Below are 69,072 nucleotides of genomic sequence, written 5' to 3'. Positions count from 1 at the left end.
ACTTTCTACTTCGTTGTTGCATTCTCAGAGGCATTGTTTCACTTTTTTTTTTTTTTGGTCACGCCGCATGGCTTCCAGGATCTTAGTTCCCCAACCAGGGCTCGAACCCACGGCCCCTGCAGTGGAAGCATGGAGTCCTAACCACTGGGCTGCCTGGACCGCTAGGGAATTCCCGTTTCACTTTTTTTTAAAAAATTAAAGTTCTAAAGTTTTAATTAAAGTTCTAATACTCTTTTTTTAAAAAAAATATTTATTTTTGCTGGGTCTTAGTTGCGGCATGCGGGATCTAGTTCCCCAGCCAGGGATCGAACCCAGACCCCCTGCATTGGGAGCATGGAGTCTTACCCACTGGACCACCAGGGAAGTCCCCCCAAGTTTCACTTTAAAAAAAAAATGTTTTCATGTATTTATTTATTATTTTTGGCTGCGTTGGGTCTTGGTTGCTGCGCGCGGGCTTTCTCTAGTTGCTGCGAGCGGGGGCTACTCTTTGTTGAGGTGCATGAGCTTCTCATCACGGTGGCTTCTCTTGTTGCAGAGCACGGGCTCTAGGCGCACGGGCTTCAGTAGTTGTGGCTCGTGGGCTCTAGAGTGCAGGCTCCGTAGTTGTGGCACACGGGCTTAGTTGCTCCGCGGCATGTGGGATCTTCCCAGACCAGGGCTCAAAGCCATGGCCCCTATATTGGCAGGCAGATTCTTAAACACTGTGCCACTAGGGAAGCCCCTGTCAGGTGGATTCTTAACCGCTGCGCCACCAGGGAAGTCCCTTCATTTTTTTGAATTAAAAAAAATTTTTTTTTGGCCGTGTGGCATGTGGAACTTCCCCAACCAGGGATCGAACCCGTGCCCCCTGAAGTGGAAGCGCAGAGTCTTAACCACTGGGCTGCCAGGGAATTCCTGGAAGGTTTTCTTAAGGAATTTTTCTTAACAGGTGAAATACCAGTTTCAATTTCAAGGTATGGGTTTGACAGTAGAGTCTTCCCTTAAAGGAGCAGGCAAATCACATGTTTCCTTTTGTACGTATTGCACCGTCCTGTGAAGAGAATTTTCTGGAAGGTAAGAAAGTGTCAGTGAGCCGCTGAGCAGCGTGCCTTAACAATTAGCCATGATGCCCACGTTCACCCCAGCACACCCACCGGTGCAAGGCAAGGCGGGTGCCACTAATGTCTGCACTTTTTTTTTTAAATGTCATTTTATTTTAATTAAATTAATTAATTAATTAATTTTTGGCTGCACTGGGTCTTCGTTGCTGCACGCGGGCTTTCTGTAGTTGCGGTGAGCAGGGCTACTCTTTGTTGTGGTGCGTGGGCTTCTCATCGTGGTGGCTTCTCTTGTTGTGGAGCATGGGCTCTAGGCACATGGGCTTCAGTAGTTGTGGTGCATGGGCTCAGCAGTTGTGGCTCGCGGGCTCTAGTGTGCAGGCTCAGTAGTTATGGTGCATGGGCTTAGTTGCTCCATGGCATGTGGGATCTTCCCGGACCAGGGCTTGAACCCGTGTCCCCTGCATTGCCAGGAGGATTCTTAACCACTGCACCACCAGGGAAGTCCCACTAATGTCCCCACTTTGCAGACAAGGAAACCAAGGCACGCAGTAAGAACTTGCTCAGGGCACAGATGGAATAAGTGGCAGAAGTGGGGTTCAGCCTTGCCGGGCTGGCAAGACTCCACTTTTTTTTTCTTTAACATCTTTATTGGAGTATGATTGCTTTACAATGTTGTGTTAGTTTTTGCTGTATAACAAATAAAATCAGCTATACGTATACACATATCCCCATATCCCCTCCCTCTTGTGTTTCCCTCCCATGCTCCCTATCCCACCCCTCTAGGCGGTCACAAAGCACCGAGTTGATCTTCCTATGCTATGTAGCTGCTTCCCACTAGCTAGCTATTTTACATATGGTATTGTATATATGTCAATGCTACTCTCTCACTTCATCGCAGCTTACCCATCCTCCTCCCTGTGTCCTCAAGTCCATTCTCTACATCTGTGTCTTTATTCCTGTCCTGCCCTTAGGTTCATCAGAACCATGTTTTTTTTTTTTTTTTAGATTCCATATATATGTGTTAGCATATGGTATTTGTTTTTCTCTTTCTGACTTACTTTACTCCGTATGACAGACTCTAGGTCCATCCACCTCACTACAAATAACTCAATTTTGTTTCTTTTTATGGCTGAGTAATATTCCATTGTGTATATGTGCCACATCTTCTTTATCCATTCTTCTGTTGATGGACACTTGGGTTGCTTCCATGTCCTGGTTATTATAAATAGTGTTGCAGTGAACATTGTGGTACATGACTCTTTTTGAATTATGGTTTTCTCAGGGTATATGCCCAGCAGTGGGATTGCTGGGTCGTATGGTAGTTCTATTTTTAGTTTTTAAAAAACCTCCATACTGTTCTCCATAGTGGCTGTATCAATTTACATTCCCACCAACAGTGCAAGAGGGTTCCCTTTTCTCCACACCCTCTCCAGCATTTACTGTTTGTAGATTTTTTGATGATGGCTGTTCTGACTGGTGTGAGGTGATACCTCATTGTAGTTTTGATTTGCATTTCTCTAATGATTAGTGATGTTGAGCATCCTTTCATGTGTTTGTTGGCAATCTGTATATCTTCTTTGGAGAAATGTCTATTTAGACCTTCTGCCCATTTTTGGATTGGGTTGTTTGTTTTTTTGATATTGAGCTGCATGAGCTGCTTGTATATTTTGGAGATTAAACCTTTGTCAGTTGCTTCATTTGCAAATATTTTCTCCCATTCTGAGGGTTGTCTTTTCGTCTTGTTTATGGTTCCCTTTGCTGTGCAAAAGCTTTTAAGTTTCATTAGGACACATTTGTTTATTTTTGTTTTTATTTCCATTTCTCTAAGAGGTGGGTCAAAAAGGATCTTGCTGTGATTTAAGTCAAAGAGTGTTCTTCCTATGTTTTCCTCTAAGAGTTTTATAGGGTCTGGCCTTACATTTAGGTCTTTAATCCATTTTGAGTTTATTTTTGTGTATGGTGTTAAGAAGTGTTCTAATTTCATTCTTTTATATGTAGTTGTCCAGTTTTCCCAGAACCACTTATTGAAGATGCTGTCTTTTCTCCATTGTATATTCTTGCCTCCTTTATCAAAGATAAGGTGACCATATGTGCGTGGGTTTATCTCTGAGCTTTCTATCCTGTTCCATTGATCTATATTTCTGTTTTTGTGCCAGTACCATACTGTCTTGATTACTGTAGCTTTGTAGTACAGTCTGAAGTCAGGGAGCCTGATTCCTCCAGCTCCATGTTTCTTTCTCAAGATGGCTTTTGCTATTCGGGGTCTTTTGTGTTTCCATACAAATTGTGAAATTTTTTGTTCTAGTTCTGTGAAAAATGCCATTGGTAGTTTGATAGGGATTGCATTGAATCTGTAGATTGCTTTGGGTAGTATAGTCCTTTTCACAATGTTGATTCTTCTAATCCAAGAACATGGTATATCTCTCCATCTGTCTGTATCATCTTTAATTTCTTTCATCAGTGTCTTATAGTTTTCTGCATACAGGTCTTCTGTCTCCTTAGGTAGATTTATTCCTAGGTATTTTATTCTTTTTGTTGCAATGGTAAATGGGAGTGTTCCTTAATTTCTCTTTCAGATTTTTCATCATTAGTGTATAGGAATGCAAGAGATTTCTGTGCATTAATTTTGTATCCTGCTACTTTACCAAATTCATTGATTAGCCCTAGCAGTTTTCTGGAAGCATCTTTAGGATTCTCTATGTATAGTATCATGTCATCTGCAAACAGTGACAGCTTTACTTCTTCTTTTCCAATTTGGATTCCTTTTATTTCTTTTTCTTCTCTGATTGCTGTGGCTAAAACTTCCAAAACTATGTTGAATAACAGTGGTGAGAGTGGGCATCCTTGTCTTGTTCCTGATTTTAGAGGAAATGTTTTCAGTTTTTCACCATTGAGAATGATGTTGGCTGTGGGTTTGTCAAATATGGCCTTTATTATGTTGAGGTAAGTTCTCTCTATGCCAACTTTCTGGAGAGTTTTTATCATAAACGGGTTTTGAATTTTGTCAAAAGCTTTTTCTGCATCTATTGAGATGATCATATGGCTTTTAATCCTTCAGTTTGTTAATATGGTGTATCACATTGATTGATTTGCATATATTGAAGAATCCTTGCATTCCTGGGATAAACCCCACTTGATGGTGGTGTATGATTCTTTTAATGTGCTGTTGGATTCTGTTTGCTAGTATTTTGTTGAAGATTTTTGCATCTGTATTCATCAGTGATATTGGTCTGTAGTTTTCTTTTTTTGTGACATCTTTGTCTGGTTTTGGTATCAGGGTGATGGTGGCCTCGTAGAATGAGTTTGGGAGTGTTCCTCCCTCTGCTATATTTTGGAAGAGCTTGAGAAGGATAGGTGTTAGCTCTTCTCTAAATGTTTGACAGAATTCTCCTGTGAAGCCATCTGGTCCTGGGCTTTTGTTTGTTGGAAGATTTTTTTTTTTTGTAAATGTCATTAGTAAGTCTTTTTTTTTTTTAATTTTATTTATTTATTTATTTATGGCTGTGTTGGGTCTTCGTTTCTGTGCGAGGGCTTTCTCTAGTTGTGGCAAGTGGGGGCCACTCTTCATCACGGTGCACGGGCCTCTCACTATCACAGCCCCTCTTGTTGCGGAGTACAGGCTCCAGATGCGCAGGCTCAGCAATTGTGGCTCACGGGCCTAGTTGCTCCATGGCATGTGGGATCTTCCCAGACCAGGGCTCGAACCCGTGTCCCCTGCATTGGCAGGCAGATTCTCAACTACAGCGCCACCAAGGAAGCCCCTGTTGGAAAATTTTTAATCACAGTTTCAATTTCAGTGCTTGTGATTGGTCTGTTTATATTTTCTATTTCTTTCTGGTTCAGTCTTGGAAGGTTGTGCTTTTCTAAGAATTTGTCCATTTCTTCCAGGTTGTCCATTTTATTGGCATATAGTTGCTTGTAGTAATCCCTTATGCTTCTTTGTATTTCTGCAGGGTCAGTTGTTAGTTCTTCTTTTTCATTTCTAATTCTGTTGATTTGAGTCTTCTTCCTTTTTTTCTTGATGATTCTGGCTAGTGGTTTATCAATTTTGTTTATCTTCTCAAAGAACCAGCTTTTAGTTTTATTGATCTTTTCTATTGTTTCCTTCATTTCTTTTTCATTTATTTCTGATCTGATCTTTATGATTTCTTTCCTTCTGCTAACTTTGGGGTTTTTTTTTTTTGTTCTTCGTTCTCTAATTGTTTTAGGTGTAAGGTTAGGTTGCTTATTTGAGATTTTTTCTTGTTTCTTGAGGTAGAATTGTATTGCTATAAACTGCCTTCTTAGAACTGCTTTTGCTGCATCCCATGGGTTTTGGGTCATCGTGTTTTCATTGTCATTTGTTTCTAGATATTTTTTGATTTCCTCTTTGATTTCTTCAGTGATCTCTTGGTTATTTAGTAGCACATTGTTTAGCCTCCATGTGTTTGTATTTCTTAGTTTTTTCCCCTGTAATTGATATCTAGTCTCATAGCGTTGTGGTCAGAAAGGATACTTGATACGATTTCAATTTTCTTAAATTTAGCAAGGCTTGATTTATGACCCAAGATATGATCTATCCTGGAGAATGTTCCATGAGCACTTGAGAAGAAAGTGTATTCTGTTGTTTTGGGATGGAATGTCCTATAAACATCAATTAAGTCCATCTTGTTTAATGTGTCATTTAAAGCTTGTGTTTCCTTATTTACTTTCATTTTGGATGATCTGTCCATTGGTGAAAGTGGGGTGTTAAAGTCCCCTATTATTATTGTGTTACTGTCAATTTCCCCTTTTATGGCTGTTAGCATTTGCCTTATGTACTGAGGTGCTCCTATGTTGGGTGCAAAAATATTTACAATTGTTATATCTTCTTCTTGGATTGATCCCTTGATCATTATGTAGTGTCCTTCTTTGTCTCTTGTAATAGTCTTTATTTTAAAGTCTATTTTGTCTGATATGAGAATTGCTACTCCAGCTTTCTTTTAATTTCCATTTGCATGGAATATCTTTTTCCATCCCCTCACTTTCAGTCTGTATGCGTCCCTAGGTCTGAAGTGGGTCTCTTGTAGACAGCATATATACGGGTCTTGTTTTTGTATCCATTCAGCCAGTCTATGTCTTTTGACTGGAGCATTTAATCCATTTACATTTAAGGTAATTATTGATATGTATGTTCCTATTACCATTTTCTCAATTGTTTTGGGTTTGTTTTTGTAGGTCTTTTCCTTCTCTTGTGCTTCCTGCCTAGAGAAGTTTCTTTAGCATTTGTTGTAAAGCTGGTTTGGTGGTGCTGAATTCTCTTAACTTTTGCCTGTCTGGTTTTAATTTCTCCGTCGAATCTGAATGAGATCCTTGCTGGGTAGAGTAATCTTTGTTGTAGGTTTTTCCTTTTCACCATTTTAAATATGTCTTGCCACTCCCTTCTGGCTTGCAGAGTTTCTGCTGAAAGATCAGCTGTTTACCTTGTGGGGATTCCCTTGTATGTTATTTGTTGCTTTTCCCTTGCTGCTTTTAATATTTTTTCTTCGTATTCAATTTTTGATAGCTTGATTAATATGTGTCTTGACATGTTTCTCCTTGGATTTATCCTGTATGGGACTCTCTGCGTTTCCTGGACTTGACTATTTTCTTTTCCATGTTAGGGAAGTTTTCAAGTATAATCTCTTCAAATATTTCCTCAGACCCTTTCTTTTTCTCTTCTTCTTCTGGGACCCCTATAATTCGAATGTTGGTGCGTTTAATGTTGTTCCAGAGGTCTCTGAGACTGTCCTCAATTCTTTTCTTTCTTTTTTCTTTATTCTGCTCTGTGATAGTTATTCCCACTATTTTATCTTCCAGGTCACTTATCTGTTCTTCTGCCTCAGTTATTCTGCTATTGATTCCTTCTAGAGAATTTCTAATTTCATTTATTGTGTTGTTCATCATTGTTTGCTCTTTAGTTCTTCTAGGTCCTTGTTAAACGTTTCTTGTATTTTCTCCATTCTATTTCCAAGATTTTGGATCACCTTTACTATCATTACTCTGAATTCTTTTTCAGGTAGACTGCCTATTTCTTCTTCATTTGTTTGGTCTGGTGGGTTTTTACCTTGCTCCTTCTTCTCCTGCGTATTTCTCTGTCTTCTCATTTTGCTTAACTTACTGTGCTTTGGGTCTCCTTTTCGCAGGCTGCATGTTCCTAGTTCCTGTTGTTTTTGGTGTCTGCCCCCAGTGGGTAAGGTTGATTCAATGGCTTGTGTAGGCTTCCTGGTGGAGGGGACTGGTACCTGTGTTCTGGTGGATGGGGCTGGATCTTGTCCTTCTGGTCGGCAGGGCTGCATCTGGTGGTGTGTTTTGGGGTGTCTGTGAACTTTGTATGATTTTAGGCAGCCTCTCTGCTAATGGGTGGGGTTGCATTCCTGTCTGGCTAGTTGATTGGCAAAGGTTGTCCAGCATTGGAGCTTGCTGGCTGTTGGGTGGAGCTGGGTCTTAGCATCGAGATGGAGAACTCTGGGAGAGCTTTCGTCGTTTGATATTATGTGGGGCTGGGAGGTCTCTGGTGGACCAATGTCCTGAACTCAGCTCTCCCACCTCAGAGGCTCAGGCCTGACAGCAGGCCGGAGCACCAAGACCCTGTCAGCCACACGGCTCAGGCAGCCGTCCTGTCATGGAGTCACCTGAGAGCCGGGCGTCCTAGCGGGGACTCCTCTCCTCAGGTCCCGGAGATGCCTGAGGGGCGGCCTCCTGTCAGGGGCTTCCTGGTCAGGTGCAGTGGCCTGAGGGCCAGGCGTCAGGTCTGAGTCATGCGGGGCACTGGGCACTTGCCTTCTCTGCTCCAGAGTGCAGCGTCGGGGGGTTCGGCTGGCATCTGAGGCCCAGGTTATGGCTTCCACCCAGGTTTACATCTGGGCCCCAGGTTTAAGACTTGGGGGGGGTTTCAAGACACCACTTTGAACAATTCAAAAAAACCCCTCAGGGGCTTCCCTGGTGGCACAGTGGTTAAGAATCCGCCTGCCAATGCAGGGGACATGGGTTTGAGCCCTGGTCTGGGAAGATCCCACATGCTGCAGAGCAACTAAGCCCGTGTGCCACAACTACTGAAGCCCCCGCACCTAGAGCCCATGCTTCGCAACAAGAGGAGCCACCGCAATGAGAAGCCCGTGTACCACAATGAAGAGTAGCCCCTGCTCGCCGCAACTAGAGAAAGCCTGTGCACAGCAACGAAGACCCAACACAGCCAAAAATAAATAAATAAATTTATATTAAAAAACAAAAAAACAACCCCCCACCAAAAAAAACACCCCTCAGTTCGTTATTTGTCCAAACCTTCAGCCCCAAGAAGATCTCCCTTGGCCTCAGTTAAGAGGGGAGACTCAGGGCTTCCCTGGTGGCGCAGTGGTTGAGAATCTGCCTGCCAATGCAGGGGACACGGGTTCGAGCCCTGGTCTGGGAAAATCCCACATGCCGCGAAGCAACTGGGCCTGTGAGCCACAACTACTGAGCCTGCGCGTCTGGAGCCTGTGCTCCGCAACAAGAGGCCGCAACAGTGAGAGGCCCGCGCACCGTGATGAAGAGTGGCCCCCGCTTGCCGCAACTAGAGAAGGCCCTCGCACAGAAACGAAGACCCAACACAGCCATAAATAAATAAATAAATAAATAAATAAATAAATAAATAAATAAAATAAAACCAAAGTTTAAAAAAAAAAAAGAGGGGAGACTCGACCGCTGAGCTTCCTCAACCCCGGCGCCCATATCAGAACTATCTGGGGAACCAAAAAAAAACACCATCACCGCTCTATGGTTTAGTTTCTTTGTGTGTAAAACGGTGAGAAATGACAGTACCCACGTTGCAGGGCTCTTGGAGGTGCAGATGATTTAGTGCACCTGGCCCAGAGCCCCGAGCCCAGAGCAGCTCACAGATGTCCCTGCTGTCAAGGTCTGACCTGCATGGACCTCCCAGCAACGACGTCAACTCTCCGCTCCTTTGTCCCCTCGGGGCAGGGGCCGCGTCTCCCCACGCTCGCACGCTCTCCTCTTTGGCTTGCTGGCTGCAGGCTGGCCCCACGCCAGGCAGTTTCACTTGAAAATGATCCCTCCGCGAGGTGGTCTTTGTCCCCCTGAGATCGTTCCTGCCAGTCCTGAACTCTTATCAGGAGCCTGGGGTAGGGCCGGACTCTATCTTGCAATTCTGTACTGCACACCAAGGCCTGGAAGCGTTGCCCGGGTTCCAAGGGGACGATGTGTCTCTGGTGGCCGCCCACGGGAGCAGAGGAAGAAGAAAGCCAGACAGCGTCTCTAGGGAGGTGAGCAGCCCGGGTTCTGCATTTCCCCGTCTCTGCCGCGGGGCCTCGCAGGAAGTGGGTCAAGGGGCACCCAGCCGCCAGGTGTGCCGCCCTTATCTCCGAGAACCAGGCCCTGCGGGTTTGCGCCCTGACTCAGTGGAAGTGGCCCCAGGAGTCCGAGGCCCCCAGGGTGGGGAGATGTCAGGAGGAAGCTGCCCTCCTGACAGCTGGGCTCACCTGCAGGAAGCAGAGCAGCCCCGCCGGCACTGTAGAGCAATTTACATCTTTACTTAAAAAGTATTAAAAAAAATTTTTTTTTTGGCCATACTGCACGGCATGCGGGATCTTAGTTCCCCGACCAGGGATTGAACCTGTGCCCCCTGCAGTGGAAGCACGGAGTCTTAACCACTGGAGCGCCAGGGAAGTCCCAACTTACATCTTCAATGTTTGTAGAGCTCTGACTGTGGTCCTGCTGGACACCAAGGACTCCATCTTTTCCGTAAAACTGCTGGGCCAGCAGCCTCACCCGACGCCACTGGGAGGCTCCACCGACCCTCCGCCTCCCCCAGCCCCCACGCCCCCACGCCCCCACGCCTGCAGCCCCGAGCACAGCCTGGGACCCACCCCGCAGACGGAAGGAGCCCCTTCAGCCCTCCCCTGGTCAGCCGCAGTGTGGAATTAGGGGTTGTGACGGAGACATTCGTGCATTCACCTGCATCCCTGCTGTGGGCCAGGTGTGGTCCTGGATGCTGAGTGTATGTCAGTGGATAAAACAGATACGTTCCCCCCTCCTGGAGCTGGCGGTCCAGTGGGGGAGGGAAGCAGAGGAGAAACCCGGGACAGAGAAATACACGTGTGCTGACACCAGGTAGAAGACGGGGAGCAGAAACGGTGACCTGGGGAGGGACCTGCTGAGATGGGACAGCTCCACAGCCCCATCTGAGCTCGTGACACGTTTCAGTAGCAGCCAGGCCCCCTGGTTAGTAACGGAGGTGACAGTCTGATTAAAGCCCTCGTGCCTGGCCCGGGGCTGTCCTGCATCCCATCGTCCCCTTTCACGCTCTCCCTACATGCTCCGCCCCCACCATCTGTCTGGACCCGCTGGGACCCGATGGGAGGTTTTGGGGTGACCGCGGACTCGGGTCTCAGGCCACACCTGGCCCTGAGAGGGTTAGCCCTGCAGTCCGGCGGAGGGAACTGGGCAGAGGATGCAGGGGCAGCCTGAGCTCGGGAGCCGGGCGAGGCCAAGGTGGTGCCCGCTGGGCAGGGGTCTGGATTAACAGGGCGGAGGGGGGGCAGGGAGGCAAGCAGGTGCTTGGAGGTGAAGGCCCCACCGCAGACCGAGCAGCAAAGTATTCCTGTGATAAAGGGAACAGAGACACCAGCCTGGGAGGGCCCGGCAGGCAGCGAGATGACAGGCGGTGAGGGTGGTGTGGCTGGAGCCCCCTGCCAAGCCCAGGTGACCTGCAGCTGCAGTGTCCTGTCACCGGCCAAGAACAGCTGGGAGGGAACAGTCATCAACGACAGCCCCAGGAATCCAATTTTTGCCTTTTTTTTTTCAGTCAACTGATGTGACTCATTAACCTAGTGGGTTTTTTCCCTTTGTTTAAAAAGTTGTGGTGAAATATACATAACATACAATTTACCAACTTAACCACTTTTAACTGACAATTCATCGGCATTAATGACATTCATAATGCTGTGCAACCATCACACTATCCACTTCCGGACTTTTTTTATGACCTCAAACAGAAACCCGGTGCCCAGGATGTGAGAATTCTGTGTTTCCCCTCCCGCAGCCCCTGATGACCTCTAACCTACTTTCTGTCTCTATGAATCTGCCTATTCTGGGTATTTCACGTAAGTAGAATCATACAGTATTTGTCCTTTTGTGTCTGGCTTCTTTCACTCAGCACACTGTCCTCAAGGTCATCTGTGCTGTAGCAAGTGTCCGAATGCCACTCCTTTCTTTTTTGGCTGTGGCGGCTTGCAGGATCCTAGTTCCCCAACCAGGGATCGAACCTGTGCCCCTGCAGTGGAAGCGTGGAGTCCTCACCATTCCTTTTTGATTGCTGAATAAACACGTCCATTGTAGGTGTAGACTACATCTGTTTATCCATCAGGATGGACACGAGTTATTTCTGCCTCCTGGCTGTTGTGAATGATGCCTAGTCCCGCTTTTAAAACGAGTGATCTTTCACCAGTTCGACGCCGACGTCGATGCTTTACAGGCACGTCACCCGCGCCCCAGAGCACGGTGGCTCTGCCTCTTTCTAGGATCACGAATGCTGCCTAGGCGGAGCAGCTGCTGTCGCCCAGAACCCTCACGGTGGTCCAGAGGGTGGGTACTAGCATCGCCCCCATGTGAGGGATGAGTAGTTGAGGCCCAGGGACCAGATAACGTGCCCAAGGACTCCTTGCGGGGTGGGTCTGGGGTTCCCACCCAGGTCAGTCTGGGTCCGGAGCCACCCACCCCCTCCCCAACTACGTAAGCTGCGCTGCCTGACTGCGACAGACGACTTCAGAATCTGTTCTGTATTTCAGGCATATGGATGTGCGTTAAGTTGAAGGATGTGGGAGGTGGTTCCCATCTTACCTGCACAGGTAAAACGGACCACAGGAGTGGGCCCTAGGCTGGCCGAGAGGACCCAGAGAGAGCCAGGCCCCGGGATCCAGAGCCGTGGCTCTCAGAGCAGTCCGCACGAGCTACAGCGTGTGGAAAGTTATCATGGATCCTGATGCGGCGGTGTCAGAGGGAGCACACCCACGCTCTGAGGTCGGCCCACCATCCCTGCCGCCCACCCCAGGGGCACTGCAGCCAGTAACCAGTGGCCGGAATCCAGAATCTCCGCATGCAGGGGGATTGCTGCCCCCTGCTGTACATGGAGGGCACTGCAGGAGGGGGAGTGTTCCCATGGGCCTGGCCAGCCAGCATCCCCCAGCATCCCCGAGGGTGACTGGGTACCTGAAAGGGGGCAGGGAGGAGAGGGGGAGGCCTCCTGGTGCAGTGCCGCCCGCCTTCCTCATTCCCCCGTCATGGGACTCTGGAAGAAAGTATTAACTACAGTTTGATAATGGGTTTTATTGTGTCTCTTGAAAGCCCTAACTATTCTGTTGGAGGAAGCCCGGCCTCTGTGAAGGACATAGAACCAGGAGCCTGGGCTGTCTGGGAGACCCCCGCTCCCTACACTCGACCCCCACCTCCACGTCCTTCCATTTGCCCTCCAGCCCTGGCCCATCTGGTTCAGGTCCCCTCCCTTGTCACAGGGGTCAGCTGCTGGCCTGACCCGTCCCAGACAGCAGCCCCCAACCCTTCTGGGACAGGAGGCTGCCTTTAGGATCAAGTTCAAAACTGCTCTGGCCCCTCTGCTCTGTCACTTCACATCCGGTTCCCAGACGTGCTGCGCTGCCCCAGCTCTGCAGCCCCACCGCCGCGCCCTGGCCTTGGACATAGTGCCCCTGTCGGGCATTGTGGTCCTCCTTCCCTGCTGGACCCAGCGGAGCAAAAGGACCAGGGCAGGGACTCTGCACCCAGATACACTGGCCTGGTTTGTATCTCAGCTTCTTAGAAAAGCAAATCACTAGAAACAGGTAATTGGATTACCCAAGGGATGGAATTTGCTCATGTTTTTGTACATCTTGCCCAGGAGTGGAATCCAGATCGTGTCTCTCCTGGCGTCAGCTCCTGGGCCCCAGCTGTGTCCCCCACGTCACGCCCCTGCGGTGCCCGGTGGAGGGCAGCCAGTAACATCAGTCTGTCTCTTACACAAGCATCCCGGCTCCAGCCCTGGGAGGGCCACGCGTGTAACTCTTCCCGAACTCCTGGTTTCTCCAGCTAAGGGAGGCTATTCCTTACTAAGAACAAGCTCCCAGTCAGGGCGCTCAGCCTCAAACAAGCCACAACGGGACTGAGCTTTTTACAGCAGAGCTACCTACACCACAACACGGAAACCCGGTCTCCTCGGAAAATGGATTTATTTTTATATTTCTAGAAACATTAGCTGGATGATCAGCACAGACATGGAGCAATCTTGATGGTGTTTATCCGGAGGACGGTCTGAGGACTCACGATAACTGCAAGACAGAGCAGGGCCCGGGCATGAACACAGATCCGGACGCTGTCGACCAGCTACCGCGAGACCCAGCCGCTGCCCGCTCTCTCCTCGAGGGTCTGCCTTGCACCAGCACCGCCCCGCAGCTGGGCGGAACCGGGCACCCAGTGATGTCCCACAGGCCGTGGTTTTGGTCACCGCTGACCACCTGCCTCACCACTTGCTCCGTAAGCCCCGTCAGACCCCACAGGGGCTGCAACGCCCCCACGTGCCCAGAGACCCCTGCCCTGCATGGGTGGGGGTACCCCTTCTGGCTACGCTGAGGCTACTGGAGCTGGCGGAGGGCACAGGAGAGGCTCCCTACTGACCCAACTCTAGTAAAGCTGAAGCTACCGTCTCTGGTACGTTTCACCGTCTGTAACCGAGGATTGTGAGAGACAGACATCGTCCCTCGTCATCTGCAGGGGATGGGTTCCAGGACCCCCGAGGACACCAGCATCCAAGGATGCTCAAGCCCCTTAATAAGAGGGTCTAGTGTCTGCATGTAACCTACACACACCCTCCCGTATACTCTAAACCATCTCTAGGTCACATGTGAGGCCTAAAACACTGTACATGCCATATGAACAGGTGTAAATACAATGTATAATATAGATTCTATGTAAGTACTTGGTGAAGCAAATTCAAGTTTTGCTTTTTGGAACTCTCTGGAATGTTTTTTTCCTGCAAATTTTCTTTTCTTTTTTTTTTTTTTGGCCCTGCGGCACGCGGGCTCTTAGTTGTGGCATGTGGGACCTTAGTTCCCTGGCCAGGGATCAAGCCTGCGCCCCCTGCATTGGAAGCGCAGAGTCAACCACTGGGCCGCCAGGGACGTCCCTCCTGCAAATTTGCAATCTGTGGCTGGTTGACTCTGCGAGTGTGGCAGACGGGGATACAGGGGGCCAACTACACTTCCTGAGACGGGATGCTGCAGCCTGCGGGTCCCACCCCAAGGGGCTGTGACCTCCAGCGGAGGCCCCTGCAGGGACAGTTCTGTTCCTGCTTGTGGCTTTACTGGGCGATGGCAGGGGGCTCTGGATGGGGACAAAAGGTCACATGGGGTCAGGGAGACGGGGGAGACACAGCCCAGGCCGCGGAGAGCGGGCAGCGACGGCTGGGTGAGGGCCGAGGGGGCTCCCTCCGTGAACCCTCGTCCCGGCCCTGCTCCGTGAGGCCAGGCAGGGAGGGCGGGGTCTCCTGCCCCCACTCAGGGCACAGGCGGCACAGGCTCCCCTCCTGTCCCTACGCTGAGCCGCCAACTCCCACAAGTCACCACAAGGCCGCTGGATGCGGTGGCCTCTCCACTCCCGCTCGCCAGGCCCTGCCTGCGCCCCTGGGGCAGGGCCCTGCTGTGAAGTCGCCCCCTTAGGTGCCAGCCCTTCCCGCCGCCGCTTCCTCCCTTCCTGGCTGAGGTTCTGCCCACCCCACGCGCTGCACCTGCCAGAACCAGCGGCAAGTCCACACAGGGGCGCTGCTTCTTCACCTCTCTGACCTCTGACCTCACCCCTTCGCGCCTCCATCCCCTGCCCTCTCCCAGCAGACCCACCTTGGTGACGCCCGTTGTTACCGGCCCTTTAAACCAGGGGCACCACACGTCGGGGCACCGCATGCCGCTTGGACGCCCCTTCAGCCGGGGGACAGGATGGGGGGCCCTCCCGTCCCTGGTCTGTCAGCCCCTGTGCTTGAGCCCACCCTCCCCGCTCCATCCCACCAGCATCCCGATGCCCTGGCCCTCCAGGGGCCACCCCGCCTGCTGCCTCCCCAGGGAAGCCTCTCCAGACCTTCTCTCCCAGGACTCCCTTCCTTCGGGCTCCAGACGGGCCTCCCTCCTCCCCCAAAGCCTCTTTCGCTCCTTCAAACAAACCAGCCCCACCTCCGCCTCCCAGCCCATCCTCGACCTCACACCCTTCCAGCCGCCACCACTTCTCTTTAACCACCTTCTGAGGAGGCTGTCCCCACCTGCCTTTGCTTCACGGAACAAACATGAACGAACGCTCGAAGCGTCACGGTAAGATGAAGTCTGACGAGCCGCCCACGGGAACCGGGACATGGGACGCACGATCCCTGTGCATCTGTGACTCCTTCCTTCCCCCGCTCCAGAGGCAGTCACACCCGTAATGCTGCGCGTACCGTTCTTCCTTTAGAAACGTGCCATCGTATGCGTGTGCATAACGCGTGCGGGCGCGAGCGTGTGCCCGGCAGCACGAGGCTGAGCTCTGCCCACCTCCGGGCTTCACATAGTCTAAGATGGTCCCTGCCGTGTGGAGGTGGGCCATCCACTGCACTGGACAACATCCCACTGAGGGAATCTCCGTTTGCTCGTCCATTCCCCGTGGTGGACACGTGACCTGCTTCTGGGTTTCCCGGCAGGAACCCAGCTGCCACTGACGTCTCCCAGGGCCGCGCCCTCCACATGCCCCGGAGCGGTTATCGACTGCTACCCGCCCCTCCCCGGCAGAGCCAGGATGCGGGCAGAGCTCTCACTGGTCTCGCTGGTCTCTGGGCCGCTGCACCCCCAAGAGCGCCCGGCGGAGGGCAGGTCCCCGTCCAGCCTGGCCCAGCGCAGGACGTGGGGCAGCACCAAGAGGACAGGAACGCAGCAGCCATGCTTTCTCCAACTTACTTCTTTTCCTTTTGTAGTTTTTCCTTTTCTTGAATCTCATATTGATTTTTGGCCACGATTCTGTCTTTTCAATGACTGTGGCTTCTACTTGAACAAGATCCTTTCTGGAAGAGAGGAAAACGAACCGTAATGTACCTTCCTGATTATTTTTCAGTTTTACTAGTGCTTCACGTGAGAACATCTAAATAAAGTTTAACTTCCTTTTCTGCGGGTTGTCAACGTCATACGCCCTCCCTGCAGACACCGTGAAAACTACCAAAAAGCACAACAAAGAACAGTCTCGTGCCACAGCGAATCTTAAAAGGGCCAAACCGCAATGAATGAGGAACAGGCCAACGATTTGTTCTGGATGTTCTGTACGCGGGACACTACACACCCACGGTGAGAGGTGTAAGCGCGCTGAGCTTGGTGGTGGCAGCGGGTGTGACGGGAGCCCCTCTGCCCAGCCTCCCCGCCGGCATCTGAGAGCACGTTACCTGAGGAGGGGTCTGCCGAGCAGCGTGAAGTCGTCGGCCCCAACCAGCAGGACCTGGAATCAAACAGGCGTGTTACCAGCAAATAACACAAAGCCCCTAGAACAGGCAGTGACCCGAGCACACTGGAAAGGAAGCAAGGTGTCGGCTCCCCGAAACCAAGACGTGGGCTTGCTCTGCTATCTAACTAGCGACTCCCTCAACCTGGGACGGAGGGGGCGCCAGTGGGCGGCGTGGCTGCGTGTGCAGGGGCGCCCGGCCGCCTGCGGACACGCCGCGCTGTCAGACCCGGACACATGGAACTTGGTCATCCCGGTGAGCGGGTACCCTCCTATGGCAACAGTGGCTTCTAAAAAATAACAACTTTTTATTGAAGTGTAATACATACGGGGAAAAAATGCACAACCCAGACTGTGGTGTCCTTTATGCAGTTCACAGTCCTGCCGATACTGCAGAGATTGAGGTTCAAGGTGTTCTTTTAATGACTGCAAAATCCTGCACGGCCAGGAAGCCTCTCTCACCGCAGGGAAACTGTGGCGCCAAGTGTGGCCTCAGATGAAGACAGCTCTGCGACCCAAGTGCAGTGGGGTTCTCACTACACATTGGGAGACTGTCTGAAATTCTCCTGATGAGAAAAAAACTCGATTGCATCAAGCTTAACTGTCTAAAGACAAAGCCTATTTTATAATAACATCAACGGGCTATGTATGCTAGGTGATGACAAATAATGAAATCTTGCTTGACTCACTCTCAGCCCGACACGTTCTCTATTGCTGGGTTTCCTACGTTATGAAAAACCACCTGCATTAGGTGGAGCTTCCTATGTTTTTGTTAATGTGAAATGTTTCAAAATAATGTCTTTTTAGAAATCCTCACAAACACACTCCAGAAGTCTCTTATTTTAGATGTAAAAGGTAAATGTACTCTTGTTCATGAGCTCGTGACAGAACCACGGGGGTCACCAAGGAGAAGGGGCTGTGCTGGCTGCTGGCGTCCACACAGCGCCCTGGTTCAGCTCTGAGCCGTGGTCCTGCTCGGACCACAGGCTGTGGGAAGACCATCTGAGAAAGGAGAGTTTAATGCTCCCCTGGGTGTAAATATGCAAAGAATCTATAATCACAAAGAAAGGAGGAGTTTTAAATTATAAAGAAAACCATATGTTATATCACATCATACCAACAGTTAACTACGTCCAAAAAAAATGATCCGGTACAGAAATCTCATATTTTATCTACAGTTTTACAAACAGAAGTAAAATAGGCAAAAACCAAATAGGCCCCCGAACACAGCAAACAGAATCATAAGCGGAGGGCAGAAGCGCTTGGCTAAACATGCAGGATACACCACGCAGCAGTCAGGAGGGTCGGAAGATGGCCAGCGCCCTGCGAGATGTCTCTAAACCAGTGCTGACTGCTCAGGACAGCGGCAGCTGCCACGCCTAACGTCAGGGGAGCGTTCGAGCCGAAACGGAACATTTTCTCTTCATAAATCTGGGCCTGAGAACTCTTTTCATCTTACTCTTTATATTTTCACTGTACCTGTGATCAGATATTTTCCTCTAAGAATATACGCTAAGGAGACGTGAGGCGAACCCACAGACACACGCTTCTCCTTAGAGAAACGTGCTGATCGTCTCCCTGTAAGGAGGGGCCCTACCGAGTTGGGCCGCCCTTGGGGAGCAGCTCTGCCCACACCCCCCTGACCCCACCGTGCCCACCCGGCCAGCCTGCCGTATCCCCAGAGCTGACCCACAGTCTCACCTTCTCCAACCGGATCCTCTCTCCACACGCAATGTCTAAGTTGTTTTCAATTAAAATCAGGTCTTCAGAGGTCACCTTCCACTGGTGGCTGGCAAAGTGCACCACGGCGAAGAGCCTGCCGTAGCGGCCCCGGGCGATCAGCTCGTTCACCTTCTCCACGACTTCTGCAGGGAGAAGGGTGGTCAGGGTCACAGCTACACCCTCACCCGGGGGCCCTCTGTTCCGCCGCAGCGCAGCCCTGAGCATCCCTGGAGCGGGGGCAGGGCCTGTGCGAGCAGCCCCTCCTCGCTCTCCCCGACGCAGGCCCAGGGTGAGCCGCTGCTCCCAGGAGCTGGCACTTGGGCGCTCGGGGCACACGGGGCTCTTACAGACGATCGTGCCCTGACGGCACAGAAGCCCCCATCCCCCTGCCATCCTCCCGCCTGAGTGCTCGGCGTGCCTGGCTTGGTTCCTCTGACCCTGCGGTGGAGAAACCCTCACCTGGTTTGATTCCCAGTTGCTATTAACAACGAGCCAGCGGCCTGGCGAAGTGAGAGGAGAGGCCTTCTTGCAAACAAGGAAAACCTAGAATTATACCTCATGGCGCTGGACGCTACCTGCTCGCCTCCGCCCACACCCAGTCCCCGCTCCCCTGGTCACCACCTCGCCTTAGGCCCGGCCCTTCTCTCCTGCCCCGACCCTCCGGCCTCGCCTGCGGCTGGGCGCAGGGCACGGTGTCTGCCCTGGAAACCGAGTCAAGCCCTCGGCTGCACCTGGCCAAGAGGGCAGAACCTCGCCTGCAGTTTTACTTTTCGGGCACAGCATCCGAAATAGTATTTAAAAACTGGAAGATTCCACGGGTTACTATGGACTTGCAGCTTTTGGAAACTGAGGATCTTGCACTCCCGCCCGGTGCTGGGCGTGGTGGCCACACTGCCCTCCTGGCGACACGTATTCTGTCTGACAAGCCTCCCGACACCCTGATGGCCTCTCGAACACCCGGGCTGGGGCTGGCTTCCACCGATGGCCGAGCACGTTGTTCTTCTTCCCTGAACTCCCGTTTCTACCAACAGCGGGGAGACAGAGCTGGGCCCTGGCCCTTCTGCCACCCGCATTACCTGCCTGCAACTCGGCTGGAGCCTTGGTGCCCTAGGAGGATTGGCTCAACGAATGAGAGTTTTGAACTCTGGTGCTGAGCGAACCTGAGCTTTCACGCTGCACCATGTCTCGGGCACCTGGGGATGTGAAGTCCCTGTTCCGCGGCCAGGAGGCCCCCTCTGTGGTGGAAGCAGGGCCGCCACCCCCTTGCTTCTGCCTCTCTTACCTGCGTGGTGTCTGGCCTCCTCGACGGGGTCCGGCACAACAACTTCTGGCCAAGGTGGTGAACTCAGTGACGTTTTAGGAACGTATCTGTAAAAATATTTTACAGACGTGGGTCACACACATGTGAAAAGATGGTTCAAGATGTGTGAGAAATGGCTGCGCTCAGCACACTAGGAAGGGCAAGGACCCAGCCCGTCTCTGATGCTTGTGTGGCTGGTGGGACAGCTGCCCCCGCAGTTGTAGGCGAGCAAAACCTGCCCCCCCCAAAATATCTCTTAGGCGGGCAGATTACTTCAAGCCGAAAACAATCAAGGCCCAAAAGACGCAGGAAGAAACTTTGGCAGGAGGCAGGCAGGCCTGGGTCTGCGCACAGCTTCCTGAAAGCCTCGAGATGGAGGGCCTGTCCTGGGACAGGGCATCACCAGAGACGGCTGCGAGGAACACGGGGGCCCAGAGATCCGAGGCCGCTCCTGTCCCACTGTCTCTGCAGGCCCAGCAAACATTTATTCACCAAACATCTGCTTTTCCATCTCCACGTGACTCGCCTTCGTCCCCTTTGAAGTGTCAAACCCCTACCCTCAACATCGTCTTTTGTCTTTAGCTGAAGGTGCTACTTAAGGTGAGGGCTTCGGCCATTTGGGCGAGTGGCTCATTTCTCCTGGGTCTCTCCTGTGTGTACAGGTTATTAAACTTTGGTTTGATTTATCTCCTGTTAACCTGTCTCATGTCAATTTAACTCTTAGACCAGCCAGAAGACCCCAGAAAACTGGGGACCCTGCCGCTTCCAGCACAGGGCCCAGGCCCCCGGTCACTGTCACAGCAGGTGCTGAACAGACCTGTGAAGTGAGCGAACGCCCTCCCTGCCGGAGTCAACCGGCCCCCAAATGAAGCTGTGCACCCCCGTCGCGCATCTCGTCTGAGCGTCAGGAGCCCCGGGCGGCCCGGCAGCAGCCGAGGACCCAGGGACAAACCTGGGAAGGGACTGGGGGCAGCAGTGGCCGCGCACGGCGGTCACAGAAGCCAGCCGAGTTCACGAAAGCGCCCCTTAGGGTTTCTGCCTCCACCCTCACGCAGGGTGCCCACTGCTGCTTTAGGGAAACACCAGGCCCTGCGTCCCCCCTGCTGAGAATCTCCGCTGCAGGAGCGCAGGCGGCTGCACTGAGGGCTTGCTACGTGCCAGGTGCTCTTCTCTTTTTTTTTTTCCTAATTTTTGTATTGAAGTATAGTTGATTTACAACGTTGTGTTAATTTCTGCTGTACAGCATAGTGATACAGTTATACACATACATTCTTTTTTATATTCTTTTCTGTCATGGTTTATCTCAGGAGATTGAATATAGTTCCCTATGCTCTACAGTAGGACCCTGTCGTTTATCCATTCTATGTATAATACTTTGTATCTGCTAATCCCAAATTCCCAATCCATCCCTCTCCCACGGCAACCACAAGTCCTTCTAAGCTCTTTTTTTAAAAAAAAATTTATTTTATTTTTGGCTGCATTGGGTCTTCGTTGTTGCATGCGGGCTTTCTCTAGTTCCGGCGAGCGGGGGCTACTCTTCATTGCCGAGTGCAGGCTTCTCATTGCGGTGGCTTCTCTTGTTGAGGAGCACGGGCTCTAGGCACACGAGCTTCAGTAGCTGTGGTGTGTGGGCTTCAGTAGTTGTGGCGAGAGGGGGCTACTCCTCATTGTGGTGTGCGGGCTTCTCATTGTGGTGGCTTCTCTTGCTGCGGAGCACGGGTTCTAGGCACTTGGGCTTCAGTAATTGTGGCACGTGGGCTCAGTAGTTGTGGCTCGCGGGCTCTAGAGCGCAGGCTCAGCAGTTGTGGCGCACAGGCTTAGTTGCTCCGCGGCATGTGGGATCTTCCCGGACCAGGGATTGAACCCATGTCCCCTGCACTGGCAGGCGGATTCTTAACCACTGCGCCAGCAGGGAAGCTCCCTTCTAAGCTCTTCAGATGCAGAAACTCACTCGACTCTCGTGAAAACCCACTGAGATGGAGACTAATATTGCTTCCATTTTGCCGAAGAGGAACGAAGCTCAGAGTGCATGACCCTGCTCAGGGACCCGGGCTGACAGGGCGGGACAGGGACGGGACCCTGTGTATCCCTACCTGAGTATGATTTTGTCAAATTTACCTTCTGTAGTCTATATTAATTTTATGTTTTTTCTTTAACACTGAAATGCTCTTTCAAATTACGTGAGGTCCTCCTAGAGATTCTGACACAACCATCCTGTGATTCGACCTTCCCAGTTGGAAATAAACCCCCAATTAGGGGTTAAAAGCTTTTGCCTAGAAAGACACAGCTGTGCAAGGCCCAGAACACCTTTGTCTTTGGGTGCTTGAGGTTCTGTCTGTATTTCTATATGTCAAGGGTCTGAGAAAAGTACTGTCATAAAAGTTAAAAGAAAACTAAATATTCTTGAAAACCCAAATGTTTGAAGTTTTGACTTCAGAAAGGAAAGGAAGAGAGTCACCAAAACCCACATTTTGATATTACCCTTGTGGAAATGAAGCGCTCTGCGAACGGAACCTTCGAGAAGCAGACCACAGGGAAGCTGAGGGAATAAGAGAAACACGCGTAGTTATTAGTACGAAACGCAAACTGCCCTTTACGATGCTCAGTGTGCGAGTGCCGCTACTGTGACTGGCACCCGATTTAAACCACCACATCACGACATGTCTGCAGAAAAATCTAGGCCAACAAAACTAAAGGAACATCACTTACAGCTACTGGTTATTACCATAAGCGTCAGGATGTGTTTATCACACCATCGAAAAGGGCCCAAAACCAAATCACCTACCTGCTAACCCATGCCTTGACCACAAGTGCCCACTAAGTTCAGGCCCTGCTCGGTACCCAAGTGTGGGAGCAGCCTCCAGGATGCCCCGATGAGCCCACATCCAGGTGCTCTCCCCCCCTGTGTTGTCCCCCGACAGGGCGCTGGTTTCTGTGACCAACAGCATGTGGCAGAAGTGACAGGACAGCACTTCTGAGAGTAAGTTACACAAGGGCAGCTGCTGTCCTGGGCGTCCTCTCTCATCTCTGCCGCAGGGCTGCTGTGCTGTGAGCAGTCCCCGGAGGGGCCTCCCGCCAGCAGCCCAGGGAGGGGGCTGGCAAGCAGATTCTGCAGCCCCAGCTGACAGCCTGACTTGAATCTAATGAGAGACTGGGAGCCAGAAGCACCCGCTAAGCTGCTCCTGGATCCTGACCGTCAGCGATGGCGTGACCTAATACCATAATACATGTTAGGTATCTTAAGCTGCTGGATTTGGGGTAACCTGGGACACAGCAGTAGATAACTAATACACCGACAAAGGCACCCAGAGCCTACTGAGAAGGATTCAGAAATAAAATGCCTGGTGCTTAAGTGCAAAAAGCAGAGGACAGGTTTCTCAATAACTACTGTTGGTTTTACTTTTTCAACTGAGCTATAATTTATAAACCATAAAATTCACTCTCTTAAAGCTCACTCATTAGCGGTTGTTCCCAATTCTTGGTCTCCTGGGCTGGTTTCTCTTCCCCTCTGCCATCTTGGTGTGCTTGTGGTTTAGATGTTGGATCTTACCTCTTTTTTACCTATGGCCGTTCCTCTGGTGATTGTATGAATTTAAATGTCACCTATACACTGGTGACTCCCAAGTTTACACCTGCAGCCCGTCGGACACGACAAACACCTGTCTCTTTGTCATCGTCACCTGCATGTCTAACAAGCATCTCAGAACCTAACAAAGGCTCCTGATCTGCCCCTCATGCCTGCTTCTCCCGCACCCCTCCCCATCTCATGTAATGGTGACTCCATCTTTCTAGTTGCTCAGGCCCCAAATCTCAGTCATTTATGACCCTTCTCTCTCACACCCCTCAGCCAACCTATCAGCAAATCCCCTTGCCTCTCTTTGAGAGATCCAGGCTCTGACCACTTCAATCACCCAAGCCTGGATTATTACTAACACCCTGCTCTCGCCCTAGCCTCCCTTCTCTGCACAGCAGCTAGAGGGATCCTGTTAAAACTGAGGCCAGATCATGTCACTACTTTGCAAAACTCTACAAGAGCACCCCATTTCACTCAGAGAAGAAGCCGAAGTCTTACAGTGGCCGACACGGCAGTGGGCAGCGCGATTCCGTCTGTCTCTCTGAGCCCATGCCTCACGAGCTTCCCCTTGTTCACCACGCACCTGCCATTCTGGCCTCCTGGCAATTCCTGGAAGATGCCAAGCACAAGGGCCTATGCCTTGACTGCTCTTGCCCTGGATGCTCCCCCACTACACGTGGCCCCCAGGCTAATTCCCTACTTCCTTTGGGTCTCCACTCAAATACCTTCTCAGTAGAGAGGCCTTCCCCACCCATCCTATTTAAAATTGAACCCTTTCTTCCCAACTCGTGCTTTATTTTTCTCCATAAGTCTTAACAGCTTCGAACATACTATGTAATTTGCTTCTTCTTAAAAAATTGCCTGTCTCTCTGCACAACCCTTCCCCCCGCGTCCGAATGCTAGCTCCATAAAAGCAGGGAATATTGTTTTATGTTTATAACTGATGTATTCGCTATCCTGGACCAGTGTTTGACTTGTATAGGTGCTCGATAAATGGTGAATATATGAATAAATGAATGAAATCTACTCTGCTAAGCCATCAAATGAAGCCCCTGTGGAATACTCCGTGATTGGGAACTTGTGATTGGCCTCTCTTGAGAGCCATCCCACCGCTGAAAAGTTTCTGCACTTGATCTGCTTCCCTTACCTATGGTCTTAGCTTAGCAGTGACCCCACTGGGAACAAATGGTCCCCCAGGATCATCCTTCAGATCCCTAAGGACCGTGCCAGTGTCCATCCTGTTTCCTTCACTCACTCTTCAAGGTCCTGCCTGTTTACCATTTTGGTCACCCTCTCTTTACTCAGTTCACTTCATTCGTGCTTCTCTCTGAAAACAGTGGGTCTGGAATTGAACACAGCATTCTAGAGGTGGTTTTATGTTGGTAGAATGCAGTAAGTCCCACTGCTTTTGTAAAAACTTCCCTGCCTGCTTAAACCCAAGTTTTATTACGGAAAATGACAAGCATACAAAAGTAAAGAGAATAGCGAGTCCTCCTGTATCTCTCCCCAGACTCAACAGTTATCAACTCTTGGCCAAGCTTGATTCATTCACAGTGCCTCTGGCCCAGCTCTGTGATTAAAGCAACTGTCAGTATATTTCTATGAAAGATAAAGATTCTTTACAAAAACACAACCACAACTTCACTATCACACCTAAAAAAGGGAACAATTATTTATCATCATCAAATAGACAGTCAGACCCAATTCTAAAACATACATAAACATTCCCTCACACAGATACACACTCCAACCGTTTCAGACAGAGATTTATAGTGTTTCTGACAAACATAATCTTTTTGAGCCTCATGACAACCCAGTGCCTAAAATACAGCTGTCGCTTTTGCTGGATTGGTTACCATTAGGCAAGGACAATCCTCACCATTTTCCAGCTGAGGACAGTGAGGCTGAGAGAGTGGCTCGCAGGCTGCGGGCGATGCTTAAAGCACAGGCCTTGGAGCCGGACCGAGTTGTCTGATTCAGTCCTCTCCCACCTCCCTGCTGTGTGACCATAAGCAAGTTACCTAACCACTCTGAGCCTCAGTTTGTTCCCCCGGTTAAATACAGCCTATATGGAAGTTGGGGAGCTTTCATCAGCATTTAAGCTACTAACTAAAGGAACCAGGATCTGAACCCAGGTTTCCCCAACTCTGAAGTCCGCGTTGTCATCACCGCATCAAAAAAAGCGATTAACATCAGTCGGACACAGACACACATGTGGCGGGACGGCGGGGCGCCCCGCTTCCTCCCTTCACCCCGCGGCCAAGGTCTCACCCTCTCCGCGCCCCGACGCTCTCAGGACACTGCGGCTGCATGCAGACACCAGCCGCCCGAAGGTGACCGGCAGGGCCGACGCCGCCACAGCCGCCGCCATCTTCCCGCAGCCTAGACCGACACCGGAAGCGGAAGAGGCGCGAACCTGGTGCGTCGACGCACCGGGCCCGGCCGGGAGCACCGCTCCTCGCGGCAGCCGGAACTCGGCGGCTCTGGACCTCGGCTGCTCCGGGCCGAGCTCGGACTGCGGCCATGGCCTCGGCGGCAGTGGAGAGCTTCGTGACCAAGCAGTTGGACCTGCTGGAGCTCGAGAGGGACGCGGAGGTCGAGGAGCGCAGGTATGGCCGCCGGCCCGGGCCTCGGGGTCGGTCCGGCGGTTCCCCCAGCCCCCCCTACTCTCCCAGCTCAGACCCCGGGCGGACCTCCCTCCTGGGGGCTCGGCCTGACCAGCCTGGGGGTCGGGATTTGCCCTCCTGACTCCTCGAGTCCGGATCGCGGCTGTGAAGGGGCTCGGCCTCCCCCAGAGATAGAGGCCTCTTCACCCCCCGGGGCAGCCCGTTCCGTTTGGGGGACCCTTAGGAAGGGTCTGTTCTCCCCCTGAAGTCCCCCCTGAACTTTGCCTCGTAGGTCCTGCCTCTCTCCTCAGTTCCATCCCCAAAGTGTTCTCAGCCCTCTTCCGTCATCGTTCCCTCTGTCAGTGTTTGCGCCTGTTCCGTGCCAGGCCCCGAGTGAGATAGAGTCACTGATGGTCCCCTGGCGGCTGGGTTTGAGCGGAAGGGGCAGGTGGGAGCGGAAACAGTTCCCTTCCAGCGTGATAAATGCTGACCCGTGTGTGCAAGCAAAGTGCTGTGGGAGCAGGAGGGTGGACAGCTGACCCTGGGGAGCCTTAGGCTGAGGCTGGCTTGGTGGAGGAGGTGGTGCCTGAGCACAGCTTGCAGAAAAATAGGGGTTCAGGTGGATGCGGGGGAGGATATTCCTGGAAGAGATGTGGGGAGGAAGGGCAGCCCTGCAGGCGAGGGTGGAGCCCTGAGAAAGCCGGGCTTGTTTCCGTAGGGCTGAAACTTTGAGAGATGACACTGAGGGCTGTAAAAGCACCCCACATACATCAATCCCTTTAAACCTCACGTCAACTCTGCGAAGTTGGTTACTGTAATTCTCGTTTTATGTCTAAGGAGGCTGAGACAGAGAGGTTAAGTCACGTGCCCCAGGTAACACAGATGGAGCCAGGATTTGAGTTCGGGCAGGCTGATCCCAGAGTTTGCACTCAACCGTTGTGCTGCCCAAGTGGAGAGGATTTGTTTTAGAGGTTTTTGATCGTGATGGTTAAGAGCGTTTGCAGTCCTGTCGACCTCAGTGGGATCCCAGCTCCATGATTTATGGCTGGGTGACTTTGCAGCCTTAGTTACCTCATCTGTAAAATGAGATCATTCTCACACAGCAAACCAGTGAGGTGGGAACACAATGATCTCTTAAGTCAAGTGATCAGCACAGTTCAGAGTACAGAGTAAGCACCCATGGGAAGATAGGCGGGGGCCAGATTGGGAAGGGCCTTGTGGAGAAGATTGTATTATATTCTTGTGCAGAGGATGGGCCTCGGCGCAGTTAAGCAGGTCAGGGAGGTGAATAGATTTTCATCTTAGGGGGATCTGTTGGATGTTGCTGCTGGGATTGGCTGGGGAGAACCCAGAGGTAAGGAAGTTAGGAAGCTCAGTTTAGTCCAGAGACGGCCAGTGATGTGGGCTTGAACCAAAGCTGTGGCGGCGAGGATGAGGCAGGGGTGGATTCTGGGTACAAATGGGAGGGGCCTGGTGGGACTCAGTGACACACAGGACCCAGGACAGAAGGTGAAGATGAGCGAAGGTTCTGTCTTGGGAAACTGGGAGGAGGGCACAGACCGTGCTGGGGCTATGGGGAGGGGGCAGGTTTGAGAGGGGGCAGGTTTAGAGTTTCCCTGGTCACCCTTAGTGCCTGTGCAGAGATCACCATCTGTTCTTCCTGCACGGTTGGAAGTAAAAACTGGTAAAATACAAATACTGAAGTCTCAACATTGGGTGTCTCCCAGGTCCTGGCAGGAAAATGTCTCTCTGAAAGAACTCCAGAGCCGAGGCGTCTGCTTGCTGAAGCTGCAGGTATCCAGCCAGCGGACCGGGATGTACGGACGGTTGCTGGTCACCTTTGAGCCCAGGAGATGCATATCTGCAGCTGTGCTTCCCAGTAACAGCTTTACTTCCGGTCTGTGCATTTTTCACATAGGTGGACGTTGAGTATTGCTGTCTGCAGATGTGGGTTGTAAAGACCAGGTCACATACGACCAGTTGGGGAATAAAGCATTGTAATGGAAAACTCTCACTTAGGAATTCAGCAATTACGAGGCTTTTTGGTAGTTTAGATCAACGCTGTCCAGACTGGCAGCCACCAGCCACGTGGGGTTATTGAACACTCGAAATACGGCTAGTGGTTGCTGCTCGTATAAAACACACATGAGATTTTGAAGATTTAGTACAAAAAATTTAGAATATCGAGTAATTTCTTTGAATACTGATTATGTCTTGAAATGATAATGTTTTTCATATATTGGGTTAAGTAAAACATGATTAAATTTACCTGTTTCTTTTGGTTTTTTAGTATGGCTACTAGAAAATGTAAAATTACACATGACTCTCACATGTCTCTTGAATAGCTCTGGTCCAGATGGTTCAACGTGTGTAGTTGTGTATTCCCAGACCTTCCTTGTGCCAAGGATGCTTTGGCTAAACTTGTGGCAGCTCTGCTGGAAAGGAGGGGCAGTTAGAAGAAGCTTCTTAAGCTCACACCTGGGATGCTTGTTTTATTTATTTTTTATTTTTATTTTTTCCTTTGGCCATGCCGCACAGCATGCAGGATCTTAGTTCCCTGACCAGGGATCGAACCTGTGGCCCCTGCAGTGGAAACGTGGAGTCCTAACCACTGGACCACCAGGGAAATCCCTGGGACGCTTGTTTTTTTTTTTTTTTTTTTAATTTTATTTATTTATTTAGTTATTTATGGCTGTGTTGGGTCTTCGTTTCTGTGCGAGGGCTTTCTCTAGTTGCGGCAAGCGGGCCTAGTTGCTCCGCGGGCCACCGTGCTTCATCACGGTGCGCGGGCCTCTCACTATTGGCCTCTCTTGTTGCAGAGCACAGGCTCCAGACGCGCAGGCTCAGTAGTTGTGGCACACGGGCCTAGTTGCTCCGCGGCATGTGGGATCTTCCCAGACCAGGGCTCGAACCCGTGTCCCCTGCATTGGCAGGCAGATTCTCAACCACTGTCAACCAGGGAAGCCCGGGATGCTTGTTTTTGATCAGACCTGGAAACTGGGGGAGGGCAATGCTGCCGAACGCTGTACTTCCACTAGAAAAGTCTCTCTGCCTTGTTTTGGTGGTGACAGAGTTTGTTGGTTTCACATTTCGATTTTCTAGACTCTTGCCCCACAGCTGTTGGAATACGGACGGGCTGGGTTTGGAGACAGATAGGAGGAGGGGAAGCTGCTGGTTTGGAGTCAGATCTTACACTTTGCTGTTAAGTGGCCGAGAGTCAGTCACGTGTCCTCTGAAGAACAGAACCAAGGGGATTACAGTTGAGCTTTCGGCCTCGCCATCAGGATGAGTGGGTGGGACTGAATGTACGTGCAGGGCGTTTGTAAGCTCTGAAAACCAAAGGAATAATATGTGTTCAGTTAGTGAGTGTTGTGGAGTGAACGACCTGAGAGGTTGATGAGTAGCTGATAAACAGGAAGCCAGCTGCTGATGTGAAAAAGTACGGAGCTGAAAACCTGACGTGTTGCCTCAGCTCCTGATCAGACGTAGGTGGGGTTGTTAGTTTCTCGTCTCCTGAAGAGCAGTTTGAAGGCTCTGTAGCTGAGAGATGTGAATTCTGCAATGTGGGACCCTACTCGGGGCGGCCGGTGGGGAAGTCACAGTCGGGACGGGGTCGCCTGCGCTCAGCCTCACGGAGGCCCCCGTGCGCAGAACCGGACCTCGGGCCCAGGGGCGCTGCTGCCACCTGCTCTTCATCTTTAAAAGTCGGGGCGGGAGACAGAAGAGATTCGAGGTGTGGATGAAACTCATTGGCTGGAAGGAGAGCAGCTAGGACTAAGAACACGCCTCATGCCTGGCTGACGTCTGGCGCGTACTCTGACTCGGAATACATGGCGTGTGAGTGTGTGGGTGGCCCCGGCTGCACCTCAGCGCGGATCCTTGTTTGGTCAGAGCCATCTGTGTTCAAGTGACAGAAACCCCGAGCCAGGTGGGCTGGAGCAGGAGGGGGCCGCAGGGGTTGTGATAGCTGGAAGGCGGCTGCAGGGCTCAGAGGAGGTCACCTGGGCTCGGTTCCGCTCCGCCTCTCGGCTCCGCCCTCTCCTGGGTCGGCTTCCTTCTCAGGCGCCAAGTGGTAGCAGCTCCAGCCCTCACGTCCTCTCCAGTTGCTGGTCCAGCTGGGAAGGGTGAGGGCCTCCTTGCAGCTGTCCACCCGAAAGTCTCACCACGTCTCAGGGGCTCTGATTTGGTCCCTTGTCCATCCCCGAGCCAGTCGCTGGCCAGGGGGCACGTGAAGCCCTGATGGGCTCGGGTGTGGGTCGTGTGCTCCGTCCCGGCATCAGGGGGAGCCTCTCAGACTCGCCTGGTGATGGTGCATCACCAAACAGCTGCCGCAGGAGTGGGGCAGCCCAGCTGAGCGGGCAGCAAACCGCACTGTCCCTCCTCCATCAGTGTTCCCTTTCCACCTGGAATGTTCTCCCCCAGGTGAGCCCGTGGCCCCCACTCTTTCCAGGGCCCACCCTGCTTCCGGGTCACCCCTCAGAGAGGCCCTTCCCACACACTCTGCAATGGCACCCTCGTCCCTCTCCACCCTCTGCTGCACTTCATCTTTTTTCTCTTTTTTAATACATTTATTTATTTTATTTGTTTTTGGCTGCATTGGGTCTTCGTTGCTGCGCACAGGCTTTCTCTAGTTGTGGCGAGCGGGAGCTACTGTTCGTTGTGGTGCATGTGCTTCTCATTGCGGTGGCTTCTCTTGTTGCGGAGCATGGGCTCTAGGCGCGTGGGCTTCAGTAGTTGTGGCACAGGGCTCAGTAGTTGTGGCTCGCGGGCTCTAGAGCCCAGGCTCAGTAGTTGTGGCGCCCGGACTTAGTTGCTCCATGGCATGTGGGATCTTCCTGGACCAGGACTCGAACCCCTGTCCCCTGCATTGGCAGGTGGATTCTTAACCACTGCGCCACCAGGTAAGTCCCTGCACTTCATCTTAGCTAAAGCCCTTGGCTCTGACCCCTGTAGGTTTTCGTATTTGTTCCTCTCCTCCCTAATGTGAGCTCAGGGACCGTGTTTTATTCCTAATATAGACCAGCACCCAGAACGGTGCTGGGCACAGAGGAAGACTTGAAATATTTTATTGACTGTCATGTTTGTTTTAAATAGTTCATTGAGCTCCAGTAAATTTTCACATATGATGTTAGTTAAAAGTATTTTTTTTACTGACTTCACTTCTAATGAAAGTAACAGATACAATGTTTGAAATATGCTGGAATTTGTTACATGAAGTAATTCACGTTTAACTTTGTTCAGCGTTTATGTAACTGGTCTTTGCTTCTGTAGGTGACATAGTGGGTCTGTATGAGGAAGACAGTCAGCTGGCCACTGGGATCCTGACCCGGATCACCCAGAAATTGGTCACCGTGGCCTTTGACGAGTCCCATGATTTCCAGTTGAGTTTGGACCGAGAGCATTCCTACAGGCTGTTAAAACTTGCCAACGACATCACTTATAAGCGACTGAAAAAGTAAGTGTATGTGACTGGAGGTCACATGTGACATTTTCCTTAAACACACCTCCCTCCTGCTGGGCAGGAGAGGGCAGGCACAGCCAGTCTGGGGCGGGTCGCGTGCCCCTCATGGGAGACGGCGGGCGGCAGCGTTGCGTGGGGCGTCGGGCGCTGGGTTAATTGCTGGTTTTCACTAAGCTCCTAATTTTCATTTTCTCCTTTGTCAGAACTCTGATTACCCTAAAGAAGTATCATTCTGGCCCCGCGTCCTCGCTCACAGAGGTCCTCTTCGGCGGATCAGACCCCAGCCCTGCCAGTGAGATACGTAAGAGCTTGTAATTTTCCTTTCCTGGTTGAAATCACCATGGACAGGATCTCGAACAGTGAGACCCTGGGCCATTTTAGCAAGAGTTTGAGAATGTACAGTGAGAAGAAATCTACCTTAGTGTCTTTTTATAAGTTTCTTTGTGTGACTTGCTAGAACTAAGTCTCTTTCCTGTACACTGTGTCAAAGAAGTAGCTCATTCCATTTTTTTTTATGATGTTCTTTCTAACATATCTAAATATTGAATATTTTTGTTTTGAAATGCGAGGGTATTTCTTCTAGCTCAGTGCCCTGTGAGAACAGAGGATGGCTGATCATGCTTCGTGCTCAATAGCATTTTTTTAAAGTTTGAAAAGTCTCAGTTCTAAGTGCATTTGATTATTTTCTCAGTATCCTTTAAATTGAAGACAGTTTATTTCTAATTGTAAGAGTGCCGTGTATTGGTCATAGAACGTTTGGAAATAAAGAAGCATATAAACAAGGGAAAGAAATCACTCGAAAACCTGCCACTTAGAGTGAACCTCACTGATACGTGTGTGTATTCTCCTAGTTGTTTTTCCACCTCCACATAGAACGGTCTGACTTACATACAGACACACGCATGTGCACATGTACACACACACACACACACACACACACACACACAACCCACTGTTCTCACGGTGGTCTGTGCAATTTCTCATCTCCTTCAGTGTCTTGGAGAAGCTCATTTTGAGAGGAGTTTATCACCTCATCAAGCAGCTGCCGGTCATTGAACCACCCTGTAGATGTTGGACTTGGCCGGTTTTTACAGTATAGCTTCAGTCGTTCTCACACAAGGACCACCCCACACCCTTTTCCTGTCAAGCCGGTGCTCATACCGTGGCGGTGTGTTGGCTCTAAGCTCAGGGCTGCTTTGTAACTTCTCAGATTCCAAAAGCACTCAACATTTCAATACGATTTTATTTCTGCCGACTGTTTACCGAGAGGCTACTGTGAGCTGGGACGGGAACTAGCACGGTATTTGCTGTGTTTCAAGGAACCCGATGTGCCCTGGTTGTAGCCAGCGTCCAGGGGAGGAGGGGACACGCAGGAGCTCTGGGTCGGATGCTCCGTTGCTCTCTCTGAGTCTGTCTCCATCTTACCTCCGGGTCGGCACCCTATGCCCGTGGGGGTCAGCGCGCGTCTCTGCTGCGGGCACCGCGGGGCGGAGGCTGCGGGTGCGAGGCTGGATTCAGCGGCACCTGCTCTCAGAGCACGGAGCTTACGAAGCAGGTCGTCAGAATCGGCCGTGGAAGATTCAGAACAGAAACATGGTCCTGGATCTGCTCATAATTCTTTTTGTTGTTTGTTTTCATCGTTTTATGGGCGCTTAAAGAGGGACACTATGGTAGAAGTGAATCTGTTCCCAGAAACATTTACTTCGCAAGAAGCTGTTATTCTGGAGTATGAGTTGGCAGACCTTTTCAATAAAGGGACAGATGGTAAACATTGTAGGCTGTGCCGCCTGGTGCGGCGGCGAGCTGCTGGGGACAGTGTCCCAGGGACCCCGACTCACCGAGCAGGCGGCCGGCTGGGCTTGGCCTGCGGGCCACACAGTCTGCAGATTCCTGGTCCAGGAGAACAAAGCAGGTTGATTTTGCGGTGACTGGCTGACCCCTGGGGAGGGCCGGCTTTCTCCCCGTTACAGCCCGCATTTCTGTCGGCACACGCGGGGTCGGGTGGCGAGCGCCGGGTGACGGGGAGCTGGAGCCTCACTGTCGCTTGTTCCGCAGCCCCCCTGACCTTCTACAACGCCACTCTGGACGCCTCCCAGCAGGAAGCGGTCTGGTTCGCGCTGTCCCAGAAGGAACTCGCCATCATCCATGGGCCTCCCGGCACCGGGAAGACCACCACTGTGGTTGAAATCATTCTCCAGGCTGTGAAACAGGGCTCAAAGGTGGGCAGTGGGCACCGTGTCCCCGCCGGCACCCCTCACTCCAGTCTGCCGTGCTCGCAGGTGCCCAGCAGGGCCCCAGCCTGGGCTCTGGGGGACTCGGTGGGCAATGCTCCTGAGTGTTTACTGACCGAGCACTGGGCTGGGCCCTTTTCGGTCTCTGACAGCGCCTGGGGTGTGGGGCCGTGCTTGGGACCGTTGGTCTGGGGTGGTGACGTCTGGGTTACTGTCGACCAGGCCACGGGCCAGGAGCCGTCCGCTCAGCACCCATGCGCTGTGCTCAGGCCCCTGCTGGGCACGCCGGGCGTGCAGGTGACCAGGGACTGTCTGTGCCATTCAGGAGAAGACCCTGCAGCCGGTTGCCCGAGACAGAAGTGTCTCGGTTAATCAGGTGGTCTGGTGAATTGGGCAGAGTGCAGGTTACCGGTTTCCGAGATGTGGAATGTGATATCGTGTGTTATTGTTCGCTTAGATTTTTAATGGTTGAGAAAGGATCTTTCATCTTCATCTGTATCAACACAAGTCATCGTGGATTCTGAGCACATGGAGAGCTTTTTAGAAAACCTTTCTGAGTCATAAACGTTGGATAAGGATAAGAATTAGAGCAATATGGTTCACGTTTGTAGGTTGACATTTCCTGGGTGCTTCTTATGAACGAGGCACCTTTCTCAGTCTTTCCAGTGTTCGCCCCTTTAATCCTCACAGAAGCCCCAGGCGCGGGGACTCTATGGTCTCGGGCCCCGTCCCTCCACAGTGGGTGGCAGAGCCAGGACTCAGACTCGGGCGGCACTCTCCCCAGAGCCCCTGCTCCTGCAGGGAGAGCCATGTTGGTTACAAGGCCACGTCCAATGGTTTCCTGCAAATGACTGTCTTGGCAAGACGTTTACCAAGAAAAGCTGGTGAAAGATGACTTACTGGCAGGGAGCAGATTTGATGGTTTAATTGGGTGCCTCTGTTTCAGGAAACAGTGAAACAGGAGACACCTGTGTTCACGCTTTGGTGCAAACCGCCTTTGGCCACCTGGATGGGGTGGGGACTCCCCTCTCCGCTTCCCCTTCCCGCTCCACCCCCTCCTAAGAGCCAGACTGCAGTTCTGGAAGCAAGATTGAGCCCATTCAGAAAGGTTTTTCCTCATTCCGCTTTGTCAGATGATAAAGTGACTTGATGGGTGATGAGACGGGTGTCCCGGCCCTGATTATCTCAGGGCACTTTGAGGCCTTTCCTTCCAGTTGCCGGGCATCCTTTCTGGTCCTTTGGAGCCTAACAGGTTCTTAAGACTGGAGGTCTAGTATCCAGATGTGTCGGTTTGCAGTAACACATGTCCTGCAGACTGTCTGCATCCGTCCTTACAGCCGGACGTTTACACTGTAACATTACTGGTTGTGCACGTTCCACCCTCCTCTCTTTAACTTTCAGACTTTCCATTTGCTTAATGTAAACTTAAGTGATTTCGTTAGAAAAGAAATCACCAAGCCTGAGTTTGCGCTGCGCTTCCCCAGGTGCTGTGCTGCGCCCCCTCTAACATCGCCGTGGACAACCTAGTGGAGCAGCTGGCCCAGTGGAAGCAGAGGCTCCTGCGCCTCGGGCACCCCGCACGGCTCCTGGAGTCCGTGCAGCAGCACTCCCTGGACGCGGTCTTGGCGCGGGGTGACGGCACCCGGATTGTGGCTGACGTCAGGAGGGACATCGACCAGGTCTTGGTGAGCAGCTCTCAGCCGGTGTCCGCCCTGTGTGTGGTGTCATGATCTGCAGTCTTTGCCGGCAGTGCACTGTATCCTCTTCCTGCTTTTCTCTGGCCTTTGCCGATTCATGTACTTATCGCGAACGTTGGGACCGCCCATTTTTGGTAGAGACCTGTGCTCAGCACTGAACAGGGACTCACCTGTCTTCAAGACAGTTTCATGAAGAGGCGAGCAATTGTCTTGCAGAAAATATTCCTCTTAAGGGTTCCCTGTGTCTGGCATGTTGGCTGGATAATATCGAGCAGCAGAAAAAAAGCCTGAAAATAAAAATTCAGAAAATATGCGTCCTCCCTAAATTTCTAGTCCATTAATATAAAACATGGTGTGACCCTTGTGAACGAGAGCTAGGTAGGTGATAGGTCAGTTTGAGATGGAGTTTTCTCGTGCAGTTCAGAACTTTCGAGCTCTTTGGTTCTCTAGTTTACACGTCCGCCCCCAGTTCCCTTAATCGCGTGTCCTGCCCTGTATTTGCTCACCGCCAGCCCGTCTCACTGCCTCACATTTCTCTCCTCATGTCCGGGGCTGGTGCGAAGACTCAGCCTTCCCCACGGACCTGTGGAATAGTGGGAAGCCCAGAGGCGGAGACCAGGACACATGCATGTTACTCAAGGTTAAAGGCGCTGTAGGAATTTGCAGTGATGTGATTCGCGCCGTCACACATGTGCATGATTTCATTTTCTTTTTTTAGTAATTTTATTTATTTATTTATTTACTTATTTATTTTTGGCTGTGTTGGGTCTTCGTTACTGCACGCAGGCTTTCTCTAGTTGCGGCAAGCGGGGGCTACTCTTCGTCGCGGTGCATGGACTCCTCATTGCGGTGGCGTCTCTTGTTGTGGAGCACGGGCTCTAGGCGCGCGGGCTTCGGTAGTTGTGGCTCGTGGGCTCAGTAGTTGTGGCTCGCGGGCTCAGTAGTTGTGGCTCACGGGCTCTAGAGTGCAGGCTCAGTAGTTGTGGCGCACGGGCTTAGTTGCTCCGCGGCATGTGGGATCTTCCTGGACCAGGGCTCGAACCCGTGTCCCCTGCATTGGCAGGCGGATTCTTAACCACTGCGCCACCAGGGAAGCCCAATTTCATTTTCTTGTTCCTTTTTAAATCCATGCTTTTTGGGACCTCCCTGGTGGCGCAGTGGTTAAGAATCCGCCTGCCAGTGCAGGGGACACGGGTTCGAGCCCTGGTCCGGGAAGATCCCACATGCTGCGGAGCAACTAAGCCCGTGGGCCACAACTACTGAGCCCGCTCTCTAGAGCCCGCTAGCCACAGCTACTGAAGTCCGTGAGCGACAACTCTTGAAGCCCGTGTGCCACAACTACTGAAGCCTGCACACCTAGAGCCCGTGCTCCACAAGAAGAGAAGCCACCGCAATGAGAAGCCTGCGCACCGCAACAAAGAGTAGTCCCTGCTCACCGCAACTAGAGAAAGCCCGCATGCAGTAACGAAGACCCAACGCAGCCAAAAAAAAAAAAAAAAAAATCCATGCTTTTCAGAGTTTTCTTCTCTGTAAGTTAGACCTCCCTCCTGTCATTCCGGCTAAAACCCCTTCTCCAAAGCAGGAATCACAGATAAGGAAGGGGTTACATGTCTTTTGCGTATGGAAATAAGTCAGGGTCTAGGTAGACATTTTGGGGGCTGAAGAAAATATTTTACTCTCTTGACAAATGTGGAATAGTGAGAGAAACTCAGCTTCTCTACTGAAACCCAAATCCTGGCACGAGCAGGTGCTTTTTCTTCCCCAGGCGTATGTCTGATGACTGTGCAGGGCAGGGCTGGGCTCCCACCCCTGGGCTCGGCTGAGCTTACAGTTCTTGGAGGACCTACACTCTCCCTTCCTCCCTCTCCCTGTGGAGGTGACAGTGGCTCTAAGGCCAGTCAGGATGTCACCTGTGTGGATCTGTTGCTCCTTCAAGAAAGACTTTTGAGTTTTTAGCGCCTTTGAAGGGACTTACGGAAGTGGACCAATTGATGATAAATAAAAGCATTTTGTGTATTAAAAGGAGCTAAAATAAGTGCAAAGTCGAGCCAGAATTATGATGTTTTCTTTACTTTTCCTTACAGGCAAAAAGCAAAAAGACCCAGGATAAGAGAGAGAAAAGTAATTTTCGAAATGAAATCAAGCTGTTAAGGAAGGAGCTGAAGGAGAGGGAGGAAGCAGCCATGCTGGAGAGCCTGGTGGCGGCCAACGTGGTCCTCGCGACAAACACAGGTGAGGGGATGGGCCTCCACCCCATGTGGCCTCGAAGAGGGCTGGGAGTATGCCCTCTTCCTTGGTTTTCTGTAAGAGTTTGGTAGAATTGTCTTTAAAATTGGGTAGAATACACCAATTCCAGCCCTTCGGGGCCTGGAGTTTTCTCTGTAGGGAGGTTTCTTCTTTTTTTTTTGGCCACACTGCACGCTGGCGGGATTTTAGTTCCCCAACCAGGGACTGAACCCGGGCCACGGCAGTGGAAGTGCCGAGTCCTAACCACTGAACTGCCAGGGAACTCCCTGTAGGGAGGTTTTTAACTGCAAATTCAACTTCTTTAATTGATATAGGATATTCAGGGTGTCTCTTCTTGAGTGAGCTTGTGTCTTTCAAGGAATTTGCCCATTTAATCTAAGTTGTTCAATTCCTAGGCATAAAGTTGTTCATAATAACCCCTTATCATTTAAAAGTCTATAGCATCAGTAACAATGTCACCTCTTTTGTTCCTGATGTTGGTAATTGGTATCCTCTCTTTTTTCCCTGATCTTCTGGCAAGAGGGTTATTAATTTATTGATCACCTCAAAGCACCGGCTTTTGGTATCACCAGTTTTCTCTGTTATTTTTCTGTTTTCTGTTTCATTGATCTCGGTATTGGTTCCTCTGTTGCTTCCCTCTTCCCGCTCACGTGGGTCTAGTTTGCTCTTCAATTTCTGTTTTCTTCAGCTGGAAGCGGAGGTCATTGATTTGTATTGATTTGAGACCTGTTGTCTTTTATACTATAGGCATTTAGTGTCATAAATGTTTCCCCATGTACTGTTTTCACGACATCCCATAAATTCAGATGTATTGTGTTTTCATTTTCATTCATTGTGAAATACTGTCTCATTTCCCTTTTAATTTCTGTTTTTGACCCATGATGATTTAGAAATGTGTCATTTTCTTTCCAAATATTTGGAGGTTTTCCAGATAGCTTCCTATCATTGATTTCTAATTTAATTCCATGTGGACAGAGGACATACTATGTACGACTTGGATCGTTTCATTGAGACTTATGGTCCAGAATGTGGTCTCTGTGAATGTTCCACGTACCCTGGAAAAGATTGGGCTGTCTGGTTTGGTTGAAGTGTTTTATAATGGTTGATAACTGTTGTTCAAGTCTGTATCTTACTGATTTTCTGTCTGTGTGTCCTATCACCGAGCGAGGGGTGTTGAAATCATCCGTAACTACACATTCGTTTATTTCTCCTTGGAGTTCTGTCAATGTTTACCCTATGTCCTTTGTAGCTCTTTTACTAGGGGCGTAAATGTCATGTTTTCTTTATTAATTAACCAATTTATCATTATGAAATGACCTTCTTTATCCCTAGTATGTTCTTTTTTTGAAATCTACTTTGGTATAAAGATAGCCACTTCAGCTGGAGACCACATTTAGCTGCTTTAGGCCTTTCTAACATGGCCACTTGGTTCTTAAAAGCCAGCAAGTGAGAGAGTCTTGTAGCAGGATGGGTTATAGTCTTCCGTAATGCTACCGTGACATGACACCCCATCACCTTTGCTATATTCCTGTGACTAGAAGCAAGGCACGGGTCTGGCCCACACTTAAGGGGAGGGTATTACACGGAGTGTGAATACCGGGAGGCCAGGGTCAAGGAGGGGCTTGCCTTGGGGTCTGTCTGACACAGCCTCTCGTGGGGGCTACTCTAAGGGACAGGGTCCAGGTTCTGATTGACTTTGTAATTATTGTTTCGCCCAGTTGCCTCTTAAATCAGATAGGACAAAAACAGAATTACAAAAACGCTTTCATACTGTCTTTTGTTCTTACCTATGTAGTTGCCTTTATTGGTGCTCTTTGCTTCTTCGTGTGGATTTGAGATACTGTCTAGGGTTCTTCATGTCACCCTGAAGGGGACTCCTTTTAGTATTTCTTGAAGGGCAGGTCTCAGCTTTTCTTTACCTGGGAATATCTTTTTTCTCCTCTGTTTTTGAGTGACTCTGTTTTTAGAGGTAGAGTTCTTGGTTGACAGCCTTTTCCTTTTAGTTGTTTGAATGTGTCACCCCTTGCCTCTCGGCCTCTATGGTTTCTACTGAGAAGGCAGAGTTAGTCTTACTGAGGATCCCTTGTATGTGACAGGTTGCTTCTCTCCTGCTGTTCCTTCTTTGTCTTTCGGCAGCTTGACTGTGGTAAAAGTCTCGGTGTGTTCCCTTTGGGTTAACCACGTGGAGTTTGTTGAGTCCCCTAGATGTGTGCCTTGTTTTTCATCAGATTTGGGAAGTTTTCAGCCATTATTTTTTCCAATATTCTTTTGGCCCCTTTCTTGCTCTCCTTTCCTTCTAGGGCTCCTATTATGCATACGTTGGTGTACTTGACGGTCTTCAAGGTGCTGGTCATGGAATTAATTCTTTATTCTTTCTGTTCCTCAGACTGAATAATTCAGTTGGCCTGTTTCCTGATTCTTCTGCCTTTTCAGATCTGCTGTTTAGCCCTTCCAGTGAATAACAGTTTTTGTACTTTTCAACTGCAGACTTTTTTTTAAAAAAAAATAATTTCTGTATCTTTATCAATAGTCTCTATTTGGGAAAAAAAAAAAAAGTCTCTATTTGGCGGGATGTCATTCTCAGACATCCCTCACCTTCACCTTCTGTGGGCGCAGAGCCCCAAGGTGAGCCAGAGGTGAGTGCGTAGGGCCTCCTCTGGTCTTTCCCGAGTGTGCACACAGCCCTTACACGAGTGTGGCTTCTAGATTCCCGGCCACATGTCAGAGCTTTCAAAGCCCACGGACGTCTCACTCCCCAGGTTTTCCTTCAAAGCTCTGGTCATCCTGCTTTGCGCCAGCAGTTATCCACGGCCTCCAAGAGCACTTGTGTGCAATGGTGGCCTCTGGTTGTTTCCCGCTGACACCCCCTGGGGAAGGGCTGTTTGCACAGGGCAAGCTCCAAGTCAGGTCAGATAAAGACAGTCTTGCGAGTGGGACCTTCCAGGGAACTAGCAGCACGTCTGACAGTGACAGTTCTCTGGGGGTGGGGCTTCGAAGGAGTTCTGTCCCCAGTGGGGCAGGCTGCTGCTTTTCACTGTGACTGCAGGCCATTGGTTTCAGGGCCAGCACAGAGCTGGGAGCGGTGCCTATGCGCAGGAATGCCACAGAGCCCGCTCTTCTTGCCCAGAGTTAGTCAGTTTTCGGAGCAGACACTCCTGGATTGCTGTAAGCTTTGGATTGATTGCTGGAGTTCTGAAACAGTCGCTTCTGACAGCTTTGCCAGTGTTCTTGTTGCTTTAGCGGTGGAGGGAGTTTCCAGAGGCCCTTAGCCGATTCTGCTCACATTCTTCTCTGACTGACTTTAATGCAGCACCTGCTGGAAATCACAGCCGCCCCTCCGTGCAAGGTCAGCATGTGGCCTTTTAGGTCCCTCCTGCTTAGACTGGGGAACGGGAGTGAGATTCCTAGAAGCGCTTCCCTTTGCAACGTGAAATCACAGCCATAATCCAGGCACAGCTCTTAGCTATCCAAAGCCCCGTCCCAATTCTGCCTTCTCTGCAGACAGACTCCCTAACCGTCTCTGAAAAGTCGGGCTCAGGAAATTTATCAAGATGTAGGTCTTAGTCATAAGATAATATACATCTTAACATAATTAACCTAGGGGAAAAGGGCAAGAACTCACATTTGTAGCATTTGTTAAAGCCTATCATCTTGTGGCAGGCACTTGATATATATTATTTAATATGTGTGCTACGTGTTTATATATGTATTTGGACAACCAATATGTGTTACTTGACACATCCGTGCTCTGTTAGTTTGTAGTATGTGTAACGGTCTGTGAGATGCAGGTGTTGTCCACGTCTGTAGATGAGGAGCTGGGGTCGGGTGGCTTGCCCAAGGCCTCGCCGCTGTTTGTGAGCGTGGGCGTGGGCCCTGGGTCTTGCCCGCACTGGACCTTGTTCCGCTGTACGGCTCTGTGTTCCACGGAGGAGGCGCTGGTGCGGTGGTTCTGTGTTGCTGGTACTTGGGGGTTTTTCCCTGGGTGAACGCCCAGCAGTTCATTGTTCTGTGTGTTCAAGAGAACACCTAAGAAGAGAATTAACTAAATTCTAAATTCAGAAAATGATACAGAAATAGTGTTTAGAATTAAGACAGCCTTCCAAGGATTTGGGGTCCCAGCCCCAAAGGGCTGATTGATTTTGGTGAATGGAACGTTGGAGTGGCCCATGGCCAGGGGCGCACTGCTTCACACTTACACGTGGAGTGGGCTGGAACCGTGAGCTCCGGAAAGTCCTTGCCAGGTTTTATTCCCAGGTGCAAGCATATTACACGAGCCTTAATAGAAGACTAGATGATGAAACAGTGGCTTGTTGGTGGCTCTTTTGGGGTGACTGCAGCTAGGATGACACAGCCGGCGCATCCTGTAAAGGCTTACGGTTCTGATTTCGACCAGGTGCCTCTTCGGACGGTCCCCTGAAGCTGCTGCCAGACGGCCACTTCGACATGGTGGTCATTGACGAGTGTGCCCAGGCCCTGGAGGCCAGCTGCTGGATCCCCCTGCTGAAGGCCAGGAAATGCGTCCTGGCCGGAGACCACAAACAGCTGCCCCCCACCATCATCTCTCACAAGTAAGGCCCCTCCGCCCCTCAGCTGCCACCCCCTTGTCTCTCCCTCGAAGCCCAGCCCAGAAGCCCCGGGCTCACCCGGAGGCCCTGGAGGTGCTGGGAAGCCTGGCCGATGTGCTGACTTAAGGATGTGCGGTGGGCAGGTGGCTCCTTGGGCATCTGAGCCCCCACTTCGGCGGAGGGAAAAGCCTGGGGTCCCCCTGATCGGAGGCGTGGTTTCAGTTACACCGCACAGAGGAAGTAGGGTCTCAAGATGTATGACTCACAGATGCCAGAAGAGGGGACGCGGCCAGTGGGGGAGGGGCAGCCGTCCAGCCCAGGTCACTGGAGAGCGGCTGGCAGACCTGTCGTTTATAAGCTGGTGGGGGCCGAGGTCACTGGCTGTTCCCGGGCTTCACTGTCAGGGGTGGTTGTAAAAGGCGCCCTGGGCGAAGCAGAGCGGGAGCCGGGAGCCCTGAGCTCGGGTCCTTCCTGGGCGTGCGGGCTCTGGCATGAGCGGGATGGTCACGCTGTGAGGCCGCCCGGGCAGCAGCTCCGACAGCAGTGGGGTTTCTCATCCCACCGGGGGTGCCGTCCTCCGTGCGCTCCGCTCCTGCACTTGCTCGTTTAGACGGCAGCTCGGTCAGACGTGTGCTCCCTGAGGTCGCGGGTCGAGTGGTGTCCATCCTTGCGGCCCCAGAACCGGGCGCGTGCTCAGTCCCTGCCTGTCGAGTCGACGTCCTCTAACGGGGCGGCAGGTGGAGGTGCGCGTTCGCGTGGGGGTCCCGGGGGAGAGCTGGTCCCCTGGGTGGCTGCGTGACTGACTCTGGCTGATTGACCCTCATCTGCAGGCATGTCCTTCCACTGAGGGTGCGAGGGGTGGCTCAGGGGACCGCGCTCCTGCCGCTGTAGAGACGCAGCAGTCAGTCCCTGGTGGTGTGACTGCTTCCTGGGTGCGGCCTGCTGCTGCCACCCAGCCTCTTCACCCCATCCACAGACCCCCCAGGGCTCCGGCCACGCTGGCCCCTCCGTCCCTCCTCCCCGGGTGTCAGGGGTCCCGCCCGCCCTTCATTCACTTCTCTGTCATCCCCGTCGACGGCTCGCTCACCTGGCTTTCTCAGCACTCGGCACTCCTGGCGGTGGTGTGCATCGGTCCATTGTTTACTTCCCAGTGGGAGTGTGAGGCCTGTGAGGCCTGGGGACAAGGCCTGGCCCTTGGCGTCCCTGAGCAAACTGGCCGCTTCCGGGCCAGCTCCCACGCCCAGGTCTAGGGGCGGCTCCCAGAGGCTGAGGCCCCTGCGAGATCAGGAGATCTCGGCCCTCTCCCTGCTGTTGCTGTTGGAGACGAGGGTCTCCTCCAGTCCGTGCGAGGGAGGCCGTCGGTGGAGCTCGCAGGAGGGGAGTGGGGACCCCGGAGCTGAGGAGTGTGCAGGTCAGGGTCCCCCGGGAAGGGGCGTCCGGCCGGGGGCTTCAGAGTGAGGGCGCAGAGCGTGGGGTGAATAAAGTGGGAGACGGGGGAACGTGGTTTGGAAGATGGTCCTGGTGGGAGCGGGCGTGCGTGTGGGGACGGGCTCGGACGCTCTCCAGAAGCGGGGCCTCGGGGGCATCGATTCAGCAGCTGGTTCCGGAGGAGGCCCGGGGGGTCCTGGGAAGCGGGTCTCTGGGTGGACGGTGTGCCCTCGGGGAGGGGGCACCGTATGGTGTCTGTGGAGAAAGTAGGGTGATTTGGGGGGAAATCTGTCTGGGGGGTCGTGCTGGGTGTTTCTGGGTTTGTGTTTGGGGCTGGTAGTCACTTCACCCCTCCTGTCCTTGGCGCTGCTTTTAGTAGGTACCTTTATTAAACAGCATCAACTGCAGAGGTCTGGTCAGTCGCGGAGGGAGGACGGATGCCTGGAGTAACCCTGGGCGCGCTCCCTCGGTGGTTCGGGGAGGCTCTGGAGCCCGGCGGCCTGGCCGGGTCCTGGCTCTGCGGCTCACTGGCTGGGCGGCCTCGGGCTGGTCTCGCTCTCCTCGTGTGGAACATGGGAAGCGTACCAGTAGCCGGCTCAGGCTCTGTGAGGATGAGGCGAGTTAATCGGTGTAAAGTGTCGAGAGCGGTGCCTGGTGCGTGGGAAGCACCCAGCAGCCGTCAGCTTCTCCTCTTGTTAGTAGTGGACTCCTCACGGCCGGAGTGTGTTGGAAGTTTTAAAAGCTTGTCTGTGTTAGTTCCCTTTAGCTGCTGTAACAAATTACCACGAACTCAAGCAACAGGGGTTTATTAGCTTACAGTTCTGGAGGTCCAAAATCAGTCTCTGTGGCTTGAGACCAAGGTGTGGGCGGGGCTGGCTCCTTCCGGAGGCTCCGGGCAGAATCGGTGCCTTGGCCTCTCCCAGCTCCTGGGGCCACCTGCCTTCCTTACCCTGTGGCCCCGCCTCCGTCTTCAAAGCCGCCTCTGCAGCATCTTCACAGCTTTCTTGTCACATCGCCTTCTCTGATGCTGACCTTCTGCCTCCCTCTAAGAAGGCCCCTGTGATGGCGTGGGCCCTCCCGGATGACCCGGGATCCTCTCCCATCTCCGCTCCTCCCCTTTGTCACCGAGGTCACATGCTTGCAGGTCCCGGGATTAGGATGTGGGCACCTCTGAGGGGCCGCACCCTTAGTTCTAGGGCAGAAGTGGGGCGTGGGTTGCGTGCTGAGGTTTGAGGACTGCTTTCCTCCCCGGCCCCTGGTTTCGGCGGGACTCAGGACTCAGGCCCTCCCTCCTTGTTCTCCCCTTGGGGCAGGGCCGCGCAGGCGGGGCTGTCGCTGAGCCTGATGGAGCGGCTGGCGGAAGGGCACGGCGCCAGGTCGGTACGGATGCTGGGCGTGCAGTACCGCATGCACCGGGCCATCGCGCGCTGGGCCTCGGAGGCCCTGTACCAGGGACAGCTCACGACCCACCCTTCCGTGGCCGGGCACCTCCTGCGGTGAGTGACTCCGCTGCACCCCCGTCCCCTGTGTCACCTGAACCACGTTCCATGAAGATCTGAGAGTGAAAGTGGCCTCTGAGACTGGATTTCTGCATTTCGCCCTGGAGAGCTGGGTCGGGCTCCTGCAGTCTGAGGTCCCTCGCTCTCTGCACCGTCCGCTGTCCTGTCGGGGCAGGGGGGCGGGCTGGGGGAGAAGGGCAGCGGGGCTCCTGTTTCTGGGACCCCAGCGCCGCTCTGTCGCCGGGGCCTCGTGTGTTCAGTCTCACCTGTGTGCAGGGACCTCCCGGGGGTGGCTGCCACGGAGGAGACGGGTGTCCCGCTGCTGCTGGTGGACACGGCCGGCTGCGGGCTGTTTGAGCTGGAGGACGAGGACGAGCAGTCGAAAGGGAACCCCGGTGAGCCCGCCTGCAAAGTGCCAGCCTTTCTGCTTAAAAAGACCCCGAGCTGCGCTTTGAAAACAGAAGCCCCTCTCAGTTGCCCATGTCACAGAGGAGCCGGGTGAAGGGAGGGGGAGGAGGTGAGGGCACGTTGCTCGCTGGGGAGGTGGTCCTGAGCCAGACGCCCTGGGAGGTTGAGTTCCCGACGGGCGGGCGGCCCCGAGTCAAGGGAGCGGGTGGGCCCAGGCCACGTCCTGTGTCCTCGTTCAGAACCGAGTGGCCCGGCACCGCCTGGCTTGGCCTTGGGACGCGACCCTGCTCACTCACAGGGCTGCCAGTCAGTGGGACGCATGGCCGTTCTTCCGCTGCAAGAGGAGACTCCCGTCAGCTGCGGGTCCTGTGCTGTTTGCCGGGCCTGGCGGCCCCTCTGCCCCAGGTTGTTGGCTCGCAGGAGTCAGGCCCAGTGTGAGAGCAGCCTGTCGGCACAGACGGAAAAGCGCTTAAAAAACAGGTGTGCAAGGCGCGCCCCGCCTCGTGCTGAAGAGTCGCCCATTTCCCTCCAGGTGAAGTGCGCCTCGTCAGCCTGCACGTCCAGGCGCTGGTGGATGCCGGTGTCCAGGCCGGCGACATTGCCATCATCACGCCATACAACCTGCAGGTGTGGGGCTCCGCTGTCTCTGTGTGTGTCGGGCAACTCGCCGCCCCAGAGGGGCCAGAGGGAGAGGGCGATTTATGGGCTCTTGGGACGAAAGCTCCAGGGTGGAACTGACCACATCCTGACTGGTTCCAAGGCTCAAATGACCTCAGCAATGGCCTCCGTCCACCTGTCCGTGTTTTCCCCCTGCCATGCCGTCCCCTGCCCCATCCTGGGCTCTCGCCTGGTTTGCTGTGTCGGCTGCGTTTTCAGGCCTGCCCTCGGGGGCCAGGCAGCCTCAGCCCGACGTCGTCCTTCCAAGGTGGTCCCGGGGGCCGCCTGTCTCCTTATGGCATTTCCCACGGGAGTCTCAGCTTTGAGTCTTATTGGTCCGGCTCAGGTTGTCCCGTCCCTGAGCCGCTGGCCGTGGCCGGATGCTGGGTCCTCGCCCCTCCCGGGGTCGGCCTTCCAGCTCATGGGACACCACGGGGCTGGCGCGGCTCCGGAGGCTGCCCAAAGGAAGGTCGGGGGCGCGGCTGTCGCCTGGAGAAGGCCGTGGGTCGGGACCAGCAGACACAACAGACGTCTGCTGCCTTCTCTTGGGCTTTTCTGCCGTCTCCCCTCTCAGTGCCTCTGTGCTCGTGAAGCAAAGCCTGCCTGCTTTGGTAGGAAAGACGTACCTGCTTCAAAGCATTGTGAGGCCCGCAGATCAGTTGCCGTCCCGGTTTGGAGGCGTCACACGTGGGGGTGTCTGAGCCAAGCGAGATGGTGGCACTCACGTCAGCGCTGGGGTGTGGGTCACAGCTGCCACGTTTGTGTGCTGTCTTATCTGTCGTGCGCACGCCCGCGGGAAGAGCGGTTCTCGGAAGCCTTCTCCCCGAGGCTCCTGCGGGGCCTCCCTGGGGCCTGGCAGCTCTGCAGGGCCAGGCCTCCGCCGGGCTGAACGGCAGCGTGTCCAGGCCGCCCCGACCTGGGCTGTGATGTGTGGCCTCGCTTGGTGTTTCAGGTGGACCTGCTCAGAGAGAGCCTCACACACAGGCACCCGGAGCTCGAGATTAAGTCCGTTGACGGCTTCCAGGGCCGAGAGAAGGAGGCTGTGATCCTGTCCTTTGTCAGATCCAACAGGAAAGGTGCGGAGCTGGGAATTCCCTGGTGGTCCAATGGTTAGGACTCGGCGCTTTCACTGCCCAGGGCCCAGGGTCGATCCCTGGTCGGGGAACTAGGGTCCCACAAGCTGAGCAGGGTGGCTGGGGAGGCCGGGACGCTGCTGCAGAGGGGGGCCCCGAGAGCCCAGAGCTTGTCTCCTGGCCTGCAGGCCAGTTTAGCCTCCGGGCATGGCTTCTGCGGCCAGGGCTTGTGGATGTTCCATCTGGTAAGAAAATTGCACCCAGAAACAGTTGTTAGTTAACGGGCTCTGTGAGTCGTTTCCAGTACGAGGTTGGCAGCAGATAAGAGGGGGGGATAAGCTGAGGCGGGGGAAGAACACACTGGAATGTCCCTGGCGCTTTCCCTCGTGTGTCGGCCGCAGCTGCAGCCCTGGGCTGTGTCCTGGGTCTGGGCTTAGGGAGAGGACTTTGTACCGACTTGGGAATGAGCGGCAGTCTGGTAACGGCCAAAGCCCCAGGTGGGACCTCAGGACCGTCCTAGACGGCGGCTGGGGGCCGAGGGGTGGGTGCTGAGCGACGGGGCCCCTGGCTGCGGGGGTGGACCGAGCCACGTTGTTCTTCTCGGGTGATGGTCGCTGATGGGGGGAGGCCTGCCTTCCTAACCCTTAGTCTCTGCTCCCCGCGCCCCCGGCTCGTGTGCAGGTGAGGTTGGCTTCCTCGCCGAGAACCGGCGCATCAACGTGGCCGTCACCCGCGCCCGGCGCCACGTGGCCGTCGTCTGCGATTCCCGCACCGTCAACAGCCACGCCTTCCTGAAGACCCTGGTGGACTACTTCACGGAGCACGGGGAGGTGCGCACAGCCTTTGAGTACCTCGACGACATCGTCCCTGAGAACTACTCCCGTGAGGGTGCCCAGGGCCCTGGCCAGGCCGGCGCGAAGCCCCGCGGCTCTGCCGCGACGGCCAGGAGGGCTCCCGGGAGCAGGCGGCCCACGGGGGCCGCGCTGGGTCGGAAGAAGCCGGGCACGGCGCCTTTGTCCTCCGAGGCCCAGCCTCAGCCCAGCCTCAACGGAGGCGGCCGGGAGGGAGCCAGGAGCAGAGAAGGCGCAGAGCAGTTCAGGGCCGTGATAATGGAGTTCGTGGCCAGTGAGAAGACACAGCTAGAGTTCCCTGCCTCCCTGGATTCGCAAGACAGGATGTGGGTCCATCAGATCGCGGAAGAGTACGGGCTGAGGCACGAAAGTGCCGGGGAGGGGAAGGAACGGTTCATCACCGTGAGCAAGAGGGTCCCACCGGCCCCTGCGGCTCCAGCACCCCCGGCAGGGCCTGGCAGCAAAGCCCCTCTGTGTCCAGAGCCCCCCAGCCCTGCGCAGACAGAGCCCCCCATCGGGGAGCAGAGCAGCCGGGGCCAGCCGGACCTGAAGGCGCTGCACCTGCAGAGACTGCAGAGGGCGGGGAGCCAGCAGGAGCTGCGGGCCACGGGCTCCGGGCCGCGGAAGTTAGCAGAAAAGAAAAAGAAGAAAGAAGCAGAAGGTAAGCTGGTCGACTCGCGAGAACATGGGCGTGGTGTCCCCTTTACCGGGGAGTTTGCCCCACCGCAGACCCACCTGCCACCCTCGAAAGAATCAGGAACCCCTTGCCGGTGGTGCCCCTGCCCTGATCCTGCACTTTGTGCCGGGTTTCAGTCGGTGTGGTCTGAGTTCCCCGAGGGCCGTGCTAGTCACAGTGGCCTGTGTGCCCGGGGCCTCGCCTAGCGCCCGGCAGGTAGGGAGCGCTCAGAGCTTCTGCTGCAGGTGAAGGGCCTGGAGGAGCAGCCGGCGTGGGCCCGGGGCCCCTGGGAACGGAGGAGCAGCTGCAGCGCCCTGCTGCAGCAACGGCGCTCCTTCCACGGGCTCGCGGGGTCCCAGGCAGGGCCGCGCACTCCGCTGTCGCATCCCGGGCTGTGCTGGCCCTCTGCTGGGGCGCCCGGGGCCTGTTTACTCTGCACCCCCGTCCCTTACTGAGATTGAAGGTCCAGGGTCTGGATTTTCTGGAGACGCCTCAGTGAGCTCTGTTACAGCCGCTTCCCTCTTGGCAAGACCGCGAAGCCGGTCCCGTTCCCCGTATCCCTTGATGCCTGTGTGCAAAGCTGCACGAGCATAATTCTCAGCTTTCAAAGCCAGCCTTCCTGCGTCTGAGGGTCCATCTGAACTCGCTCCATGACATTTAGTGAGCGACCTCTGTGTGCCAAGCTTTGCGCTAGTGAGCAAGACAGACGCCACCTCCGCCCTGTGGGAGCTGACAATCTGATGCGGGAAGGAGATGCTTCACTCCTGTTTAAACCCCACTGAGAACATGTAACTGCCATGGAGGACGGGGGCCAGGAAGGCATGACCGGAGGACCTGGCCTTCCTTCCAGAGGAAGGTGTGGGGCGTGGCCACTGGAGGACCGAGCGCCCTGTGGAGACATCACCCCATTTCAGGGGTGCTGGCACTGCTTGGGGTTTGAACTGCTTGAACACTTCTTCAAGCAGCCAGAATTATGGTGTAATTTCAGAATTACGACCATATTATAATTGTGTCTCTTTTCCTCTTCTGAGCGTTTTCCTACAACTTTAAAAGATTTTCACACACCTGGTTACGAATGTTAAGGTTTTGTTAACCCTGGCCGGTGAACGTGCAGTAGTTCATCTGACCATTACCCTGGAGGCATGGTAGTTTGGGTTTTTTTGTACTTAACGAGGTAAGGAACATTCTCACATTTAAATGCTTTTCTGGATTTAAGAGGATGAACTTTGTGCAGGCCTGCTTCCTGCACTGCCAGCCCTTTCTGGAAACTCATGCCTTCACTGCCTGGTGTGACTGGTCGTCGGTTCGGTGAGGGACCCAGCTCGATGGTGCGTCTGCTCACTCGCTGTGGCCCCGAAAGCAGGAGGCCGGGCGCAGCTGCTCGATGGGGCAGCCGTGGGCCCAGCGGGAGAGTTCCGGTCCAACTTCTTTCTCCTTGCCTGTTCGGGTGACACCTTTCTCCCCTCAGGACCCATGACCATAGATCTGCCCGCCGGGGAGGACTTTGACGCCCTGGTCTCGGCTGCCATCAAGGCTGACAACACTTGCGGCCTCGCCAAGTGCACAGCCAGCGTCGTAACCCTGGGCCAGCTCTGTCTGCACTGCGGCCGCCGTTACTGCCTCAGCCACCACCTGCCCGAGGTACGCGGGCCCTCGGGCTCGGGCAGTGGGGAGGGCGGCAGGGCTTTGTCTCCAGGGCGCAGATCCTGGGTGTATGCACCCCATGCAGACTGTGGGCCTGTGTGTGTGTGTGTGTCACCCACATACTGTGGGCCTGTGTGTGTCACCCACATACTGTGGGCCTGTGTGTGTGTGTGTGACCCACATACAAACTGTGGGCCTGTGTGTGTGTGTGTGTGTGTGTCACCCACATACAGACTGTGGGCCTGTGTGTGTGTGTGTGTCACCCACATACAAACTGTGGGCCTGTGTGTGTGTGTCACCCACATACAGACTGTGGGCCTGTGCCTGTGTGTCATCCACATACAAATTGTGGGCCTGTGCGTGTGTGTGACCCACATATAAACTTTGGACCTGTGCGTGTGTGTGTCACCCACATACAAACTGTGGGCCTGTGCGTGTGTGTGTCACCCACATATAAACTTTGGACCTGTGCGCGTGGGTGTGTCCCCCACATACAGACTGTGGGCCTGTGTGTGTGTGTCACCCACATACAGACTGTGGGCCTGTGTGTGTGTGTGTCACCCACATACTGTGGGCCTGTGTGTGTCACCCACATACTGTGGGCCTGTGTGTGTGTGTGTCACCCACATACAGACTGTGGGCCTGTGCGTGTGTCACCGCCGAGCAGATAGACATCACCCTGCCAGGGAGGTGTGGTAGCCGGTGCTGCACTGGCATCTGCTCGGAGGAGGGTCTGGGCAGGGCTGCAGGAAGGGTTTTGGGCTCTAGCTGCCAGCCCTGCCAGGGTGTGGACCCTGCCCGCCCCCCACCCCCAGGAGCCCGTAGGTGAGGGTCCATGTGCGGGAAGGATAGGGAGCCCCTCCGAGGTTGGTGCTGGGGCTTCATGACCCCCGAGCTCTGCAATGGCAGAACTGGGGGCCTCTTCCCCCGCGCCCGGCGCAGCACCGCCTCTTGTGTCCCCCAGATCCACGGCTGCGGGGAGAGGGCTCGCGCCCATGCGCGGCAGAGGATTAGCCGGGAAGGGGTCCTCTACGCCGGCAGCGGGACCAAGGACAGGTCCCTGGACCCTGTCAAGAGGGCGCAGCTGCAGAGGAGGCTGGACGAGAAGCTGGACCAGCTGACCGGCCGGCGGAGGGGCAAGAGGAAGGAGACGGGGAAGTGAGGCCGGGAACCCCACTTCCTGCACCGCCTCTGTGTCTGAAGCTGTGGCCGCCGGTGAGCGGGGCTGCCCCCGGCGTCTTTCCGTCCCCGGCGGCAGCTCCTGGCGACAGTGCTGCAGGCAGAGCCACGCCGTCTCCCCGGTGACGGGTGAGGGGGCTGCGGGAGCCCCGGGCGGTTAGCTGCTCTGACGCGGTGGGTCGCGGTGGAGAGGCCGGGGGCACAGCTAGGGCCAGTGGCCGCTTCTCAGGGCTGCTGTAGGGAAGGCCCTGGAGTGCTGCGTCCCCTTCCTCACTCCCGGCCCAGGCCATTCCCTGAGATCCCGCCCTCGGAATCACGGGCTGCTGCTTCCGGCGTCGGGAAGGTTCTGTTCCCTCGGACACCTGCCTGGGCCTCAAACTCCATAAAAGTGATGTCCCCGCCGTCCAGGGCTGGCCAGCGTTCAGCCCGTCAGGTGAGAGAGGGCGCACAGGTGATGTCTCGGAGCTGGCACTCCTGCGTGCCCGCATGCACGACTCGCCCCTCGTTGGGGCTGTGACTCACCGAGGCCGTCTTCTGTCTGTCCCCTCGTGGCTGCGGTGGCCCCAGCCTGACCTGACAGCTCTGGCCGTTCTGCTGCTGTGCAGGCCCTCGGTCAGGCCCAGGTGTGGTTCACGAAGGCTCCCTGGCCGGCGCCTGCCCGTCCTCGGCGCCGTTCCCGGTGACGGTCTTGGGAAAGAGCCACCCCAGAGCGCCGGCGCTGCTGACCCCTGCAGACCCAGAGCCCCCGGAGGTGTCCTCCCGGGTCCTTCATTGAAGAGAACCCCAGGGGGATGTATTCTTTTATCCTCAGAGTTTTATGTGTTTCAAAGGGATATAACTGATTTAAAAACTCAATAAAAATATGTGCACGCGGTCCACAGTATGTGTTATGTGTCTCCGATGGTCGTTCTTCCCCTCTTTGCTCAAAGCGTCACTTTCCGAAGTGGTTGAGAACCGGTGAGCGCAGGACACTCGGGGCCTTGGGGGGGAGGTGGGCGCCGGCCACGCGGGGCAGCTCTTGTCCTGGGGACAAACGACAAGGGGGAGAAAACGTACCTGTTCTGCTTGATTTTCTACCAACTGGAACGAAAGTTTCAAGTTGGCAGGTGTAGCACTGTGAACTGGAGAGGAAAACACAGGGTCCGGCTCGAAGGAAGGACAGCGCTGAGGATGCCGCTTTGCCTAGAGCCGCCGCTGGAGAAGAGGCCGGGCCTGCACGGGGCCTCCGGGCGTCGGTCTGGCTCCTTCCCTGTCACCTACTGCGCCCTCCCGCCCCCATCGTCATTCCCATCCCCGGGGCCCTCAGAGCCACTGGTGTTCAGGTGTCTGGGTTTTTGGCCTCAGTCTCCCTCTGGAGCTCCCGCAGGTGCCGTTTATCCAGCATCTTGATGGAGCCTGTCCTCCCCACCAGGCCCACACGCTTGACCACCCTGCGTTTGCCAGTGCTGGGCCCCGCCCCCCGCCTGGCGGCCCTCTCTGTGCCCCCTCTCATGGGGACGCCCCACCCCTGCCCAGGCCCGACACCCACTCTGCACCACGACCCCTCCTCCTCCCCCTTCCGTGGACGCCTTCCTCGCTCGCTCCCGTGAAGTGGCTGTAGGGCTGAATTTTTCAGGGAGAGGAAGGAGTGGGGACCCGGGTGCATTGTGTCTTTAAGTGCCACACACGGTCTGGTGATGATTCATGTCAGCACAGAGGGCACTGCCTCGTGTAGAGCCGCAGTTCCTGCTGCCCTTGAGGGCCCTGGCTGGTGGGAAATGTGGACGTGGCTACAAGGTCACAAGGTGTCTGCATTTGAAGCATCGTTTCATGGTTGCTGAGGGGTACGGTGGCAGCTCTTTTGCCTCCTGAGGGTGCTAATCTCCCTGCCTCTGTGGTAACAAGCCCCGATCCCCTCGCCACAGGGAGGCTCTGGGTCCTCGGCTGGATCAGAGAACACACCCTAACAGCCACAGGAGGACCAGGTTCAGGGATGGGCCAGAATCCAAACAGGGCCCATCAGGGATCTACCCTGGGGTCCACAGACAGATGCTAAAAGAAAAGTGTTGGTTCTTCTTCCACCAGGGATGACCCACAGCCACCCCTCCTGCCATCTAGAGGAAGCCTGTCTGCAGGAGAGAAGGAGGCCAACACAGAAGCAGTGCCAAAACTGGGTGTGGGGGAATAACCTGATCACATCGAGCACCTGGATCCAGCCACACCTGATCCCCAGCCCAGTCTTCTCAGTGTCCCGGACTAATAAATCCCCTTTTCTAGCTGAGGAAAGTCTGCCTTGGGTTTCCGTCGCTGGCAGCTAAAAGGATCTTCACTGACCCAGTTGTGCCCACGTCTATGTATCTTATTGGGTCTCTCCAGTCCCAGCACAGAGGCGGTGATGAGGCAGGGCACCGGAAAGGGCAGGCCCTGTACCTTCATTCCGTGGGCCATCCCGCCAGGAAGAGCTCGAAGTAGAGGAAGGAAGTTGGCGCGGGGGTGGCGGGAGACCTCCCGAGCTGGGGGGCCCTGCGTGTGGATGCCAGCTCTACTGAATGTGGCTTCTTCTGTCACAGGGTCGGGAATGGGCCGCCTCTCCGGCTCTGCTGAGAAGTCTGCAGCATGGCAGTGGGCGGCGGGCAGTGGGCAGTGTGTGTTGGCAAGGCCTGGGCCGGGCTACTGGGCTCTTGGCAGCGCCCCGTGTGGTTTGCTGTGGTCGCCTCACACCCCTGCCCCGCATGGAGTCTTCACCCCTCCACCACTGCCCTCCACTCAAGCCGGCTTTGACCCACTGTTAAAATGTCATGAGTTGATGGTTACAACACAAAAGTTTTCCGTTTCTCATCCCAGAGAGACTTTGTTAGGAAAATATTTGTAGCTGGTTGCTCAAAAAAATGTCCTAGAGTTCAGCCTGGACAGGGTAGCCCCAAAAAAGGAGAAAACAACCCAGGCCAAAGGAGCGTGAGCTGCCGGCACCTGCAGGCTGCAGCCCTTCCTGAAGGAGCAGCTGGCGTTGGGGTCCCTGCCGGGTGGGCGTGCTTCCTCGCCTCTGTGGAGACACCAACGAGGGGGCCTGCCATTTTCTTCTTTTGGGGTAGGGGCGATACGGCCCAGGACGGAGCCCTGGCTTCAGAGCATGTCAGCCCTGGGGTGCATGCCCAGATCTACCTCGTACGGGCTGCATGGCCCTGAGCCTCAGTTTCCTCGTCTGTAAAATGGGGAGGTAACAGGACCCATCTCGCAGGGTTACTGTGAAGATGAAAAGCTTTAAACTCACGAGGCCCTTGAAAGAGTGCTTCAGTGCTCAGGAAGTGTCCACTGTCCTTGTCATCTTGTTGCAGAGCTGCCGTGAAGATGAAACAAGACAGATGTAGCTCCTCGTCTGGGTTCAGCAAATGGTGTTTCCCGCACTCAGCCACGGCCAGGGCGCCCGGAGCCCCAGGAGCTGGTCTGCTGCCAGCCGATGTTGCTGATTCGGTGAGCCCTGCACCGGGGTTGGCACCCCGGGCTTCCTTCCATGCAGCAGGGCGCACCCTCGCCCCCTGCCGGTGGGCCAGCCCTGCCCTGCCCTGTGTTTACCTGGGTTTGTTTGGAGCGTTACCAGGCGATCAGAGTGGGCTGATGGGCACCAGGCTGCTTTGGGGATGGTTTAGGCCTGAGTTACAACCTGGTATTAAAAAGGAACTGTGTTCTGTGCCAGGAGCATTTCAAAAGCTGCAGCCTTATTTGGTCTGGAAACTTCTTTGCTTGGAGGAAAAGTGGAGCGAGTGAGCTGACCTGGGCTCACTCTAGGCGGGCAGATTCTTAGTTATGCCTGCTTGGGTTGTCCAGTTTGTGAATTATTTTGATCTCTGACTTCTCTCTTTGTTTTGGGCTGCCTGCCTGTTTCAGCAACGATTCCCCCTTTTCTACTGGAACCATCACTCAGCTCTCTCTCCCCTGCCCTCAGCTGCCGAGGAGTTATTTTGTTGTACAGCTTTATTGAGGCGTGAGTATCATACCATAAAATCCACCCATTGCCAGTGTACAACGCAAGAAATTTCAGTTAACGTGTAGGGTTGGGCCGTCCTTCACCTCCACCACGTTCCCTAATGCCCATTTGCAGTATCAGGGGAGGAAGTTCCCTTCCATCCTTAGTTTGCCGAGAGTTTTTGTTTATTTATTTATGAATTTTTGTTAGCTTTTTTTTTTTTTTGTCATCACGGATAGGTTTTGGACTTTGTCACAGGTTTTTCTGTGCCTATGGGGATGGCCATGTGGGGTTTGTCCTTTACGAATATGGTAGACTGCATGAATTGAATTTTGAATGTTAAACCAACCTTGAATTCCTGGGGTAAATCCCACTTGCTCATGGTGTATAATTTTGTATATGTTGTTGATGGGGGTATATGATCAGAAACACTTGGAAATCACTGTTTTGGGGTCTGCCACAAATCAGAAGTGAACCTCCTTAGGGGGAAGCCATACTTGGATTCTTTCAACGCAATGAGTTAGAGATTCCAGGACCCAGAGAAACAGAAACCCAGCAGAGGGCTTGTCACGCCCCTCTCTTCCCTATGAAACAGTGTCCACACCATTCCGAGGTTGTAATGCCACTCGTTTTAGCCTTTAGCCCCACGTGGAAAACTTCAGCAGTCAGAGGGGTCCTGCCCCCGAGCTGGACCGGCTCACCTTTCTTGGGAGTGGACAGAAGTGGCTTTTGGGGGTGATTTGGGGCTGAAACCCACTAGTGCCCAGCCTATCAAGTCTTGCGCAGCTGGCTGTGGCCACTCAGAGGAAGGGCTTTCAGTTTCGACTTTTTTTTGTCTGTGCCGCGCAGCTTGCGGGATCTTAGTTCCCCGACCAGGGATTGAACCCAGGCCCTCGGCAGTGAAAGCGCTGAGTCCTAACCAGTGGACCACCAGGGAAGTCCCTTTTTTGGTGGGGGGAGGGGGCTTCCAGTTTCTAATTTGCCCAGAGATGCTACGGAGGCTGCCAGTGGCCCCAGACAGACAGAAGCTGTGGACGGGCATGGGGTGCCCAGGTCTGGATGACACAGCCGAGCCGGGGCAGGGAATTTCTGGTTGATCCTCTGCAGTGAATGCAGGAGCGTCCTGGTGTCTTTCACACCCTTTCCTGGAGTGAGAGGACAGAGGTTACCCTTGCTGGTGGATCTCCCTGCTGGCTTCAACACTTAGATCCACGCAGCCAAGCCCTAGCAAACCCTGTACGGACTGCTGGCCCTGTCTCTGAATGTACGGGGAAGACACCGGCAGGCCATTGATCCGGGGCTTCAGCTGGGGATAAACTTGACTCTTTCTTCTACAGCACAGAGACAGCCGTCTCCAGGCCAAGGCAGGACCCTCCGCCTCGGCAAGCCTGAGAACAAGGGCTTGTGCCACCCCATTCTTTATTCTCCCCTGGTGAGGCAACGGGAGGGGCAGGCCCCATGGGGGTCCCCCGGGCCCCCATCACTGAGGGCAGGAGGCATAGAACTCAGGCTTCCGGTTAAGATGACATTGCAAGTTTATGCTTCGGGGCACGGCCCTCACCCCCCACCACCCCGTCTCTGACCCCACCCCCAGCCATCCTAATAAAATGGAAAAGAGGTTTAAAAACATGAAGCCACACCCCACCCAAAGATAAACATCCCTGTGTTCCAGAAAGCAGACAGAACTAGGGCAGTCAGAGGCGGGGAAGCAGTGGGCCTGCTAGGCTCCTGGTCTGGGAAGAAGCAGGGGGTGTTCTACCTGTGGGTGATGGGGGCAAAAAGGGCCAGTTCCGAGGTGGGGTGAGGCCAGGGCCACCCTCGGACTAGATGCCGGCCGGGGCTTTCCCATTCAGCAGAGGAAAAAAAGGCTGTTCCCGTTGCTATGGCTGCATAACAAATTTACCCGAAACTCTGTGGTATAAAACAACCATTTATCAAACTCCTGGGTTCTGGGCTCAGGAATTTGCACGGAACTCAGCAGGACGCAGAGGTTCAAGATGCTGGCCCTTGGCTCAAGGCGGGGGGACTCTGGTGAGATCTGTCCCCCAGCACTTTGGGATCAGGCCGACGCCTGTCTCCAGCTAAGACCTCCTCTTCGCTCAGCTTCCCCCGAGCCCACCGGCTTCCTCACTCTCTTCCCTCGAGCGGCCGCTCCCCGTAAGCCAGACACCTGAATCCTGGATCCCCCACCTCTGCTTCTGGGAGACTGAGGCCTGAGCCACTCGGGGCTTTAAGGCCAATTATATGCTGTTGGCTCCCTGATGACTGTCTTCTTGGCCGTCTTCCCCCAACTCCAAATGAATGCCTGCTCACATCTGCACCTGGGTATTTAAGAGGCATCTCAAACTCAACACGCCCCAATTTGAGCACCTGATTGGCTCCTGGGCAGTGGGCTGAATGGTGGCCCCCAAAAGATATGCCCCCATCCTACTACCCAGGACCTATGAATAAGACTTTCTGGTCTATGCAGACGTAATTAAGGATCTCAAGATGGGATCATCCTGGCAGCCCGTGGGCCCTCAAGCCAATGACAGGTGTCCTCAAAAGAGACAGAAGAGGACAGACACATGAGAAGAGGAGAAGGCCATGTGACCACAGAGGCAGAGATTGGAGGGACGCGGCCACAATCCCGGGAACACCTGGAGCCCCAGAAGCTGGGAGAAGCAAGCGGGTTCCTCCCCTAGAGCCTTGGGAGGGAGCGTGGCCCTGCTGACACCTTGATTTTGGACTTGCGGCCTCCAGAACCAGGAGTGAACAAGTTTCTGTGGTTTTAAGCCGCCCAGTTTGTGGTCATTTGTTGCAGCTGCCCCAGGACACTGACACGCCGTCTACATCCGCAGCTCGGTCTTTAAGGTCGCCCAGCCCTGAACTCTCACGCTCATCCTGTGCCCCTTTCTCTTATACCCCACAGTGACCTGCCAGCATGTCCTCTGTTCTCTGCCTTCAAACCACGCTCGGAATCTGCCCGTGTCTTCCCGTCGCACTGCTGCCGCCCTGGCCCAGACGCCTGCCCGCGGCCCGCCTCCCCGGGTCCCCAGCACAGCCGCCTCCCGTCCGCCTCGGGGTCGCTGGCAGTTACACAGCACCTTTCTCCCCCGAGTCCCCCTTTCTCTGCTTTGCTCTGTGATGCTGGGCTGACGCTCCGCAGACCACACCCTGGTCCTCCTGTTCTGCCAGCAGCCGGCTCCAGAGGGAGACTGGGAGATGGTAGAAGGGACCTGGGCCCTATTTTCCTGTCCCTCTCAGTGTCACTCCAGCAGGGCAGCTGCCTGTGGTGCTTCCAGAACCAGCCTCTCGCCTGTCCTCAGAGGCTGCACAGCACCCACTTCTCAGAGAGCTGCGGGGCCCGCCCTTTGAGCTCGCGGCCCTTCTGTCCTCTCAGCACTGAGGGTGATTGGGAGCTGCTTATTTTCTCTGTGCAGCCAGCGTCCTGGGTGAGATCCTTGGACTGAAGTGCCCACCGTGGCTTCCCTCTTTCCTGACTCCACTGGTGCTCTGGTCTCCCAGCTTCCAGCCTTGCACCTACGAGATGTTCTCAACAAAGCAGTCGGAGGCAGGGGTCCTGCCACACACAGACAAGGGGGCCGGGAGTCTGCTGTCAGACGGAGGGCTCTGGGGTTTGGGGTGAAGTTTCAAAGCTTAGCAAAGTGGAACACATGAGACTTTATTACTACACCATTATAGTATCTGCTGTCCCCTCTAGCTTAGTGTTTTGTTTTTCTTTTATTAGTATTATTATTATTTTTTTACAGTAGGTCCTTGTTGGTTATCTTCTTTTTTTTTTTTTTTTTTTCCTGCGCTGCACAGCTTGTGGGATCTTAGTTCCCCGACCAGGGATGGAACCTGTGCCCCATGCAGTGTGAGTGCAGAGTCTTAACCACTGGACCACCAGGAAGTCCTGTTGGTTATCTATTTTATGTATAGCGGCGTGTACATGTTGATCCCAAACTCCCAATCTATCCCTCCCCACCACCCTTCCCCCCTGGTAACCATAAGTTCATTCTCTAAATCTGTGAATCTGTTTCTGTTCTGTAAATAAATTCATTTGTATCATTTTTTTTAGATTTCGCATATAAGCGATATCATATATTTGTCTTTCTCTGTCTGACTTCACTTAGTATGATAATCACCAGGCCCATCCATGTTGCTGCAAATGGCATGATTTCATGCTTTTCAATGGCTGAGTAATATTCCATTGTACATATGTACCAAATGTTTTGTTTTTCTTATTAACTGCTGGTCATATCCCAGTGGTGGGCTGTGAAATCAATCTGGTGAGTCGTGACCAGGGTTTTAACAAAACTGAAATGAAACAGAATAGAATAAGCGAGATGGGAGTGATCGGAGTGTGACAGATGCGGTCGAAGGAAGCATTGTTTGATGAAACTTTTGTTCAGGGGTTTGTGTGTACAGAGCTGCGACGTAAATGCATTTCTTTCTGTGAGTCTTGGTTTAAAATGTCTGTAAGCTCCATGGGGGTGGGTCTGCACCCGTCTCAACCCCCGGTCCACCTCCTGGAACTTGTGATCATCTGTCGAGCGCATGACTCGGGCCCGTCCCTGTGCAGCCAGGACAGTGCTCTTTGGTGATTCTGCTCAGCGAGATTTTCTGAGGTCCTTTTGCTGAGTGTTTTCTTCTTTGTGATGTCTCTCTGCCCTTTCCCTGGAGTTCCTCTCGTGCGTATGGCAAATCTGGACCCATTTACTAATTTTTTTACCTCTTCCGTTTTCTATCTCTGCCTTTTGCTTTCTTTTTATGCGCTGTTCCTCAGCCTTATTCGCCCAGCTGTTCTATTTGTTTTGAAAATTCATACGATCACATTTTTCACGGTTTAAGAATTCTCCATTTTTTACAGCTCTCTCTCCTGCTTCCTCTCCTGGGGTGCTGTTGGTGTACTGCTCCCTGCGTCCCTGTTCCCGCGGCGTTTCTTTCCCCCCATGTTGCTTTTGTCTGCCTTTGCGGGATGGCTCTCTTCAGACACCTGTTGGTTGTCCACTTGTACCTACTGAGGCCTGGACTCTCAGATGGACCCACACGGGCTCGTTGACCGAGGACTCTGCTGTGGAGTCAGCTGCCCGGCCCTGGAGCTGGAGGCCGGAGGTCGGTGCCTGTCTTTCCCTTTGGACTTGTTGGAACCCCAGTGGCAGGTGGGGGGGCGGTGGGGGGAGGCCTCAGCCTTGCTGTTCATCTCCACGACTGATGCTCTTTCCTCTGTGTGGGTTCCCCGCCGCCACTGTGCCTCGGGCCCCAGAGCGGAGGTGCCCGTTTTACCCACAGCAGAGACCAGGCTTGCGGTGAGTCTTCTCCCAGGTTGGGGAGGAGGCTCGCTGAGTAGCGGATGGGATTTGAGGATCTGATTGCATCTTTAAAAAAAAAAAATTGTGGCAAAACACACATAAAATTTACCATCTTAACCATTTTGAAGGGTACATCTCAGTGGCATTAAGTACTGTCACCATATTGTACAACCATCACCACTGTCCACTTCCAGAACTTTCTCACATTCCCAAATGGAAACCCTGTCCCCATTAAACCCTAAGTTCTTCCCCCAGCCCCTGGTAACCTCTGTTCTACTGTCTCTATGAGCGATTGCTTCTCTGAAAGGCTTTCCTCCATCCTGGTTACTTTATCACCCAAGGCCCCCACTTCCTGAGCCTTCGGTGATTTTGTGGAATCAGTCTGCTTGACTCCTGGGTGACTTTCAGTTGGTGTATGTGTTTAATCTGCCATCTTTACCCCAGAGTTCCTCTATAATATTTAGGAATTCATCTTTTTGCAGATACTTTGTAAAAATCGAATGGTAGAATCTTTTTTTGTTGTTTTTTTGGCCACACCACCCGGCATACAGAATCTTAGTTCCCCGACCAGGGATCGAACCTGTGCCCCCTGCAGAGGAAGCCCAGAGTTTTAACCAGTGAGCCACCAGGGAAGTCCCTAGAATCATCTTATAATTACACTGTGTAATCATTTAATGTTCATGTTTAATGATAAAAATGGGATACAAAGCTATATATTCAGTACGCTCTAATTTACGTAAAACACACTGATACGCGTAAGAAAGATGGAAAGCCATAAGGCCAAATTGTAAACCTCTCTGACCTCTGGGATTTGGTGTGGCGCTTGTTATTTCACTTGCACTGCTTTTTACCTCTTGAAAGTTTTCCCCAACGGTTAGTGTTGGTCTTGTAATCAGAACAGAACGATCCCTGTTGGGTCTGGGGTCCTCCACGAGCTTCTCCATCTTGGGCCTCGTGTGGACCTGGTTGGCTGTGGGGTGAGCCTGGGTCTCACACGGGTGGGAGGAGGGGGAGATGGCTCAGTTTGTGTTCTAGAAAAATCCCTCTGGTGACGACCATGAGGAGAAGGTGTCGGAGGTGGACAGGAGTCATGCGGGAAAGTGTAGCCAGAGTCTGGAGAGGTGACCAGGTGGAGGGGGTGGGGACACAACTGCTGAATATTCATGGGTTAAATCATTGGAATTTGTCGCCTGACCCACAGCTGGGTGAGAGGCTGGGAAGATGTCCATGTTTCTGGCTTGGGTGATGCGTGACTTAACGGTTCATGAAGTCCCACCCAAATGTTCTTAATAATAATCGTATTTGTCTCATCTCTTTTTAAAAATTTTTTGGCTGCTTTGGGTCTCCATTGCTGCGTGTGGGCTTTCTGTAGTTGCGATGGCTTCTCTTGCTGCAGAGCACGGGCTCTAGGCATGCGGGCTTCAGCAGTTGTGGCACGCGGGCTCAGTAGTTGTGGCTCGTGGGCTCTAGAGCGCAGGCTCAGTAGTTGTGGCGCACGGGCTTAGTTGCTCCACGGCATGTGGGATCTTCCCGGACGAGGGATCGAACCCGTGTCCCCTGCATCGGCAGGCGGATTCTTAACCACTGCGTCACCAGGGAAGTCCCCCGGCGGCATTCTTAATGTTGTACAACTATCACCTCTATCTAGCTGCAAAACATTTTCATCCCCCAGATGGAAACCCCACACCCACCAGCAGTCCTCCCCATCCCCCGCTTCCCAGCCCCTGGCAACCACAAATCTCCTTTCTGCCTCTATGGCTTCGCTTGCTCTGGACATTCCGTATCAATGGGACCATACAGTCTATAACCTTGAGTGTCTGGTTTCTTTCACTGGGCAGAATGTTTCCAGGGTTCTTCCATGTGTCATGTGTAAATTCCTTCTTACGCCTGAACACTATTTTCTGGTATGGCCAGACCACATGTTGTTACCCGTTCATAATTATCCATTCGGCTGATGGACATTTGGACTCTTCCACTTTTTCGCCGTTGTGCATAGCGCTGCTGGGGACGTTTGCATATGAGTTTTTACACGTACCTGTTTTCACTTCTCTCGGAGTGGAAGTGCTGGGTCAGTTGGTCATTCCGTGTCCCCTGGACTTCTTGAAAAGCAAACAGTGGTTTAAGCCTTCTAGCCTGCCCTTGCGCCAGGCTCTTTATAACTGTTACTGCCTTTGGTCCTTACTCACCCCTGTGAGGAAGGGATGATCGTTAGCTCCATGGCTGGCCTGGCCTCCGAGCCTCTGCTCCTTCCTCTGAAGGAGGAGCTGGCTTAGTGCTGGTGCAGTCTGGGCGGGGCCCCCGATGACCAGGGCTGCCGGAGAGCTTCCTGCAGAGAGCTGGCTGACCATTGAGACACAGGGGACAGTGGTGAGGGAGGGGCCTATGATGGGCGGTGGCCGAGGAGGCCGCCACGGGAGGGAGGTTCCATTCAGGGCCCCGTCTCTATCTGGACTCACCCTCTCACTCCCCGCTCGCACATTCCTAGAAGAGGGCACTGGGGTTCAGCAACGAGTAAGGACCAGAGCTGGATTCAAATCCCAAACGTGGTCCAAAGTTATGACTTTAATCCCTGGCTTCCCCCAGCCTCTGGAATTTCACTTTACAACAGGAGCCAAGAATTACACTGAATCTTCTTGAAGAAAAATGGGAAGAACTAATGATAAAACTACTCCTACTCTGCTTACCAAGCACGGCCCTTTTAACATTTTACAGATTATCCTCCATGTGTCTGCACACTTTTACAGAGTTACCATCAGTCAGGCTGTTCATATCCCTCGTGGGTTCTGCTATTTTGCACTTTATGTGTCTTAAACATTTTCCCATGTTTTAAAAAATACTTGTCGCAATTGTCATTTAAAATCGCCTTGTGAGTATTACATCATGTATTACATCATGGAGTTCTCTGTAATTCAGTAAACCATTTTCCTAATGTTATTCGGATCAGGGGTTGGCAAACTGTAGTCCTCAGGCCAAATCTGGCCCTCTGCCCTTTTTTGTACAGCCCTAAAGCTAAGAATGAGTTTTACATTTTGTAATGGTTGAAAAATATCAAAAGAAGACAAATGTTTTGTGACATATGACACCGGCATAAAATGCAAATTTCAGTGTCTCTTAGTAAAGTTTTATCGGAACACAGCCCTGCCCATTTGGTTACTGTCTGTCCCTGAAACGGCAGAGTCCAGTGGCTGTGCAGGGACCCTGTGACCACAAGGACTAAAATATTTCCTACCAGTCCCTTGACAGAAAAAAGTGTGCCTACCCCTGATTAAGGTTATTTACTTTGGGGGCGGGTTTTGATTTCTTCAAAATCTTTTACGTGGCAGGTGCTGTACGAGGGCTCTGGGGTGCAGTGGGGCATGGAATGAACAGAGCATGCAGGGTTCCTGAGCTCTGGGGGCTGGTATGTTCTGGAAGTGACATCGAGTGGGATGGGAAGAGGGACAGTGAAATACGATCATCTCAGAGAGTGGCCAGTGGAAGGTCCTGGGGTCTGGGAAGTCCTCTCTGAGGAACTGACACCAGGAGGTGATGTTAGAACTGGAATCTCAGTGTTGAGAAGGAGCAGCCGTGCAAAGACCACAAGGAAGGACATTTGGGGTCAAGAGAAGAGTGGGTGCAACTGTCCTGAGATGGGAACGAGATGAACACTGTTTAGGAGCCAGTGGAAGGTGAGTGTGAGTGGGGCAGAGAGTGATGGGCGGGTGGCCAGGTGGGGCAAGACCTCAGAGGCTGTGGAAGGGAGCTTGCATTTCACTCTGAGACCCACTGAGACCCAAGACTGGTCAAGAATGGATTGCAGGGGCAGAGGCAGAGGCAAGGAGAAAGTGAGGGTTTGATGGAGAGACCTGGATATATTTTGGGTTTAAACTTACAGGATTGCTGAAAGGATGTGGGAGATGAGGGGTTGAAAAGAGAGGTTAAGACACCTCCTGGGTTTTTGGCTTAGGCAGCTGGTGGATGGGGTTAGAATTCCTGAGATGGAGCAGACTGGGAGAAGAGCCCAGGACCCAGGGCTCTGCTGGGTCCCAGGACTGCAAGGACTCTGCTGTTGATGTGCTGAGTTTGTAGAGCCTATTAGACACCCAAGGGGAGGTGTTATGAAGACAGGTTGATATGAAAGTTTGACTCTCAAGAGGGAGGTGGGTAATGGGATACAATGGGAGAGAAGGGTTTCACTGGTCTATAATGTATTTAAGACCATGGGACTAAATGGGCTCATCTAGGAGGACAAATCAGAATAGAGGAGAGAAGTATGATGTACCCTGATTTCATTTCCTTTCTCACACAACTCTTTGCTTCTCATAGAGTTATTAATTGCCTTGGTTTTTTTTTTTTTTCATTTGCTTAATTTTCTATGAGCTTTTATGAATTCATCCCCAAATACTCTGACAAAACTGAAACACTCCTCTTTCTTGGTTTGTGCTATTAGTGACTTTCTGGGAAAGAGTGAATGGTAGGCAGATTTTTTTTTTTTGAGTACTTTTCTTTATCTAGCTTCACATTTGAATTGATGGTCTTCATTGCTGTGTGCGGGCTTTCTCTAGTTGCGGCGAGTGGGGGCTACTTTTCCTTGCGGTGTGCAGGCTTCTCATTGCGGTGGCTTCTCTTGTTGCAGAGCACAGGCTCTAGGCGCATGGGCTTCAGTAGTTGTGGCTCATGGGCTCTAGAAGGCAGGCTCATTAGTTGCGGTGCACGGGCTTAGTTGCTCCGCGGCATGTGGTATCTTCCCGGACAAGGGCTCGAACCTGTGTCCCCTGCATTGGCAGGTGGATTCTTAACCACTGCGCCACCAGGGAAGTCCCAGTCTTGACTCTCGGACAGGCCATTTTCCACTGTGCAGTAGACAGAATAATGGTCCCCCAAAGATGTTCATGTCCTAATGTCCTGGACTTGTGCATATGTGAACTTATATGGCAAAAAGGGCTTTGTAGATGTGACTAAGTTAAGGGTCTTGAGATGGGGAGATTATGCTGGATTGTCTGGGGGAGCCCAGTAAGTCCTTGGAAGATCTGGGAGGCAGGCATGTGAGAGACAGAAAAGGTGATGTGGTGCTGGAAGCTGAGAGAGAGTGATTTGAAGATGTTATGCTTCTGGCTTTGAAGATGGAGGAAGTGGCCACCAGCCAAGGAAAGCAGGCGGCCTCTAGAAACTGGAAGCCAAGGAAAACGGATTCTCCTCTAGAGCCTCCAGCAGGAATGCAGCCCAGCTGACCCATTTTAGACTTCAGACCTCCCAAACTATAGGATGATGAATCTGTATTTATTTATTTCAAGTGGAAATTTCTTTTCTTTTCTTCTTTCTTTTTTTCTTTTGGACTGTGCTGCGCAGCATGTGGGATCTTAGTTCCCTGACCAGGGATTGAACCCGCGCCCCCTGCAGTGGAAGCACAGAGTCTTAACCAGTGGACTGCCAGGGAAGTCCCTATATTTCATTTTTTATTCAGTTTTTAGAACCAATAGCTTAAAGTGGTTACTCAAATGATTAAAGAAATATTTCATTTTTATACCATTGTAGGGATTGCATTCCACTTTCATTTTTTAGCATATGTAAATGTGTCACCAAGTTTAAAATATTGAAGATCTGGTTCTGATACAACTAAGAGAGAAACATGGAAAATAGGACCCTAAGACCCTGAGAAAATGTTATTTGCTGAACAAGGTTAAGAAGTGAAGCATCGGCTGTGATTTAGCTAATAAGTCTCATTTCATTCAAAATGCATGCTTTGCCGGCCAGAAGCTCTCTGTAGCATCACGCTTTAGTGACTTTTCAGGCAACAACAGACTAAAGTACCCCTACAAAGAGCTGTGTTTTCCTAATTAAAAGAAAAAAAAAAAAGTAGTTCCAAGTCCACTCAGAGATATTAGTCCGAACTTGTGTTGTTTTAAAATGCTAAATTTGTTACAGCTGCAACAGGAAACTAACACACCCAGCAAAGAATCCTCCAACCTTCTGCCCAGGGAGCTGGGGGGTCTCCCTGACCAGTGTGTAGCTGCACTTTTTCTCCAGTTGTCAGAATGAGCCTCGTCCCTGCTCTCGGTCTTGTCTGGTGTCACTGGATGCAACCCGGAGGTTGGTTTGTTTTAGCACGGAGAGCACTAAGGGTACATCCAGTTGTCTGTTTACCAATGACACTTCGTGCTGGGCTCTGGGTTTGCTGAAGAGTATGAAGAGTGCTGACCTTCAAAGGGCACGTGGGTGGAGCTCACAGACTCTGGAGCTGAATGCCTGGCTTCAGAGTCCATTTCTGCTGCCTCCTGGCTTGGTGACAAGCCCCTCAGTGTTTCACCACCTCAGCCACCTCACCTGTAGAAGGAGGTGCGAATAGGACGCCCTGCCAGTGCTGTGGGGGACTGAAGGGGCTCGTCTGCACGGTGCCTGGGACTGTGCACGGCCCCGAGTGAGGGCTGCCTGCGTGCAAGTGCTGACAGGTTACTAATCACATTTTGAGTGGGTCTTAATGCAGGGGGGCCTCACCGGCACACGGCCTCCCCTGGACAGGCTGGGGCAGGAGGAGGCTGGTCTCAGGCACCCCTGGGACTAAAGGTTCAGGGTCCGCGGGAGCCATGGTGGGGCTGTGACCGCTGGAAGCGGTTTGCCTGAGGGGGCTCCTCGGTTTGGGCAGGGGCTCTAGCGGGAGGCTTCTGAGCTCCAGGGCCCCTACTACATGCCCCCTTCCGCCCCAGCCAGGCCCAGCCCTTCCTCACCAGCGTGGGGCCCTTGCTAAGGGGATCTTTACAGGGGGTGGAGGGCGGGGCTTGAGGCTGCGAGGGGCCTGGAGGCGGGGCTTGTCCGGGGAAGGGCGGGACTTGGGAGGAACTTATTTAGGTGGGACCTGGTGGGCGGGGCTTATCTGGGTGGGGCTTGTTTGGACGGGGCCTGGCCCTGGGGCCTAGGGCAGGGCTTGTAGGGGGCAAGGCGGGGCTTGGGGAGGAGCTTATCCTGGGGACCTGGTGGGGCGGGGCTTGGCAGGGAGGGGTGGGGCTTGGCGGGGCATGGCAGGGCCTGGTGGGCGGGCCTGGGGCAGGGCTTGCTCAGGGTCCTGATTCAGCTCCCTCCCTGGTTACCGCGTTTTGTTTCCGGGTAGAATAGCCTGGCCAGGTGGAGAGGCTGCCTTGGGTCACTCTGGGAGGTCCGGACGCTCTGCGAGGGGGTCACTGTGAGGGGGCCCGTGCACCTCTTTGGAGGTGCGGGAGATGCCGCATCGGGCTTATACATCCCCACTGCGGGTGTTTTGGGGCTCTCTGAAGTGGGCTTCCCTCCCTGCACCCCGGTATCGCTGCTTGAAAGGGCAGGAGTCTGGGGAGGGAGGAAGGCTTGGGGAGGTGACTGGCCGGTTCTCTTCTTCCCTCTGCGTTTCCCTCTTCCGCGTCCTCCCTGAGTCAGACTGCAGTGAGCCAGGTCTGGCAAAAGGCAACTGAGAGGAGCGTCTGGGGGCCAGGGGGCCTCGGCAACAGAGTGGACTGGAGCCGACTGGAGAGGAGGCTGCCTGGCTGGGACGGAGAGCGTCACCCTCACGGCCCCCTGTCATCCTGGCCTCCCCTGGTCACCCTCATGGCCCCCTGTCATCTTGGCCTCCCCTGGTCACCCTCACGGCCCCCTGTCATCCTGGCCTCCCCTGGTCACCCTCACGGGCCCCCTGTCATCCTGGCCTCCCCTGGTCACCCTCACGGGCCCCCTGTCATCCTGGCCTCCCCTGGTCACCCTCATGGCCCCCTGTCATCTTGGCCTCCCCTGGTCACCCTGGCCTCCCCTGGTCACCCTGGCCTTTCCTGGTCATCACTGCCTTCGTCCCTTGTCATCCAGCCCCCTTGGTCATCCTCACTGCCCTGTTCACTGCCCCTGGCTGTCTCTGGAGTGAGTGTGCCCTGGGCTCTGCAAGTCTGAGGTGGAGCTCCTGAGTCAAGGATGGGGTACAACCCTGCCCCGGAAAATAAGGCATAGGTGATGTAAGAGCCGAATAAGTCCTGGCTTTATTTGGGATGAAAACTCGTCCTCTGAGATCCCGTGAGTCCCCTCGGGGGTTGACATCTTTTACCTGACCCTTGGCGGACCCAGGCACAGGACGGAGGGGGCCTGGGATGGGTCAGGCAGGGCCGGGCTGTGTCCATACAGCTCTAATGCAGCACAGGCCACCTCACCAGAAGGCCCAGGGTCCCACCTTAGGGATAACACTTCTCAGCGCCCACTGGTAGACGGATGCAGGACATCCCTTCTGTACAGCAGCCTGGTAGCGGAGGGAGGTGGTTGTCCCCATTTTACAGATGAGAACACAGCTCAGAGAGGACAAAAGGCGCCCAGGGAGGTAGTGGTGGAGCCGAGGCTCAAAGCCAGAGCCAGTCCTCGCCCCCCAACCCTTCCCGGATCGCTGCTGCTCACGGACAGGGAGAGGCGGGCGAAGTGGCTGAACAGAATCTTCGTCTTCTGGGGCAGGTCCAGCCAGCAGAGGAGGAACCCGGAGATGCCGAGGGGCAGGGCGCAGATGCGGAGCACA

The 69,072-nt window shown here is 53.4% G+C and overlaps 2 protein-coding genes across 3 annotated transcripts; one reads left to right on the top strand and one right to left on the bottom strand.

Annotated features, from left to right (window-relative positions):
- Positions 1-13,235: 13,235 nt before the first annotated feature.
- MRPL21 (mitochondrial ribosomal protein L21) lies at positions 13,236-25,533 on the bottom strand. 2 transcript variants are annotated; one of them, XM_007171116.3, is made up of 8 exons: positions 25,391-25,532; positions 23,618-23,728; positions 22,027-22,084; positions 19,528-19,613; positions 18,225-18,388; positions 16,468-16,520; positions 15,992-16,095; positions 13,236-13,351 (listed from the first exon to the last, which is right to left on the bottom strand). In XM_007171116.3, exons 1-8 carry the CDS (start codon positions 25,488-25,490, stop codon positions 13,287-13,289), a joined length of 741 nt encoding a protein of 246 aa, XP_007171178.2. In that variant the 5' UTR covers positions 25,491-25,532; the 3' UTR covers positions 13,236-13,286. The 2 variants fall into 2 exon arrangements, with proteins under 2 accessions (XP_007171178.2, XP_007171179.2); XM_007171117.3 differs by lacking the exon at positions 23,618-23,728 and having other exon boundaries at positions 25,391-25,533.
- Positions 25,534-25,543: 10 nt separating this feature from the next.
- Positions 25,544-52,224, top strand: IGHMBP2 (immunoglobulin mu DNA binding protein 2). Its single transcript, XM_007171115.2, has 15 exons — positions 25,544-25,728; positions 27,453-27,622; positions 30,997-31,180; positions 31,390-31,487; positions 33,242-33,405; positions 34,902-35,102; positions 37,199-37,346; positions 41,755-41,929; positions 44,668-44,850; positions 45,130-45,248; positions 45,794-45,888; positions 46,871-46,994; positions 47,673-48,503; positions 49,987-50,159; positions 51,127-52,224. The coding sequence occupies exons 1-15, from the start codon at positions 25,643-25,645 to the stop codon at positions 51,322-51,324; spliced, it is 2,949 nt and encodes a 982-aa protein (XP_007171177.2). The 5' UTR covers positions 25,544-25,642; the 3' UTR covers positions 51,325-52,224.
- Positions 52,225-69,072: the final 16,848 nt, after the last annotated feature.

Source organism: Balaenoptera acutorostrata, chromosome 9 (genome assembly GCF_949987535.1).
Source record: "Balaenoptera acutorostrata chromosome 9, mBalAcu1.1, whole genome shotgun sequence".
In the NCBI taxonomy this organism is placed as follows: domain Eukaryota; kingdom Metazoa; phylum Chordata; class Mammalia; order Artiodactyla; family Balaenopteridae; genus Balaenoptera; species Balaenoptera acutorostrata.
The sequence above is the reverse complement of the archived record's forward strand: the minus strand, read 5'-3'. Positions and strand labels throughout refer to the sequence as shown.

Coding starts and splice junctions, on each gene's coding strand:
- MRPL21 (XM_007171116.3), bottom strand. CDS start 25,490: ATGGCGGCGGCTGTGGCGGCGTCGGCCCTGCCGGTCACCTTCGGGCGG. Junction 19,614..22,026: donor AGCGCTTCATTTCCACAAGG/GTAATATCAAAA, acceptor ATATTTTTACAG/ATACGTTCCTAAAACGTCAC. Junction 18,389..19,527: donor GGAGGCCAGACACCACGCAG/GTAAGAGAGGCA, acceptor TTCTCCCTGCAG/AAGTCGTGGAGAAGGTGAAC.
- IGHMBP2 (XM_007171115.2), top strand. CDS start 25,643: ATGGCCTCGGCGGCAGTGGAGAGCTTCGTGACCAAGCAGTTGGACCTG. Junction 31,488..33,241: donor CAGCCCTGCCAGTGAGATAC/GTAAGAGCTTGT, acceptor CTTGTTCCGCAG/CCCCCCTGACCTTCTACAAC. Junction 33,406..34,901: donor CTGTGAAACAGGGCTCAAAG/GTGGGCAGTGGG, acceptor GCGCTTCCCCAG/GTGCTGTGCTGCGCCCCCTC.